Source organism: Pollicipes pollicipes, unplaced genomic scaffold (genome assembly GCF_011947565.3).
Source record: "Pollicipes pollicipes isolate AB1234 unplaced genomic scaffold, Ppol_2.1 Scaffold_7231;HRSCAF=8579_pilon_pilon_pilon, whole genome shotgun sequence".
NCBI classification, from domain to species: Eukaryota; Metazoa; Arthropoda; class Thecostraca; order Pollicipedomorpha; family Pollicipedidae; genus Pollicipes; species Pollicipes pollicipes.
This window is the reverse complement of record NW_023597034.1, coordinates 39,198,193-39,268,766: the sequence shown is the minus strand read 5'-3', so window position 1 is coordinate 39,268,766 and position 70,574 is coordinate 39,198,193. Positions and strand designations below refer to the sequence as shown.

At 54.8% G+C, this 70,574-nt stretch overlaps 3 protein-coding genes and 1 long non-coding RNA gene across 9 annotated transcripts in view; 2 read left to right on the top strand and 2 right to left on the bottom strand.

The window, feature by feature from the left end:
- LOC119110501 (uncharacterized) overlaps positions 1-12,163 on the top strand; it is a 16,194-nt gene extending 4,031 nt beyond the window's left edge. Inside the window, exons 2-7 of the mRNA XM_037234352.1 lie at positions 4,646-4,879; positions 7,621-7,798; positions 8,103-8,228; positions 8,824-9,034; positions 10,599-10,725; positions 11,410-12,163. Coding sequence (XP_037090247.1) covers positions 4,650-4,879; positions 7,621-7,798; positions 8,103-8,228; positions 8,824-9,034; positions 10,599-10,681 — 828 coding nt within the window. The 5' untranslated portion in view covers positions 4,646-4,649 and the 3' untranslated portion in view covers positions 10,682-10,725; positions 11,410-12,163. The remainder of the gene's footprint in view (positions 1-4,645; positions 4,880-7,620; positions 7,799-8,102; positions 8,229-8,823; positions 9,035-10,598; positions 10,726-11,409) is intronic.
- Positions 12,164-28,661: 16,498 nt separating this feature from the next.
- LOC119109708 (eukaryotic translation initiation factor 5A) lies at positions 28,662-33,506 on the bottom strand. 6 transcript variants are annotated; one of them, XM_037233446.1, is made up of 4 exons: positions 33,420-33,506; positions 31,655-31,958; positions 30,388-30,519; positions 28,662-30,004 (listed from the first exon to the last, which is right to left on the bottom strand). In XM_037233446.1, the coding sequence occupies exons 2-4, from the start codon at positions 31,934-31,936 to the stop codon at positions 29,939-29,941; spliced, it is 480 nt and encodes a 159-aa protein (XP_037089341.1). In that variant the 5' UTR covers positions 31,937-31,958; positions 33,420-33,506; the 3' UTR covers positions 28,662-29,938. The 6 variants fall into 6 exon arrangements, with proteins under 6 accessions (XP_037089341.1, XP_037089343.1, XP_037089340.1 ...); XM_037233448.1 differs by having other exon boundaries at positions 31,655-31,954; positions 33,420-33,499; XM_037233445.1 differs by having other exon boundaries at positions 33,435-33,485.
- An 11,484-nt stretch (positions 33,507-44,990) lies between these two features.
- Positions 44,991-59,473, top strand: LOC119110101 (FERM, ARHGEF and pleckstrin domain-containing protein 1; the record flags this gene model as incomplete). Its single annotated transcript, XM_037233839.1, has 11 exons — positions 44,991-45,062; positions 50,614-50,718; positions 52,599-52,821; positions 54,268-54,464; positions 54,671-54,826; positions 55,002-55,162; positions 55,450-55,524; positions 56,046-56,161; positions 57,287-57,767; positions 58,137-58,242; positions 59,399-59,473. Coding segments are annotated over 11 exons (1,767 nt in total), but the record flags the coding sequence as incomplete, so codon positions are not given.
- A 1,588-nt stretch (positions 59,474-61,061) lies between these two features.
- Positions 61,062-62,841, bottom strand: LOC119110267 (uncharacterized). The gene is made up of 2 exons (XR_005095462.1): positions 62,801-62,841; positions 61,062-61,831 (listed from the first exon to the last, which is right to left on the bottom strand). It is a non-coding gene; the product is annotated as an uncharacterized LOC119110267 (long non-coding RNA).
- Between the last annotated feature and the right edge of the window lie 7,733 nt (positions 62,842-70,574).

The following is a 70,574-nucleotide window of genomic DNA, read 5'->3' as shown; positions in this document are numbered from 1 at the left end:
AGTTTTTGAGGTATTTAGTCCCCGGTGGATTAGGTGATTTTCCTGACAGCAGTGCGTATACACCCTCCAAAACAGAGGGCGGTTACGCACCGGGCTTATACTCCCTCCAAAAATCTTTCAGATGGTTGTACGTGTCAGACATACGCGGATTGGCAGCCTTGGAGGGAAGAAAGTGCAAAAACACAGAATCCGGTGTGAAAAGTCGGTTCCGTGCGTGATAGCCATCAAACGATCACGAAATCCATCAACTCACTCTGAACCATTTCTATCCGAGTCACAAATTTTCGGCCGTTGGGCCCGCATTTCTAGTGGATGGATGCTGGTCTGGTCTGAGTGCTGGTCTCGCACGCGGTAAGCCTGGGTTCGAATTTCGACAACGGCCGATGTTAAGTGGGTGGCTTCATGGCCTATCGGCGCGGCGTGATGATGCTAACTCGCTTCACTTCTAAGCGGAATGAATTATAAATAGGGCTTTTCATATCGGACAGCACCGTAGTTTCTAATGCTAGGGGAGGGAGTCCACACCCTACGGAGATATTGAGGATCCCTTGAAGGTTGACCGTGAATTCAAATGAGTGTGACACACTGAATAGGCAGTGGAAATGACTCATACGACGGCGGAGGCATGCATAATTACGTTCGACAATCGCGCGTAAAAATTCATCGGCGCGCATTCCACTGCTGCTCAAAGGTTAAAGCACCAAGGCCAAAAGGGACGGAATCTGAGCGGTCATGGGTGCCGCAGGAGACCAACACAATGGTTCCCGTCAACAAGTATAGGGTCCTCAGAGCAAGCAAAAAGAACACAAGACCAACGTGGTAGTCCCCTAAACGATCGGTAGTGCCTCGACAGGCTGACCTATAAAGCCCCGGTCATAGCACAGGACCCTCCGAGCAAAGCGGAATTATTAAAGACTATAAATTAGTACCCCTGTGCAATCGAGAGTGCACGGACAGGTTAGCAGCACGAGTCTCGATAGGAGTGAAAAGTCAACCGTAAATAAGACCAAAGGGGTAGGCCCTAAGCAAGTGACAAAGAATTGGAAACGCCCTAGACCAATGTAGAGGACCCATGGGCATATCGCGTGTGTCGGTAGGTTAAACGATACCTACGTAAAGGGCCCCTGAGCAACCTGAGAATATCCCGGCAGGTTAAGGCATGGGACTCTGGCTACCGCTCACAGAACCTTTCTGGCAACTAGAAATAATCCGTGGATGGGTCCGTGATTGACAAGAGTTCCCCGGCACGCTAACAGGGAGTGTCCCAACATCAGCGCAGGGCCCTCTGAGCAAATGCAAAGAAATGAAGAACAACGCGGAATGCTCCTAAACGACCGAAATAAACTTGCAAAGGGCATATAGGTCCTCCGGAAACAGCATGGGGCCCTAGACGGTCTAATGTTGCTTAAAATTTCCAGTTCACAACTTTTCCAATCATTGAGTAATTTTTTGGACTTCTCATAGGCCCTTCACGTTTGCTTGCAACTACTCTTGGTGGCCTGAAAGTCCAGAGATACCCAGTTTTGTCACGTTTTGCGTTAAAAAACTGTACCTGTTCGGCCGGCTGTGGGCCCACCCGGAGCCAATGGGTCCCTTCGGGGCCCAGGGGGGGGGGGGGGGCATACCCCGTGGCCCCCTCTCTGGATCCGCCCCTGCTTGCTACCGTACGTTTTTGGGGGAAATTTTTGTTATTTTCCACTTTTTGCCCCTTCCCCGAACTCAGTTTGCCCTTGACGTCGGACTAGTCGTGGAAAGAAAAGCGATTGATCCTAAGCTTGAAGTGTCATTCAGGTGACCACGACGAAATCTCAAATGGGAGTACCGTAAATCCGATATGGGAGTCGAAGGGCTGGCTAAAGGTCATGGAGGGGGTGCGGGTCGGATCTTCAAATACCATCCAGAGGGCCCGTTGCACCGATTGGGCCTGGGCCTGGGCCTGGGAGCCCATTTCCAAGCAGGGACAAGGTCAGGACCCGCGATTTACATTGGTCAGTGCACCCCGAGCCAATGAAGGGCCCCTGTGTCTCCCAGGGGCACACAGCACCTAACCGGAGGTCAGGTGTTGACAAGGGCCCCCGAGTTGGTCAGGGAGTGCACGAAAGTGCCTGAAGAGGGACCGACGTGTCCTTCAAGACTGACGATAAACGGGCCTATGGAAAGGCTGCATGGCCGTAGGGGTCGAAAGGATGCAGTCATCCTGGCCCGCATGGCTGTGATCCCATCCTGTCATCCCGACCCGCGATTTGCATTGGTCGGAGTCCCTACAACAATGAGTGGTTTTTTGACGGTCAGGCCCCCAGAGTGTCCAACAGGGGGCCCTGTGACGGAAGGAGTCCCGAGTCAGCCAGAGGTGACCCGGGGCCTTTGCGGAACCCTTCACCCCGTTTTAGCCAAGGGTCCGTTGGCGAAACATGGGTCTCTGTGCCAGTTATTGGATCACCTGCGGTTATCAGAGATCTTGTTGCCCCAATGAGGGCTCTTGCGCCTATTCCGGGTCAAATGCCCCGGCCAGAAGCTGCCAAAGGGCCTTCCGCGCCAGGGAGGGCACCAATGTAGGACGTACATCTGTGAGGGCCTCCGGACGAACCCACCAGGCGAACCCGCCTCCATGTCGCCAGAATGGCAGCTGGTAGACACTCCGGTCTGAGGCGGAATGATCTTGAAGCAATGGCCCGGAAGGGTCGTGTGCGCCTAACTTTTCACTAATGTTTTCTTATTTTGCACATTACATTACACATAAAGTTTACCCATTACACAATTTCAATTAATGTTTCCACAAGTTGCTGGCCTCATTAAGATTTACGGCCAACCTTCACGGGATCCTCATTATCTCTGTAGGGTGTGAACTCCCTCCCCTTGGAGGGACGGAGTCCTCTTTATCTTTAGTCCTCCCTGTGGCTTTAGAAACTACGCTGCTGTCCGGTATGAAAATCCCAAATAATAATTCATTCCGCTTAGAAGTGAAGCGAGTTGGCATCATCACGCCGCACCGACAGACCATGAAGACACCCACTTAACAGCGGCCGCCGTCAAGATTCGAATCCGGGCTTACCGCGTGCGAGACCAGCATGCTCACCATCCATCCAATGGAGATGCGGGCCCGGCGGCTGAAAATTTGTGTTCACAATAGCACTGGTTCAAACTGAGTTGATGGATTTCGTGATCGTTTGATGCCTATCACGCATGGAGCTGACTTTTCGCGCGGGATTCTGCATATTTGCACCTGCTTCCCGCTAAGGCTGGCAATCCGCGTATGCTTGACACGCACAACCATCTGAAATTTTTGTTGGAGGGAGAATAAGCCCGATGCGTAGCCACCCTCCATTTTGGAGGGTGTATAGGCCCGGTGCGTAACCACCCTCGGTTTTGGCGGGTGTATAAGTCCGGTGCGTAACCGCCCCCCGTTTTGGCGGGTGTATAAGCCCGGTGCGTAAATGCCCTCTGTTTTGGAGGGTGTATAGGCCCGGTGCGTAACCGTCCTCCGTTTTGGAGGGTGTATATGCGCAGCCTTTCCTGACTTTGATTGGGACGTTGGCCTCATATGCGTTTTGAGCGTAGAACCAAGATATTACTTGCTTCTGAGCATTAACCTTACCTGCCATAACGCGTTAGTGTGTTTAATTGGAAATGCATCCATTTGAGCATCCTGCTTGTCCGTCATTTCAGCAGCAGTAATCTGTCATTTAAGTGCTAGTTCTTCCGTCGCTTGGGCGTTAGGCCCATCTGACAGCGACGCCGACTGCTAACTCATTCATGGTTTAAGCGTGAGGCTCGTCGATGTCTATCGCATGTTTATCGTATGGCTATCGTATCATACTTGTCTATCGTATGAACGCGCAGCCTGCATAGCTTCTACTAAGCGCTAGACACCTGCCGTGTGAGCCGTAGACTTCGTTGTTCGCGACCTGAAGTCATTTATCTTTAGATCGTTGAACCTCTTTGGCGTTTGGCCAGTAGACGCACTTCTTAAGACTCACAAGCTGTCTGAACTCCGGACTCCTTTGCCGACTTCGCCGTTTCAACACGAGACTTCGTCTTTTTACCGACAGCACGTTTTTTTTGACGGGTATCTTCTTTGGTCCCGAATCCGAATTGCACAACAGCTAGAATAAATAAGAGAAAAGCCCATTGCATGCTGACATAGCTATCGACCTTGCCGGCAAATTTCGGAATCGGGGTTGTTTCACCAGTTCGTCATTTTTCGTTTGCAGCGTGCCGCAAAATAAAATGTACCGTATGAGTTAGCCACATGGAGCCAAATTATGAAACATTTATGGTTGAATAAAGGCATCGTGAAGCAAAAAGCTTCTTGCTGTACATTTTCCGGTTATTTCTTTACAGTTGACGCTAAAAGCTAAGCTTAGGCCTTGTTTATTCGTTGACTCCGGCTCTGTTTAATTTAATTTTCGTGCACTACACATTCGGTACCAAATCAGGTTCCTGACTAATCCTGTCAGCGTGAAAAGCACTACTCTCTCATTTGGGCATCAGGCTTGCCCTATAAGCCGTCGTCGTTGGGGTTCAGCGACGCACTCAGCTAGCTGAAGTATTATGACCTTGCCTGCCTCTCAACCCGGACAGGAAAGGCAGGCGGTGTCTCATCAGCCAAAGCGTGGAGCCAAAACATGACGTCGCTTGCCGTCAGAGCCATGCCGGGGGAGGACAGCGAGGCAGCCGGCGGTCCTGCAGTTCGGATCGTGGCTGATGACGGCGACGCGTCTCCCCCGTGTCCCCGCTCGGCACAGCCGAGCCCGCCGGCGTCCTGGGCGCTCTCTCCAGCGCCGGACGGGTCCGCGCAGGGCGGCGGTCTGACGTCGGGCCACGACATCTGCCGCGCCAGGTCTGCGCCAGACCAGAGGTCAGGCCGTCTGCTTGTTAGGTGAGGGTCCGGTTTGCGAACCCGGTGTCAGGAGAGGGTCCAGTCGACAGACCCAGTGTCAGGAGAGGGTCCAGTCTGCGGACCCAGTGTCAGGAGAGGGTCCAGTCGGCAGATCCAGGGTCAGGTGAGGGTTCGGTCAGCAGATCCAGGGTCAGGAGAGGTTCCGGTCGGCGGACTCATTGTCAGGTGAGGGTCCGGTCCGCGGACCCAGTGTCGGGAGAGGGTCCAGTCGGCAGATCCAGTATCAGGAGAGGGTCCGGTCTGCGGACCCAGGATCAGGTGAGGGTTCGGTCAGCAGACCCAGTGTCAGGTGAGGGTTCGGTCAGCAGACCCTGGGTCAGGCGAGGGTCCGGTTGGCGAACCCGGGGCGCCGGACCGCCGCAGTCCCAGTGTGCAGTTTGCCGGGTGGTCTGCCACCGTCCCGTAGCCCTCTCTGCCAACGCAGCTACTACCCCGCCAGACAACAAGGGAACAAGCCGATGAGAGAGCTAGAGAGGGCATAGGAAAACGAGCAAGATAGAGGGAGAGAGGGAGACATAGAGGGAGAGAGAGAGAGAGAGAGAGAGAGAGAGAAGAGAGAGAGAGAAGAGAGAGAGGAGAGAAGAGAGAGATAGTAGAGAGAGAGAGAGAGAGAGAGAGAGAGGAAGGAGAGAGAGGAGGAGAGGGAGAGAGAGAGAGGAGAAGAGGAGAGGAGAGAGAGAGAGAGAGAGGGAGAGAGAGAGAGAGAGCGAGAGAGAGAGAGAGAGAGAGAGAGAGAGAGAGAGAGAGAGAGGAGAGAGAGAGAGAGATGAGAGAGAGAGAGAGGAGAGAGAGAAGAGAAGGAGAGAGAGAGAGAGAGTAGAGAGAGAGAGAAGAGAGGAGAGAGAAGAGAGAAGAGAACTAGAGAGAGAGAGAGAGAGAAGGAGAGAGAGAGAGAGGAGAGAGAGAAAGAGAGAGAGAGAGGAGAGAGAGGAGAGAGAGAGATAGAGAGAGAGAGAAGAGAGAGAGAGAGAGAAGAGAGAAGAAGAGAGAGAGAGAGAGGAGCGAAGAGAGAGAGAGAGAAGAGGAGAGAGAGAGAGAAGAAGAAGAGAGAGAGAGGAAGGAGAGATAGAGAGAGAGAGAGAGAGAGGAGAGAGAGAGAGAGAGAGAAGAAAGAGAGAGAGGAAGAGAAGAAGAGAGAGAGAGAGAGAGAGAGAGAGAGAGAGAGAGAGAGAGAGAGAGAGAGAAGGAGAAAGAGAGGAGAGAGAGGAGAGAGAGAGAGAGAGAGGAGAGGAGAGGAGAGAGGAGGAGAGAGAGAGAGAGAGAGGAAGGAAGCAGGGAGCAAGAAAGCGGGCCGACATGAGGACGAGAGTAAAAGAGAGAGGGCGAGTGCCAAACCTGGCTGTGGTCGTCGGTCATGCATCGCAATAATTCATGCCACGCCGGGACGGGTCAGCGTATTTACCGTCGTATTTACCTCACCCTATTTACCCACACCACATATCCAAGGGCCCAGATGCGCAACAGCTCTCATCCAAAGTGCATGCACACACGAGGCGCACAGGTGGACGGGAAATCTAATCGGATTGGCCCGCTATCTTCTGGGAAATCGCCTTCCTATCGATGTGTGATATTGCTGGAGCATATTGCTCCGTTGACCAGACCGGCGGAAGATTGGCCCTGCCCCTCTAACGATCGTACATGGTAGAGGCGGGCTGGCTGCTGAAGCCCACACAGCTTGTCGCCAAGATTAGACTGTAGGCGGAAGAAATTTCCAGCAATTACCTCTGACCAGCGCCGAGCAGCCGGCCGCTATATGTGTCCTACGTTCTGTGTTCTTCTCGGCGATCCAGTGAGAATGCGGCCAGTAGCTTAGAACGCCGCAGTTGCAAAGAAACATGGGGAGCTGCGGCTGTGGAATTTCGTGCCCCGACTGCCTCTAGTGATGACACTGTCTGAGGCGCTCAAAATTCCAGCCACTGTCTGAGGCGCTCAAACTTCCAGCCACTGTCTGAGGCGCTCAAACTTCCAGGGTCTCTCCGTAACCCGCAAAACCTCATGGAGCCGTGAGTGGCGGATGGTTTGGCACTAGGTTACTGCATGGTTCAACAGGATTTCAGGCAATTAGCATGTTAGAATAACAGACATTGTTAACGTTCAATTATTCTCCATCACCCTCACAAGGCAGCTGCGCTACCCATATATAACTCACGACCATCGGGGAAGTGAAATTGAGGACCTGTCCTCCAAAAGCGTGCAGGCTCCACCATCGGTCCTGCAGACACTTTCACATAAGCTAATTAGTGTGCGTCACAAGAAGCGACTCGAGAAAGAGCGAAACACTTCCACTGGGCAATTAGTTGGCTACTTTGAGCCAACTATTAGGTTGTAGGTAGTAGGTTGATCCGACTATTTTCTTTTTTCTTTGAGCGTCGCTCAACCGGCGTGCGTTTCCAATCAGGCGGTAATGGTTTTTGCCGCTGGCACCTTAGCTGTCGTTAGTTATCGATAGCGAAAAACAAATACCGTGAAAAGACACTTTTGGATTTGAAAAATATTAATATATATTAATTATTGTAATATATATATGTATATATATACATATATATATATATATATATATATATATATATATATATATATATATATTGCACATGCATCATATATAAAATAGTATATATAAAATAATATATAATTGAATGATAATACATTGCACGTGAAAATGTCTGGAAGTGTCTGGCACTGCGCTGCTGATGTTAATCACCTGCTGCTGCATTGCACAGGTGCCCAGACCCGGGGTTTTACCGGTCCGAGTTCCGATCCACCGAGGACATGATGATGGGCAGCAGGTACAACGTGCGCGACTTCACCGACGACTTCAGCGCCATGGACCCCAGTCAGTTCCACTTCTACGACTTCGGGATTCAGGACTTCCTGGTCATGAAGCGGCACACGACCGTGGTATGTGGCCAGACGTCGACGTCCGCCCGACACGTGCCTCGCAACAGGCGGTCTTCCTCGCGGTAATGTACGCGAGAGCGCACCAAACTCCCACCGCGCAACGTGGGCACTGCTCCTGCACATTCCGCAAATTTTTCCCCGAGTCGCGACAATAACCGGTGTTGAAGTTTCCAACAGTAATAACGCGGCAGCTTATGCAACGATACATTATGAAAGCCTTCAGCGGAGAAACGTGCTGTTAACCCGATCACACCCAGGATGTACCGGCGGGGAACGGTCTGTGCACGACCCGTCTGCGCGGCAGGAGCTGGACGACGAGCCGGAGGGGATGCAGCAGGGCGACTACAACCAGGGCATGAGTATCTCCCCCGGCCCCTACCTCAGCGACTCGGATCTGTCTGTCACCAGCATCGAACTCTCCCCAGAGCAGGTCAGCTGACGCATGGGCCTCTGTCAATCAGGCTGGGAATACGGGTCAAACGGGCTCGCATTTCACGGTGTCCATTGACAGGTTAAAAAAGCTGATACAGTGAAGAATCACCACAGCGTTGACGAAACTTATGCCCGCTTCGTTGAGTCGGAAGTATTCTCTGCTATTCTCGAAAGCCACTCTGCTATTCTGTGAAGTATTCTAAGCTAGTGGTATTCTCTTGCTCTCACCCACATACTCGTCCGCATAGGGGTACGCGACACATGCTACCTTTCTTTTGGGTAAGCTGAATGTGGCGTGTGCTGCCGCATAGACCAGCCTGCATTAAGCGTCAGACCTCCATCTGCGTGCCGGCTCAGCGCCAGCATCATCGGCCTTCCGCGCTTAAGTGCATTCATTTTTGTTGGTGAGACGCGCCAACAGGACCAGCATTGAACGCTTGCCTATTGGCACATCGTGATAGGTTGCCTCCATAGCTAGACCGCCCGCGCACGATGAATCCGTAACATCCGCTGCCAAATCCACCAGCTGCATAGCTCTACGAAGCCAGCATCACCTTCGACGGCGTCTTTTGACCAGGCCATCTCGCCACCAGGTGCTGTGGGAGAAGAAGCTGACCGAAGAGGCGTCCATCCTGAAGAACTGCCTGCTGCGGCGTGGCCGGCGGCAGACCAACTCCTCGCACGAGGTCGGCCGGGGCCGCGTGCGCGTGCTCAGCCGACGCGCCACTGAGAACTGCTTCGGTCTGCAGACCAATGCGGCCAGCAAGAAGGTGCTCATCCGACCTGTATCCGTCACAGAACTGGGTCAGTTCAGGTCGTGGGCGTGGGAGAGATCAGATCACGGGACTGAGGGAGGCCAGGTCATGGTTCTGAGTCTCAGGTCAGTTCTAGGTCTGGTCAGGGGACAGGGAGGGTCCGGCTGGGGGACTAGGTTAGTCAGGTCACGGTGTCGGGGCAGGTCAGATCATGGAACGGGAAAAACTGGGCCAGTCGGGTCACTGTGTTGGTGCAGGCCAGGTCCTGGAGCTGGGGCAGGTCAGACCAGCTCTGGACAAGCTCCGGCTGCTGGACTGGGCCGGTCAGGTCACGGCTTTGGTGAAGGTCAGGTCCTGGGACTGAGACAGGGCATGTCTTGGGTTTGGAATGGATCAGGTCGTGAGATGGGCGGATTTATGAGACGAATGCACGTCGGGTCCCCGGGCTTGGAGGTCATGTCACGGGATGGGAAAGGTCAGATCATTGGTTTGAAGTAGGTCAGGTTATTGGGCTGGGACAGTTCAGCTCACAGATATAGTGAGGGTCAGATCACTGGCCTAGCGCAGGTCTGATCATGGCACTGGGGAAGGCCAGCTAGAGTATTCGGGCCTGTCCAAGCCACGCTCCTGGAACAGTACAGGTCGTAGCAATGGACTACTTTCAACATCGTAAATGACTATAGTAAACATCCGTCGAGACCGGGTCAAACCAGATTATGCGGCTGAATCCATTAGGTCACAGCTGCTCGTTCAGTTTATGGTTGGTGCTCATGGGATCGCAGCTGGGGCACTTCATCGTTATTGGTCTGGATCAGCTCGAGTCACCGGGTTAGACATGTAAGATCCTCAGGATCATTCAGCTCAAGTTATGGGGCTTCGGTAGGTTTGCTGATCGGTCGGGGTAGCTGACTGCTGAAAGTCGAGCCAGTCAACTGCTTGGACAAGCGCATTATCACCTTAGCGCATTTTGACCATTTGTATACGCTTTTTCCACATGCTCTTAGATTAAGTGATGAGTCCATTGCTCTTTTGGACAACTGCACAGATGGCCTCTAGGCGTACCAAGCCAATCCGAATTCCAAACACTCCTCCCAACTCCTCCCGGCCGCGTCACACCCTGCGCCCACCATACCGCTGGCCTTTTCTGCTGGGGCTCCCCGCTGGACCCTCCGCTATGCCTCGAGGTCACACCGCCAGTTGTCACGGTTCCCGGTGACTGCAGGTCCGCTGTGTCTCGAGGTCACACCGCCAGTTGTCACGGTTCCCTGGTGACTGCAGGTCCGCTATGCCTCGAGGTCACACCGCCAGTTGTCACGGTTCCCTGGTGACTGCAGGTCCGCTGTGTCTCGAGGGCATACCGCCAGTTGTCACGGTTCCCCGGTGACTGCAGGTCCGCTATGCCTCGAGGTCACACCGCCAGTTGTCACGGTTCCCTGGTGACTGCAGGTCCGCTGTGCCTCGAGGGCACACCGCCAGTTGTCACGGTTCCCCGGTGACTGCAGGTCCGCTGTGTCTCGAGGGCATACCGCCAGTTGTCACGGTTCCCCGGTGACTGCAGGTCCGCTGTGTCTCGAGGTCACACCGCCAGTTGTCACGGTTCCCGGTGACTGCAGGCAGGCAGGGTGATGAGGGGGAGAGCTGCCGGCTGGACATCGGCGAAGACTGTGGCAGCGGCTGCAGCCTCAGCAGCGGCTAGCCGGGGGCGCCACCGTGTCACCTCGACCGCACCAGGCCAGACAGGTCAGGGCTCGTACCGCACCGCCCAGCGCGGCAGCCGAAGCGGACCGAGGCGGCGCAGGCAGAGAAGTATTTAGCAACGGGCAATTGGTCAGCCAACAAGGGCATGTGGGAAAGTCTGGCTCTGTCAGGCCATAGTCAGGCGAGACAGTCCGGATCTGTCAGGTCAGGATCAGGTGGGACTGTCCGGCTCTGTCAGGTCAGGGTCAGGTAGGACTGTCCGGATCTGTCAGGTCAGGGTCAAGTGGGACAGTCCGGCTCTGTCAGGTCATGGTCGGGTGGGACAGTCCGGCTCTGTCAGGTCAGGGTCCGGTGGGACAGTCCGGCTCCAGCAGAACCACGTCTCGTGAGGCCAGTTACAATGAATATGCGCAAAATGTGACGTTTATGCTCCGAACTGTCGCTGTCATTTTCACGATTTCGGCTCAGTTTGGCTTCAGTTGCCATATCCACCACGCAGCCTAAAAGTCATGATATTCTGCACTCCGGCGTTACTTCTCTGATGCCATATCGATTGGTGTCACCCGGATTCATAGCTGCTGGTTAGACCGAGTGGCGTTCGCTGCTATGAGACCAGTATTATATGGTTATCGAGGCTCGATTGTCAAGCCCCGTGTTTTGTCCGTCGCCTGACATTTCGTCCCCTAATATTGGATGGTCGGTCTGATGCCGAGACATTGATTTCAGGAACTGGCCTTCACGGCCATTTGGATCAAGCGCTGGATTCTTCGAACCGACAGCCGCCAACAGCGTCAGTAACCCACTTGCTTGTCAGACCGGCAACATCCGGCGTCGTCGGTAATGCCCTGGAGTTGTCAGACTGGCACCGATCTGGCAGCGTCCTAGGCCCGCTGTGTGAGGACGGCAGATCTGGCAGCACCAGGCGTCGCCGGTTCTCGTCACGCTGGCAGCTCCAGCGGCGTCACGTGCGTCTGTACCCGTCAAACCGAGCGCTCTGACGGGGCTGTGTGTGTGTTCTGGATCTGTCACACTCCTGCTCCAGCGGTGACACGTGTGTCGCAGTTCTGGCAATTTGCCATGTCTGGCAATAGCGTCCGTTTTTTAAACCCTGCCAGGAAGCTCATTCCTCGGATGCCCGCACTTCCCTCCAGGTTGAAGGCAGGTACCGCCATGTATTATCTAAGCGATGAGTGTGTCCTTAAGTCCCTATGAAAGCGCCTGGGAAGCCCTCGCAGCCATGCGTGCTGTTGGCCTGTCAAGCTCACAGCTCTCTCATCGCCAGGCAGGCGACACGAGCGTGGGAAGGTTGGACACTGGCTCATGGAATATTGGGCGCTTCCCGAAGCTGTTCGTTCGGCGTCAGTTTTGTTCAAGAAATGTGCATTCGATTATAATTTGTTGTGCCTTGTGTTTGCTGGATGCATGCGGCTTAGCAGGGCTTGTCTTAGTTAAGCGATGACAGCTGTATTGGTGTGGACGTTCTTGGTGTAATAAAAGCAAAACCAGAAAATGTGTGTCGCACCGGCAGTTTTTCGGGCTTGATAGAAGACTTCAGATCAACTGAAAAGGCTCCGAGATTTCTAATACATGAAAAGTTTTGATGCTGAAAGATTAAACTTTCAATGTAACACGAGTACAAGGCATTGTTTCAAAAAGCTTCGTAAAATTATGTAAGTTGTGTACATATGCGAGGAATATTATGCATATAGATAGCAGCATTAATAGCGTTATGGTTCATAAGGAGGAAAAAGAGAGATAGATGTGATACTTTGGCTACATGTCTTTATCGAAACGAGTATAAGTAGTGAGTTCCAAATGCAGGATTAAGTATAACCTCTTTAATAAGTGCGAATTCATTCTGATGACAATAATTTACTACTGCCCTTTTTCGGTGAAGTGATTTCGCCAAAATATCATATCGTTCCTTTCATTCCTCTATTGCGCGAAGAACGAGACTTTTAATACGGTCTCATTTCTATGCTTTGTAAAAAGGTATCCTCAAGGAGCTCGTTAGACAAAGACGTCAAACAACCATTCAGACGTATTTTGAAAGCGCTCGAGGTTTCCAGCAGCACTCGTGGTCACGAGGGACCATGAACTATGGACCATCGACCTTGACCCTCAACGCCACAGCGATGCTGACGATCGCGAGTGATCGCGAATACTGCTGGAAACGTCGAACATTGCCATAATATATTCCAGGAACTGCTTGTCGTCCTCGTTCGACAACATCCTGGCGCATTGAGGGTTCCTTATTTTCACACATGATCGCGTGTGAAAACAACAGAGACGCAGGCCTTTTTGATCTCCTTATCCTTGTATTTAGTTAAGCGCGTTTATGGCCTGGTCTCCTGCCGTTTCTGACTGGCAAATTTTCTTATGATGATTGTAGTGCATGGCAAGATTGAAGGACAGTAGCGGGAGACAAACCGATCGCATGTGGCATGCTATCACGTGCCATGCCGTTCCATGCCAAAACGCAAGGACAATACGAACGATGCTTGCGGCTGAAGTGAGCAGTGCGGCACGTCATGCGTCACTGGTGCACAGCGCAATGCTTACGATTCAAAGTTGCAGCGAATGAAACACGGCGAAACTGCAAAAATATATAAACGCACGGTACATTCGCCACAGCAACAGAATCAGTTGGAATGCTGGAGAGCGTGACCTCTCTGGATATTGGAAGAGGCAGCGTTGACCTGTCTGAATATTGGGAGAGACGCCGATCTCTCCGAATATTGAAAAAGGCGCTGGCCCCTCTGAATATTGGAGGAAACGCTGGCTTTAGATCTTCCAGGCCATGCGCTGTCGTACAGTTCGATACAAACACTCCTACACAAATACATGAACACGATTAAACCCCAGAAATTACACGCTCGCATTGATGACACATGAATGATTGCGGTACCACATCATGACAAAAGGCCGCACAACATTTCGGCCGTCAAATGCCAGACCTAGTTCCGTAGCTCTGGCGCATCTGTGTAATATCAACGGCTAAACTACCACCAGTGTCGTAAAAAGCCGAACAGACGAGCTTCTCACCAACAAAACTCAGAACATTTCATGCTCCCAACTTAATATCCAGTGGCATGAATGATGTTTCATGATGCACGGTGGATAGATTGCAAAGCGAGAGCAATGCATCTTTCTCAAACATGTCAAGTGAAAATAACATAAATCACTCAAACTGCTGCTTATAAAAAATGATGACGATGGAGTGCTTCAACATCCCCTTCCACACGCGCTCACCAGCTTGCCGATGCAGCCGCGTCACTCCCTCACGGCTTGCATCGCAACCCAGAAGGACCGTCTATCAACCGCAACCGAATAAAACCATTCGCCTTTGACTATCGCTTGGAGCCACACCGTGCGGCCGGGTTTCCACCCGTCCAGGTAAGGCGCCGCGAGGTCACACAGCGAGTCCAGGTCAGACGCCACAAAGTCACACAGCGAGTCCAGGTCAGGCGCCGCGGGGTCACACCACGAGTCTAGGACAGGCGCCGCAAAGTCACACAGCGAGTCCAGGTCAGGAACCGCGGGACCACACAACGAGTCCAGGTCAGGTGCCGCGGGTCACACAACGAGTCCAGGTCAGGCGCCGCGGGGTCACACAGTGAGACCGCCTGGGATCACCACGCCCGATCACCGATCTCGATCACCGAGTCTCCGGACCGTTCCCAGCGGTGATGCCGGCTCAGTCAACCCGGCCGGGCACGAACAGGAGCCTCTCCCTTCCCCTCCCCCACCGTACGGGCGGCCGTGCAGAGGATACCCGCGTCTCGCATGCCCTGAGGCAGCCACCTTCGCCTCGCCTTGCTTCTCCGCGAGGGGGCGGCGCCAAACACGGCGTCAGTCACACCTGAGGTCGAGCTCGAACACGCCTGTTCCGCTCGTGTGAGTCCGCCATGACATTGAATCTGCCGCCGTAGTCACACAGCCACGTCTTCGGTTGGCCGGGCCTCGCCCAGTCCCGGCACCGGCGGCCACCGCCTCGGTCTCAGCGGCGGTTTAGATGGCGGCCAGCGCGCCCAGCGGCTCCCGATCCGTGACGTCACGCTCCGGAGGCGGCATCCGGCTGCTGTCGGCGCGGCCCAGCGCGACCGGGTCACGTGACCGCGGCGGGCGGGGCCGCGCTGCCGAGCGTTGCGAGTCACGTGACCGCACTGGCAGCGGCGAGTCGGGCTCGGCGGCGGCGGCGGCGGCGGCGGCCAGCGGGTGACCGGTGGCGCCGCCCGCGTCCAACGGCGGAGTCACAGAGAGCGCCGGGTTGTCGTAGGCGGCGCTGTACTCTCCTGGACAGGTGTCCTCAGACGGGTGGCGACCCCGCGCCCCCTTCAACTCGTCCCCGTGCTTGGTGGCCATCAGGAACGAGGAGTTATGCCGGCCGAGCGTGTACTGCGGTACAGTATTCGCCTTGGGGCTAATGACCGGCGGGGAAGTGTTAGCCTGCGAAAACACCCGACACACGTCAACACGTCTGATCTGCTCTGGCAACGGCGCTGCGGTGGCCACGCCGGATAAGCCGTTTGAGTTTAGGACGCTCTCTGAGAACCTGAGCTCCGATTTAGACAGCGTGTGGGCGACAATGGTTCCGCTCGTTTCATTAGCACTCCTTACATTCACGCCCCGACACAGCTGCCGCACCGCCCACTGACGCATTTCTCATCGATGACGTCATTTATGATGACACGAGTGTGTTTGTGTGAGTCACGGGCGGTCAGAGAGGTGGCCACTTGCCGCGCACAGACGCACTTTATACGGATGGCGCCAACTGGCGTTCTCTTCCGCTGCCTATAGCACGGTGCCACTGTTACATCTTTTAGAGCCTCGTCAGCGACAAGAAGCCCGTCAGGTTCAGCAGGACAGCCCGCTCCTCAGAGACGACAGGGGCTCTCAGGGACGGACCCCAGAGGCGTCAGAGGCACCTCAGCCACAGCAGGCTGGGGCGTCAGGCACCTCAACCACAGCCTGCAGGGGCGTCAGGCACCTCAGCCACAGCCTCCAGGGGCGTCAGGCACCTCAGCCACACCCCGGAGCCCCTCGTGGACGACAGCAATGGATAGTAACTCCTGAGGGGTAGCGGGATATTCCGGAACTGCAGCGAGCCCCTGCGAGGAGACCGGGACAACACAGGGACACCAGTAAGGTTTTTTGGAGAGGTCGGGACGGAAAAAAGCACTAAGAGTGTTTTCGGCCAAGAAATGAAGGCCCTTATACAAGCAAGGTATCCTCCTTGTGAAAAGCAGAGCGCCCCGATTAGGACGCAGGGAGTTTCACAAGGTCTTTCGAAAAACTTGAAGGATCAGGGACTGAGCGCTGAAAGGAAGAGCAGAAAACCCCAAACGCATACGCATACTTTACGAGTCAGCAAAGCTCACATCGTCGTACCCGACAGCTGCGGTGGCTGAGAAGGGTTACTGGGTGCTATTGGACAGGGCCCTCCAGGTCAGTAAGGTTAACGTCAAGTGGTGGCTTAGGTAGGTCATTTTATCCTTATCCATTCATTGGGCGCTGCTAATGAGGCTTGGGAGACAGGCTGTGTTCTTTGGAAGAGAACAACGTCACGCATGTATGGATTGGCTTCCATTTTCTCTCAACCAACAGCGTCGGAGCATCCTCGTCCCACGGTATCGCTGAGGTGTGCCTCCGTCTGCTGCTCCCCCTTGTCTGTGCTCCGGCTCACCGTGGCGCCGTTGACTGGCTTGCCCTGGACGCTCTTGAGCTGGATCCCGGCCGCCTCCAGGTCGTCCGCCTTGCGCCGGCGGCAGCGGGCGCGCCGGCTGGAGCAGGCGTGGAAGGCCAGCCAGAAGAAGCAGACGACCAGCAAGCAGAACATGACGCCCACCAGCACCGTCAGCCGCTCCAGGTCACTCTCCATCCGGAGCAGCGCTGTTGGCGGACCGGCAGAGCGATGCTAAGGAGACGAGCCCCTCTGTACGGGCGCAGCACCCCCGGGGCAGGGGCGGGGGATGATGGCCGAGGCTGCGCAGGGGTCACGGTGGTGCCACAGTCACTCTGCCTGTCCCAGAAACGTGCTCAACGGATATCTTTATGAATCACGTCGTGATGCATCGTTCCCTCTTACGGTTACAACCCAGAATGTTCTTGCTGACTTTGAATATTGACATGGAGAACATCTCACCTGCTGCTTCCGTTTCGGTGCGGTTAATAACATCCAAGAATCCAGGACATTGGGTGCCATGAAATATCATCACTTCCCGTTCCCCGACGCGAACATTTGAGCGTGACAAGTTCCCGAGCACACGTTCTTCAACACGTAACAGACGCTAGATAGCTTGCGAAGCCAACATACGATATGAAGGCCAGTAAATCGACAGAAAGATCAAAAGAACCGGTGCGGAAACATGCTTACCATCCATGGCCTCCTGTTGGTCGGCCTTTTGCAGGTACCTCATGTCGTGCAGATAATCTGAAAAAACAAACAAGGAGCATCAGAATCCGTGCTGCACGTAATACTGACCATGGGGGGAATGCCGAGATCAAATCTGGAAGCGGAAGCACTCAGCATACTATGGAAACACACCTGCTCAACAGCCCATGTTGGGTGCCTTTGAAGAGAACCTTAATGCAATATTCGACGTCATGGGCGGCGAAAAGCCTGCAGTTTCGATTTTGAGCGTGCAAACATGACAGCTTTACATCTCAATCACAAACGCCTCAGATTATCTCCAGACAAATGAAAACCATTGATATTTGGAAAATGCACGGACCACGACCACACCTCCACCTGAGAGGATCCGAAGAACCAGTCGTGTGTGCAAAATGCAGCATGCAGCATACTTTCAGCATGAATTGCTGCGTCAAAATTTCCAACGCAGCCATTGGATTAACAAGGTACGTTTCTTCGTCGCGCTGAGCGGTGTTTCGGATCTGGACCTTGTTGGACTGTGTGTGGTCTGGCCGAATGCGACAGTGCTTCGACAGTGACTCTACAGTCGAGTGACTGCGACAGTGACTCCACACAGCCTCATCTTCTATGGAAATGGCGGGGCGAGATGCCGGAAATGCCGCTGTGGTCCCCTCTTTGCGGGCGAACGCCATGACCTCTGCCCCCTCTCACGCCGCCGGCCCGAGCCGCACAGCGGTGGACACGACTGAGCCTTCACCTGTTCCCGTGCTGTTCAGTGCTGCCATGGCGCCGCCCTGAACGCCGCGGAGAGACAGAGCACCGCTGCCGGCCGCCAGTCGCGGCATCCAGAGAGCCTGCAGGGCGGACACGCCGGACTCGGCGGACCCGCTCCCTATCCTGAGTCTTCACAGCCCCACTGGAAGTTCCACGCCGGGACAAAGGCGCCCACTGAGCTCACTCGTCCTGGCCTGGTCCCCCGACACAGAGCTGCGTCTCTTGACTGCGTGGCTCTCCCGGAGAGCTTCGCAGCGGCAGCGCCCCGCTGCTCGTCCAGATCCCACACAGCGCTGGTGCACCGGCCACAGGTCACGGCCCTCGATGGGGCGCCGCAGCCCGCAGGACGTCTCCTCGAATCTCACCTCCGTCGCACGGTGGCGTGAAAAATGATCGACAGTTGTCTCACAGCCACCAACGGCGGTGCTCCTCTGCACGGGCCACCCGGAGCACTGCACCCCGCCGACTCCCTGCGTGACTCGGAGCGTGATTCATCGGGCCGGTTCCCGCACTAAGCTTCAGCCTTCTTTGTATGCAGGTGACGCCCTGGCCGACTCCGGCGTCCAGCGCGGCACCTCGGCGCCGTCCAGCGCTATCCCAGCTCCGCGCCGTCCGCGCGTCCACTCACCGCGTCTCCGAGGAGCCGATGCCGCTCTGCACCTGTGCCGGGCGACGACCACTGACTGGCAGCGCGGCTGGACCGGCGCCGCCGCCGGCCCACGGCGGGGGAGGGAGGGGAGGGGTGCTGGCCGGAAATGTCTGCCCGCCGCCGGCGGACAGGTGCCGCCCCGCCGGCGCCCGCCGCAGGACACGGGCACCCGCCCGCGACTGCACACGGCCGGTGCTGCGGTCACGGTCACGACCCCGCGCCGTCAGCGACGCGAGCATGTCTCGGCACGATCGGCCGTGCACGCCAGCCCTGCTCGCCCCCCCCCCCGCCGGCCGTGCCAGCCGGCTGTGCTTGCCCCCCCCCCCTGCCGGCCGTGCCTCAGACCGTGCCTCAGACCGTGCTCGCTGCCGCGACCGCGGACCATTAGCCGTCGAGGCCCACCGACCAGACCTTGGACAGCTCGTGCAGGGCTGGGCGGCGGGGAGCGTCTGCGCACTCGCCCCACGGGAAGTGGTCCATCGAGTGGTGCACTGACTGCTGGCCCGTTCGTGAGGCGTGACGGTACTGGAGTGCCAGAATAACCATGTTCTGGAAGGGTGAATTATGTTTTTTCTGCGTTTAATAACCAGGATATATGACCGCAGAACGCCAAAATAAAGCATACTAAATGAAGCACCCTGACTGTGAGCTTATGTCCAAAGCTTCACTGCTACAAAATACGTGGAAAGAACCGTGTCACGTCTAGGATATGCTATAAAGATTGTTCAAAGCTGGCCGTAAAACGTGCCCCGATGTCTGAAAAGTGGGTCTGTTCTATCGTATGTCATAATCGTTATCCCATGTTGACAAGTTTACGATTCATTAATAGGGGACGTCATGCTTGTACCGGAGCATTTTACGATTCATGTAAGACAAGCGCGTTGGCATTGTTAACACTTTATACTGGAGGTCTTCTCGTCATGACTAGAAACGCACACTGCTGTCCGACCAACCGTTGGACTGACGCTGACTAGAGCGCCCCTGGCGGCCGTTAAAGGCAGTCGCACTTACGAAATGCTCACGCCCGGCCGACCGGGCGTTGAAAACGCGGCCGACCGCGCCGCAGGTGTATGACGTCACTACCTGCGACCGCTCGCCAGGCGGCAAGCGGCCGGTTCGACAGTGTGACGTCATGACCGTGCTGTGACGTCAGAAGCGGTTTGCGTGGCCTGGGTCGAACTCTGAGAACCGGCTCACCTGGCGGGACGGACGACGGCCGGCGGTTTGAAGGCGGGCCGAGGCCGGCAGCCGAGGCCGCGCCCGGGTCGGGAGGCGGGCGGGCGGGAATCGGATGCCGTGCCCGGGTCCGGGAGGCGGAGAGGCGGAAATCGGGTGCCGTGCCCGAGTCCAGGAGGCGGGAGGCAGGCCAAGACCGTGTCCGAGTCTGGGAGGCGGGGAGATGGGCTGAGGCCAGCAGCCAATACCGTGCTCGGGTCCGGGAGGCGGGCAGCGGGAATCGGAGGCCGGTCCGGCGCCTCAAATCGGTATGTTTCAAATCACATGGTATCGAGAGCTCAGCGTTTTGAGGCCGTCTCGGAAACCACGGCTGGACCTGTCAGTGTCACTTAGCTCAGGCGCGTAGCCAGTCGTCAATGGGAGGGGGTAGTGGCGGCCGGTTGAACCGTTCACCAAAGCAGACACAATACATCTCCGGATGTCGTGTAGGGAGGCATACCGTCTTCACCTCACATACGATGTCATGCTAACTAACACCACAATGTAGCTGGCCTTGCAGTTTATGCATGTCGTGTTAGGTCATGGCAGGGCAAAGAAGGCCAGCATCGCCAATGTGCGGCACCATAGTATTAGCAGAATGGCGTGATTGCGTATCTAAACTCTGACCAGGCGTGCGATGTGACGTCCACCATACCTGACGTTGTGCTAAATATCACTGACGGTCTTCGCGACTCACTAGCCATTGTGTACAAAACAAGCTGTGCTGCTCTGTGACTGATGGGCGACTGAAAATGCTGTTCCGTGTCTGCGTTTTAACATCCGCAAGATATTTGCCTCCCTTCCATCAGACATGGCCATTTGATGGAATTGCAAAGTGACAAACAGCAATGGCCGAAGGCCGTCACTAACGCCGGGAGCTGAGAAAGCAGACGTCTGAAGACGACAGTGGTAATCGCCGGGAGAAAAACTCGGAGCCGGCGCTTTTCCTCTGGCCTGGGAGCGTGCAAACCACGTACCGAGCGCTTCTCCGTCCGTCCTGGGAGCATGCAAACACATACCGCGCGTGATCGCTAGTAACGGATGCTCTCGTAAGCCAATGACATAACGGACGCTCTCGTGAGCCAGTGACGTCAGGGAGCGCGAGGGCGGAGCTCTCGAGGGCCATGCCGGCGGATGGGGCCGGATGCCGAGCACGGCGGCCGACGGCCGGCGGCGGCGGCGGCGGCGCAGGCACCTCAGCCTGAACGCATCACAAGAGACGAGCCCGGACCGGCCGGCCGCCGCGCCCAGCCTGGAAGCGGGCGTCGGGGTGATGTGGCATACTCAGAGTCCCGCAAACAGACCTAGCCCAGGTGTGCTCCTCACGCCCCATCGGAGTACTGGGGGCACAGAGACACCGCAGGCTAGGGCCGCTAACGAGGGTGCCGCTATTTTCCGATCACGTTTTGCCGGGTCGGTGGGTGATTTCGTCTTTGGAAGAAGCCCCCGGCGACTTTGTTCGACGGTGCACCGATGACCAGGCGGCGAACTCAGCCGTCTGACCTAAAAGACGCTGAGACTCGCGTGCGTCGATGCATGCCGCTGCTGCGCTTTAAGCCATTCCGGCGTGGTCGCGCCGGTTGCGCGAACTCCAACCGACTTTAACTGTGACGGCACACGGCGTCGGCCAACGGGGACAGCGTTGTCGAAGGGGCGTGGAATGCGACAGCGTCACATCACGTGACACGAGCCGACAGTCGTCGCCGCGGGGCGCAGTGCCGCACGTGATCGATGTGCTTGAAGTGCTGCCTGAGTCACAGTGGCCGCGGCGTCGTCGAGCCTTCACAACTGGCACTCGCGGGAAATCGATAACAGGACAACAGGTCGCAGGGCTCGCACACCGCTCCCCCCCCCAAGGTGTCGGCCAGCACGTGCTCAGTCTCCACAGGACTTCGGCTTTCTGCAACCCCACCTCGATGACACCCGATAATATCAAGGGCGCCGTACAACCGGCTTTGTTTAACTCAACTGGAAGCGGTTAATCCCCTGTCCACAACACGAGCGTAGGCGGAGGCGGGAGGAGGGCACGGGGGAGGGACAGGGCTGCTCGCAGGTTAGGCCAACGCCTGCCCGTGCCAGTGCCAGCCGGCGCTTGGTACGCGGTCACGGCCACCGCCCGGTCGAGCGGTCTGCGCCGGCCTGGCCCAGGGAACGGCTCCGCGCTCGCCGCGGGCCGGCGGTCCACACGCGGACACGGGCGCGCCGCTCCTCGGCCGCACATCGGCCGTGCCCTGCGGCTCCGCGCGGCTCCCACGCCGGCCGGCGAAGCGGAGCCGTGCCGGCCAGCGGCGGCGGCCGATTGCGCTGACCTTGGGCGGGTCGACCGACGGCGTCAGCTGACGAACGGCCGGCGGTGATTGCGGCGGCACGCGGCAGCAGAACCCCCTCCGGCACCGCGCCGCCCCCCCCCCCCCTCTCTCCCCGCTCCGCAGCCAGCGTGACCGGCACCTGCTCGGGGTCAGCGCCTCGATGTTCGGGCGCGGATGCCGGCCGAGAGAACAAAAATAGCGAAAGGTCAGGCGGCTCCAGTCGTGGCCGTGATGACAGCCGTGAGGGCACGAACCAGCGTTTTAATTCTCTCATTTGGACGCTAAAAGGGGTGACCAGCTAATGCTTTGAAAAGAATGCAGCCTGTCGGAGTTCTGGGAGCCACGCGGTTACTGAGGTTCATGCAGGGCCACAGGCGCCAGACGGCAATTGCAGATTTAGAGTTCCAAGACGCACACCCAATAATCAGTCAACGAGGCTGTGAACGTTTGCACCTGTCTTCCAGTTACTTCCAACCATATTACAATTCATGGGACCCGATTCTGTTTTTACTGCTGCTTTGTCGCACGATCTGCATAGCGATTATAAAAGGTAACATCATTATTATGGTACAGGTCGGTAGCAGCACCTATGAGTTAACAATAACTAGGCAATAGGAAACAGCAGCCTTTACATGCGTTGAAAATGCAAAAACTTGTCCCAATTTCAGTACTTCAGAATGAGCCGAACATTTCGATTCCAAGAACTGGTTTTCAAACGCAACCCATTGCTACCACAGGTAAACTTTACCGCTTTTACGCTTTGTCTTCCACGGTGACGCCACGGACTAGGACGTTGCTGTAATGGAGGTACGGCCCATAAGTGTTCGTTTCTCGTTAGACCAGTATTGAAAGCAAAGCGTGCAATGCAGCGTGAAAAGGAAACTCTGAATACGAGGGAAGGCGCCAACATAGGCAGTGAGCGTAAGTAGGAATCTTCTCATGTAATTCAACAACGATTTATCAGCCTAAATTGGGATGTAGAGCTGCACAATATTTTGGCGTGGTTTCCCAGTGCATTGGTCAGTTCACTACGACTATCTAGAACTTGTTATACCGGATAACCTTTCCGTGTGTAATTCCTATGAGATTTGAGTTGGTTGCCTCAGAATCCAGATGCGCCGCGAGCGCCTCTGTCTGTCGTCCTTGAGCTTTGACCCGGCCGGCGGGCGGGCGCCAAAGTGAATGGGTAGACAAAGCACCTTTGGCAACGCTCCCTTGCTCCTGTGGACTAGTTTTTCCTTCGTGCTGGTTCGCAAGGCCGCTCCATAACCGGCACTTGCAATGATGAATATCATCACAGGCCGATGTCAACCCTTGTAAATGAATCGCCCAAAACTTGGCACGACTGGACACGTCTAAAACATGGCCGGAACAACTCTGACTAAAGAGCAGGCGTTTTCCACATCATCCCTGGTCGGCAGGGCCGGTTGCAACGTCAGCGTATCCCTGGCCAGCCATCCGCAGCGTACATCAAGCATGGGATCCAGACCTCTTCGCTCCTCGATAAGCGATTACGTAACGCGTTCGTGTCCGGTGTAGTCCATGGTGAAAGCCGGATGCATAGATCATTTCACGGGGTTTCAAAACCGGATCAGGCGTCACTTACTGACCGGGAAAAAATGACGCAAAACTGTACAGGAATCAAAAACAGTTTTGTTTTTCCTCAAACGGCTAGCAAACCAAACGGGATGTGAGGTGTGAGAATGACTACGCCAGCTTTTTAGTAAAGGTGTCGTTCCTCTAACATCTCTTTTCAGCAGACAGATACTTCTTACGACAACGGTTCATTTTCCCGACATCACATGTCATTTACTGCAGCGGAAAAGAACGGGATTGCAGCAGCTATCGTCTCAGTACAAGGTGAGCTGCCTCGTGTGCATATGCCGGCCGTGCCGTCCGCCAGGTCCGGCGCCCGGTCGCCAGGTCCGGCACCCGGCCGCCAGGTCCGGCTGTCCCGGCCGCCAGGTCCGGCACCCGGCCGCAAGGTCCGGCTGTCCCGGCCGCCAGGTTCGGCGCCCGGCCGGGGCGTGCCGTCTCGGCGCGACTGCAGCTGCTCGGGCCCCGCGCGGCCGGGCGGTGACGTGAGGTGTCACCGCGCGCCACGACAGGGCCGCCGCCGCTGCCACAGGTGCGCGCCGGAGCTGGGGCTTTCCGAGCGAGGCTGGCCGGCGGCCACGGCCGGCCGGCCGACGTGGGCCGCGTGCAGCTGACATCGCAGTGCCGACTTAGAGCTCCTCTCTGCCGAGCTAGAGCTTCACACTGCTGAGTTAGAGCTCCACCCTGCCGAGCCAGAGCTCAACTCTGCCGAGGTAGAGTTCCACTCTGCCGAACTAGAGCTCCACAATGCTGAGCTAAAGCTCCACACTGCCGAGCCAGAGTTCCACTCTGTCGAGCTAGAGCTTTACAACGCTGAGCTAGAACTCCAAAATGCAGAGTTAAGGCTCCACTCTGCCGAGCTAGAGCTCAACTCTGCCGAGCTAGAGTTCCACACTGTCAAGTTAGGGCTTCACACTGCCGAGTTAGAGCTCCACTCTGCCGAGCTAGAGCTCCACCCTGCCGAGCTAGAGCTCCACTCTGTCGAGCTAGAGCTCCACACCGCAGAGCTAAAACTCCACACTGCCGAGCTAGAGTTCCACTCTGTCGAGCTAGAGCTCCACAATGCTGAGCTAGAACTCCAAATCGCAGAGCTAGGGCTCCACTCTGCCGAGCTAGAGCTCCACACCGCAGAGCTAGGGCTACACACTGCCAAGCTAGAGCTTCACACTGCCGAACTAAAGCTACGCACTGCAGAGCTACAACTTTGCACTGCCAAGCTAGAACTCCACACCGCAGACCTAGAGCTCTACACTGCAAAGCTAGAGCTTCACTATGCTGAGCTAGGGATTCACACTGTGCTTTCACACTACTAGCTGGAGCTCACCGCTGCCAAGCTAGAGCTCCGCACTACCAAGCTAGAGCTCCACAATGCTGAGCTAAAGCTCCACACTGCCGAGCTAGAATTTCACGATGCAGCACTTGAACTCCATACTACCGTGCTAGAGCTCTACACTGCATAACTATAACTTCACACTGCCGAGCTAGAACTCCACACCGCAGAGCTAGAGCTTCACACTGCCGAGCTAGAGCCCCACACCGCAGAGCTAGAGCTCCACACTGCAGAGCTAGACCTTCACTTTGCTGAGTTAGAGCTTCACACTGTGCTTCCACACTGCTGTGTTAGAGCTCAACAGTGCCGAGCTAATGGTTCACACTGCCGAGCTAGAGCTTTACAATGTTGAGTTAGAACTTCACATTGCCAAGCTAGAGCTTCACACTACCGAGATAGAGTTGCAGATTACCAAGCTAGAGCTTCACACTGCTAAGCTAGAGTTTCACATTACTAATCCAGAACTTCACATCGTCGAATTAGAGCTTCACACTGCACTTTCACTCTACCAAGTTAGAGCTCAATACTGTCGAGAGAGAGCTCCACACTGTCGAATTAAAGCTCGAGCTTAATCCTCGCGCTCCGAGTCTGAGGTCGAGCTCAGGCCTCCGATTCGGAGAAGTCGGTCGGCGGTCGGAAATGGAGCGGCGCTGCTCTGCACGCCGGCTTATGGTTTTCACACAGCCGCACGGTATGACCACTTCGTTAACTTCTTAACGCAAGACTTTGGTTTTCGTAGTCATACTAGTGTTGCCTTTCAGTCCGACTACCTGCCGCATCGATGAGTCAGCAAAATATGCATAGAAACTTCCCCCATCGCGCTTTGAGCACCGATGTTGTGATACTGAAGGCGAAAAGACAAAGCTTCGGGCTCAGCTTTGAAGCACATTGTAGGACCGTTGCCGTGCCGCAAAAGCGTATCGAGAAATGCAAATACGCCATAGAGCATCAACTCGCAGGCGAGCATTTTGGCCCTCGCATCTTTGCTGGCATTGTTCCTGGTATTTGGAGAGAAAGAATGTGACCAAACCTCGGCAGACAGAGTTCTCATATCCACGGCGAGGAGTTTCCATTCATTGTGTGAGTATACGATTTCTAGGCCCAAAAACAGAGAGCGTCCAAAACCATCCACGTATCTTTTGTCTTTGAGTCGTCTCCTTTGGCCTCTTGGTATTGGTCAAGTAGTTTTCTCAGATTCGAAGACCTCTTGGACACAGCAAGAAAAGAACCTTTTATGTGTCTCTGTGACCCACCATCCGAACCTTGGGCCCTCTGACCCTTCGCATTTGGAGAAGCCAGAGGTGGTGTTTCGAGGTGTTCGCCTTTCAAGTGTACCAATATTCAGCCGAAGTGAACATTAGACACAATGCTGCTTTATGTTCCTTTCAGATCAGAGGCCCCTGTACCACTCCACAAGCACTCCCGAAAATTTTGCTCGGGCGCGGGCATCTTCCCCCCACGGGTACGCGGAGTCCAAGTTTCGAGCCACTCCTGCAGAACCCAGACCCTCCTGGGGGCTTTTTGTGTCATCTAATCGTAACTCGGGCAATTTTACGTCTGAAAATCCTGTTATGGAGCATGGACCGTCTTGATGGTCAGATGCGTGTGCTAGGAGCTGGGAGCATTACCCTAAGGCGGTTAGCGGGGAGCATCGGCTTCAAAAGGGCTCAGGCGCGTCCACTCTTAAAAATTTCTTGGATTTTCCGACCCACTGACTGGAACAGCGCTGCTCTTCGCGCGATATGCTTTTTCCTGCTTCTGCACTGATGCATTCAGTGGTTTTCGGTCAGTGAAAGACACCCGCCGTGGGAAAGGCCATTGGACGCTGTAGGTACGCTGTAGGAGGTACCGTGACTTGGGTCAGTCACAGTTGGCTGACCGCCACCAGCGGTGTGTTCACAGACATGCTTCCCCGCGGGGGTGGACATCAGCATGGCACCGCACAGCTCGCGTCGGGCGGCTGAGTGAGGCGCGGGCTGGGCTCTCGAAAGATCACGTCACGTAGCCAGTGAGGCGACGTCATTAGCCGGTTTGAACCGGACCGTTCTCAGAGGGCGGTCGTCTCCCCAACACGCAGCGTCCCTCCTGGCCGCCGCCGTGGTCAGGGGACAGCGCACACACGCTGTCCCTTCGAGCTGTCGCCCGTCGAGCCTTTGACCTGACCACATCCGCCGGCCACCTCGACACCGTCCCGTCTAGTGACGCGGCGCGTCGGTGCGCAGGTGACTTGTTGACCCACCGGGCGCAGGCGCTGTCCCTACCTTGGCACTGGGTGTCGCAGGTGACCTGGTCGTAGTTGCGGTCGTGCGCGGCGCAGATGTCGGCGCAGGGCCGACACTGGAGCACGTGGCGCGAGCAGAACTCGTGCAGGCCGCAGAGCAGCTCGTGGCACGACTTGCTGGAGGAGCTGAGGCCGGCCAGCGCCGGTCGGCCGGTGGCCAGAGCCGAGGCTAGCATGCGAGCCGGCCGCGCAGCGCACATTCTCACCGAGAGTCGCCGCCGGTGGCCGGCTCTGTCTCAGTCACACACAACAGCGCGCCGGTGCGCCGCCGGTCCTCCCGGTCCCAGCCACTCACAGCGTGATGCCGACAGCCAGGTCGGCGGGTACAGCTGTCCGTGGTGACCCGGCACGCGCCGTCAGCAGGCAGAGGCGCGGACACGGCGACCCGCGCTCGGCACAGGCGCGAATGTTCGCCGCACAGCAGCTCTTGAGCGCTGCCCCGACTCAGTTCACCAGTCTTACTGACACGAGAGCAAACCAGGCTCCTCGACTTCGGAGTAATCCTACCGCACGTCCTCGCTGCGGGGATCCAACAGCGAGTGCTTCCGCCGCGGAGTGGTCCACGCCGACGCACAATCGAGTCCATACGCCGGGTGCGCCGGTCCGCAGCTCGCACGTCCGCCGGGGCCTGCGCACCACACCTGTCGGCCGCGCCGCGATGTCGCTCCCGCGCGCGCCACTCCACGGTCGGCCGGTCGCGATTGCCGCGGCGGCCGAAGCGGCGCCGACCGGTCCGCTCTCTCCGCACGGCCGGCCAGCGGCGCGAATTCCGGGAAAACCGGCGGCGTAATGGCCTTTACCGGCTCTACGCCCCGCCCACTCAGGTGCGCCGGTGGGCGGCCGCGCGCAAGAAGGGCCCCGCCGCGGCGGCGACCTGCGCCGCTCGGGCCGCTGTTGCGCGCGGCCCCTGACACGGCCCGTGCGGATGCTAACGAGAGGTCCGGACTCGCGTCCCAAGCGCAGCAGATCGGGCCGCGCGCAGGGACAGCGGGGGACGCGAAGGCGGGCTGGAGTACGGGCGGCCGGCGAGGACCGGGCGGTGGCCGGGGCCGGGGCGGGAGCGGCCGTCGGTGCTACGTGGGCCGACAGGCTCGGCCGTCCTGCTCCCGGGCCGACGGACGCGGGGCGGGCTCCGGGCGGCGCGCCGATCCGAGAGCCGTGCTCCCCGAGGACGCTCACCAACCCTCAGCACCGGTGACTGGTACGAGAACAAAGCCCACAACCCGACTGCTTGAGCCCGGCCGAACCATCGCCGCTGACGTGTGGAGGCCGAGCGTCGTCGGGTGAGGCGGCCGGTCGCAGTTTTCGCGCCAGACATCGTCAGAACACCATCCGTAACCCGCCCGGAACCCACCGTCTGACGGTGCGCAGTCCCCTCTCGATTTCAGGCCACCTCCGCTCGTGACTGATTCGACTCGTTCGGCACGCCGGCTCCGGTGACAGTGACAAGCTCAGAACAATACAAATGTATTAAGGATCACACCGCTGCAGGACGTCACATTTCACAGGTAGGCGGTCGGTAAGATTACCTATTTTTGGCACGTTATCGATCGATGTCAGCAAACTGATATAAATATCAGTGATCAAACCCATCACGGAACATCCCCGCCTGAGCAATCATTGCGTACACGGCAACAAAACTGTTATCACCACACACATTCAAACCAAGCAGCGACACTAGTGCCTGACTAGGACCACGACTAGCCTTCCATCTGCAATCCCGACTCCATCAGCCTCAATCCGGTCGGTCATCCCAGCAACTACCACCGAGCCCCGACAGATGTCAGCTCTGTCGCTCGCCCTCACCCGGCCCCGCCCCAGCGCAGTGCTTCACGCCGCGCGCCCGAGGGCGGGGCTACTCGCGACAGGCACACCCTGTCCGCAGTCGGGCCGTCCCCACATCGGGCCTGCACTAGCCAGCGGCGCGTTCGCGGCACGCCCAGTGTCAGCCACAACACACGGCAACGCGGTCGGACCGTTTGAAAAGCGGCCACGGTACGAAAGTGCGCAAGCTTCCCAGACCATGCAGTAAAAACGCGCAAGCTTCCCTGACCATGCGGTGTAAATGTTTAGAGCATTGGTACAATCCAGCACACTGAGTAAATCCACAACGATTAAAAAGGACGTTTTAAAAACATCTCATTGATGCCAGTTCTGCCCGTCACTCTCCCATTCCCCGAGTTTCCACTCCGTGAGTACGGATTAGTATTAGTTACAAAGCTCGTATTCACAACCACAGTCACACCAGGAAGGGGTCACTCCGGCCGGTCAGCTGGCGAGGCCCACCTCAACAACACACGCTATCTACCGACCATCGCCGCTCCTCTGCCCAAAGCCCCACACTGACCATAACGCGGAGTCGATCTCCCACACAGCAGAAGGAAGACCGGTAGCCGGGTCGGTGACTGGCCGTTCTCGGCGCGCTGGGGAGAGCGCCGGCGCCGGCGGTCACCGCCGGGCCGCACCCCTTCTGACGTCACCGCTCCCTCTGACGCCAGGCCGGCGGCCGCGCTCCGCCAGTGCCTGACTCCACGGGACAAGGCGCGGCACCTCACGCGACTAGACCGGGGACTACGGGGAAGGCAGCACCACTCGAACCCGCCACCAGGCGACACCGCGGCCGCACCGCGCGTCCGGGCACCGTCGGCGGCCGGGAAGGCGGCCCCCGCGCGCGGCGCCGAGGGGGAGCGGCGGCCGACGCCACCTCCGCCGGCGGCGCCGGCGACATCTAAGCGGCCGTGTTGACCTTGGTGGCCACGATGCACTCGTCGTCGCACGCCTTCAGCACCGTGCACTGCAGCGGGACGGCGACGGCGTTGGGACAGGCGTGAGAACGGCCACCGAGCGGACACGCACCACTGATCCGGCGGGTGCGCGCATCTCATTCTCCAGTTGGGGCAAAAACCGTCAATACACGTAGTTATTAAGAGTTCAGCGCCTCTTCACGGCGAACTGGGCGCCTACACACGTTCTGCGCCATTTATGTGCCTTACATTACCACACCAGATGTCATAAGATGTCACGAGCGTGGTTTCCTTTGCGGTTGGGGCGGGGGTCTCCCCAACACTTGGAGACCAAATCCAAAGCAAATCTCACCCAATCCAACCAAACTGACACCAAATCCGGGGGTAAACCTGATTTTAGCGCACTTTGTGGCTGATCGTCGTCGGTACGTACCAGCAGCTCCTTGCCGTCGTCGAAGTCCTTCTGGATCTGCTGGCCAACGGGGCCGTCTGGCAGCCGCAGGTCACCGCGCGTCTCGCCCTTGTCGTCCATCAGCGTGCAGAAGCCGTCCTCGATGTCGATCAGCTGTAATGGCGCGCGCCTGTCAGGCCGCCGCAACACCCCGAAGGGGGAGGGGGGCAGGAACGGATCTGTTATGACAAGCATGAGTCGTGGGCTTTTCCCAGCACACATTCATAGCGATAACATTTTATTTCAATAACAAACATCGTGCAGTACAGCATTTTTACAGTACCATGCACAGTTCTCGGGTCGCATTATATCCCGCAACTCTACTGCAGACGAACTGGATTACCAGAGCGTGTCGTATGGAGTAGGCTTCAAAGGGCTCCAACAGGGAGACATGGTGTTCAGTGTAGATTTGAGGTTTCGTATCTGGATTGATTCTGCGATTTTTAATTCAACATCTTCACATACCTGCTGCATGGATATTTCGAGCAGCACAGCATCGATTCAAATAAAAGTGTCTAACCTACACTTAACACAATGACTTCCTCTTGAAAGCTTTGAAAGCCTGTCCCATATAACACTATCCAGTTATGCAATTTCCCTGCAATAGATTTGCTGGATGTAATACTGTTTTAGAACAACGTGTGATATTCTTAAAATGGTTTTCTGCAAACTTGTGATTTGAATCAAATGTCTGCTTCATATGCACGCACTGGGGAAAGCCCACAGCTTATAAATAAATAAATAAATAAATAAATGTATATATAAACATAAAACGTTTTCTTAGACGGATTCTTTCTTTCAAGAGCAGCGACTTTCCTTATTTTCCTCTACATACGTCATGTGATCATTGTTAACTCACCCAGCATTTCCATTACATAACAACCGTGACTCATCCTCAATCCATTGAATTTCCTTCTCATCTTTGATCTCCCGCCGACACCGTCACGCGACGCCCGTGATCCGTACCAGCGTCAACGTCATGTACCCGTGTGACCCGCAACATTTCTGTGATACCTCCTCGGATTCCTGTGACCCCTGTGACCTCTTTAACACCTGTCCTGTGAGCCCCGTCATATATCCAAGCACTTCTTTACGATCACCATACTCCCTCCCAGCACCACGATCACGCCATCCATACGATCTTTCCCAGCAATCCAGCATCGACGCTGTGCGACCTCCGTGATCTATCTCTCCCAGCACCCCGGCATCAGCGCTGTGCGATCTCCGTGATCTATCTCTCCCAGCGCACCTGTAAGTCGAACCTCCGCACCACTGGCACGTCCATATTGTGCGTCGACGGACAGATGTCCTCATATTTCTTGCCCACAAAAATGTCTATGCCGACCATGTGGACCTTGGCATGGCCGTGCTTTCCCGTCTTGGAGGTAGACATCTCGACAATCTTGCAGGGGCGCCCCTTCAGCATGACAAAGCCGTTCTTGCGCAGAGCCGAACATTGCATAGGGAAGGTAGTGGAGGCGCCCGAGTCGCCCTGGCCCTCAAACTCATTGTCCAGGTCAAGGTCAGCCATTCTGTTTTGTGTGATGAGCTACCTGAAATGAAGGGGAGGTGTGATACACCAAACTTCATGACTGCTATGTGACCAGTGTAAGCCTTGAGCCATGTTCATACTGATGTGCAAAGCTGTGAATGCAGCCAAAGAGAGCTCCAGCAATGACAGTTCTCAGGATCTTACACATGCTGATTGGGTAAAGGTGCAGGCAACAGCATATCCAAGAAAAGGTAGCATTAAACCAAGCTCGTTCAAAGGTGTACACAGGCGCTACCTGTCATGAAACAAGGTGCAAGTTTTGGTTATGGATCCAACTCACAAGGAGTCTGATTTGCATTATTTCATGTCATGAGTTGTATATTAGTGTGAAACATTTCATTGCACATCATACAGCTAACATCCCAAGTGCAAGCAGCTTGTGTGACCCACGCTATGTTGCGACAGTTTGTTTTTTACTCAATCTTGGACTGCACACACACTTGGTGGCACTTCTTTCACACATAAATGCATCACCAATTTCCAGAATGGTAACCCTCCTTAGCTTCTACATAAATTGAGGGCAGCCCAACAATAACCTCTGACACAAAAGCTCCACCCATAACCCTTGCCCCACACCTATTATTTTTCCATGGAATAGGATTTAAAAGAATGTTGTAATTACAGAGCAAGGCATTGATAATCCTAGGTTCCTTTAACCAAAAAAGGTACAAGATGGCAATAATATTGGCATCACGGCCAATAATATAATCTGAATATGGTGATAAGCAGTATCAGAGTCAGGATGGCTTATCCTCAGTCTTGACTTGACTGATAATGTAGTGACCACTGCAAAAGTGCCAGAAAAATAAAGTAATTATCACCAGCTACATCTTTTTGATACTGAATGACTGTCATGATGCAACAATAATTTGAACATTAAAACTTATAAACTTTTGTCATTTACCATGCAGAAAATTATCAACAGTAGTCATACAGCCACAAAACCTTACCATGTAACATTTATCAGTTACCTTTCCACACACAAAAACTATAATCATACACCAGCAAAGTATACCCACACATGTTGTTAGAATCATACCAGGACCTCCAAAAGGCTCACCCTACTAATCAAAAGTTCAGGGGGAGGGGGTTTGGCAGCTGCTCCGGAGATTGGAACCACACCATAAGATGTGCACTATAGTATTTGCAGGGCAGATGTTTAACTGTCTCAACCTTCCTCAGAACACTGCTGAAGTGATGAGGGCCCCTTCCCCAACTTGTAGTCAATGACAAAAAGCACATGCATCTAGAGAATCCAGCAGGGGCACCCCATTTTCCTAGAATATGTAACATTAACTCTATGGCAACATGAAAAGTCGACCTCGGAATCGGTTTTGGGACCCTCCACTTTCTGTGACATGTTTCACCTATTAAAAACGTGTGCAATATATAAGAAACAGCAGTATCACATTTTAATGCCTAAAAGATTCCAATACGACCCTATGTCAACGTTTTTACACACACGACAGGCCCCAACCAGGGAGATCGAGACGGCGAAACCGAGATGCCCGGTGCGTCGGCAATGCCGCGGTCCCTGCCGCCGTCAGCCGGTGCGGCATGGAGCTGTACGACAATCAGCTGTTGCTGAAGAAAATATCGCCCAATCGGCTGACACCGGCTGTCCAGTGACGCACCTCATGACTTCGTGTCAGTTTCGCGAAATGGGGATTGAAAACGTTGCTAGATCAGTAGATCAGTAGCGCAAGCACGGGAGGGAGGGGGGGGGACGGGGGCACATGCCCCCTCCTGGGATCTGAGGAGTTCTTTGAGCCCCTCGAGAATTACGATAAAGGGCCCTATTTGAGGCGGGCCGTAGGTCGTATTCGGGGGTTCCGTCCAGCCCGCAGAGGCGGACATTCTCCTGACAGCAAGAGGGCCCTGCGCGCTGATCAGAGACCCCCGAGTCGATAAAGGCCTATAAGCCGGTCAAAAGCCACTAGCAACGCACTGTCGGCTCAGTGACGGCATGGGCCTGAGGGCCTATTTTCCAGATGGGAACGAAGCCAAAGTCAGCGATTTACGTTGGTCGGGGTCCCTGCGTCCGACGAATCCACAGCACTTGAGGAGGCCCTGCGTCGGCAAGAGGCCCCACGTCAGCGAAAGGCAATGTCCGAGGAGGCCCGAAGAGCCTGGATGGCCCACTGGGTCCGACGATCAATTTCCCTGATTGCAGGGTGTAAGGGGACGAAGGGTCAGTTGGAGACTTACTTAGCGGCCTCGACCTGCGGCAATGACCCCCAAATGACAGTCAAGGAGCATTTTGCTCTGATCAGGGATCCCTGAGTCGATATGGGCCTATATCAATCAGGGGCTCCTGTGTCGGTCAGGCACCACAATGCTTAACAGAGATCTTGTGGCGACAAATGGCCCGAAGTCGGCCAGGAGCGGCGTTTGAGGGGGTCTGAAGAGGGGCCGAAGGGTCTCGCGGGACCATAAATCAAGGGCCCGATTGCATGACTAAAGGGCCCGAAGAGCTAGCTTTAGGCCACCTTAAGGACCCTGCCCGTAGGGCCATGATCTCAAACTACAGTCAGAGGGCCTCTTGCACCGACTGGGGACCCCTGAGACAGAGTGTTCCTCTATTACGGGCAGAGATCATGAGCAACGAACAGGCGGCTTCGTGTCGGTCTGTGCTCTGGGGGCCAATTGTCCAAGCAGAGACAAGGCCGGCCCGTGATTTACATTGGTCGGACCACTGCAACAATGCAGGGCTTCTGTATCGATCAAGTGCTCGCAGCGCCTAACAGAGTGTCCTGTCATCAAGGAGCCTCAAGACAATCAGCGAAACATTCGCTCAACAGGGATGAGGACGGCGTCCCGAATGACAGGGGGCCTCTTGCGCTGGTCGGGGCCTTGACAATGAAAAGAGACCTGATGACTTATGATGAGTGTTCACATTACGACAATGGAAGGATCCTCTGCGAGTCAGGACCCCGATACAGGTGGGTCAAGTGAGCGCTCCATTACAGTGTCAGCGTGGGGCCCGTTAAGCCGAACTGGAGTCTAGGTGACAATTATTGCACCACCTGTAGCGAACAGGCATGTCGCCGCGTCAGTGAGAGTTCCTGTGCCGATCCAACGCGTATGTCAGAAAGCCTCCCGTGCCAGGGAGGGGACCAATGTGATTTAATGTATCCCTTTTTAGGCTCTAAATCGACCACGGGATCCCGCCCCGTGTCGCCAGAATAGCAGCCGAAAGACATCCCGAGGTGGGACGGCATGGCTTTCAGTCGTTGGTCGGAACAGTAATGTGCCCCTAGTATTCAACTTAGGGGCCCCTTGCCCGGAAATAAGGGGCCTCATTAGTGTTGAAAGGAGTGGGGCGAAATGAGTTAAAAAACGAACAAGACCATCCGATGTTTGCCTGGGAACGTTCATTTTTTTCGCAGAATCGACTAGTGAAGCAAATTACATGAAAAATGTTGAGCATGCGCGTATGCAATGTGGGGAACACGGACAACGGTGGCCTGAGATGCAGCTTCCGTATGACCAAACGGCGTTGGTCAACGCAATGGCACCAAGCGGCGGGCGCCGCGCTCGCGAGAACGACCGCCGTAAAACGAGGGTTCTGAATATCTTCCAAATTTATTTCGCACCGTTCAATGGTTAGGCTGGCTGTATCTTTTTAACTTTGGGGCTGGCCCCTGGACAGATGGACAGCTATAAAAATACGCAAAATACAGATCCTACCTTTACTCTTCTAGTTCCACCACCAGATTCCAGCACCACTTCGCGATGCTGTAAAGGCTAATCAGTTCTTAGCATCAATAAAACAATATTGCAGATAAAAGACACGCTCGGATGACTTCTAAAGGTAAGATTCGGTTATCTTAAGCGTTCAAGGGATATTCTTTCAGAAGCGTTATTATTTTCGTTTACCCGTTGGCTCAGTGTTAGCAATGCGAGCGCGCATGTTCAAAACTACGTTGCATGATGCGTATCACTATTTGATTTTCCAGACAAGCACGCCTAGGGAATGTAAATACAGCGTGTTGAATCATTTCGATCTCCATTCTACATTCGTGGGGTCCGTAATAAGTCTGTTGAGCTTTTGTACAATGAGGAGCGCCGGCGATTTATTTCATGCAGTAGTTCAAGACACGCACACACACACACACACACACACACACACACACACACACACACACACACACACACACACACACACACACACACACACACACACACACACACACACACACACACACACACACACACACACACACACACACACACACACACACACACACACACACACACACACACACACGCACGCACGCACGCACGCACGCACACACACACACACACACACACACACACACACACACACACACACACACACACACACACAACCACATGCATATATATATATATATATATATATATATATATATATATATACATTAAGCTATTTGCAGCAAAAGCGTAGAATTTCGGGTCTTCCCGAGCTGGAACAAGATAACAAGGACGCAGCCTGCCTCGGCAAGCAGATTATTCAGGCCCTGAAAAACCCTGCCGCTGATGCTATAACCTTCAAGCTTCTGAAAAACCATCAGGGGTAGACAAGGACTTACAAGCTGGCGGACACCATTCCAGATCCACAGAACACCGTGAACTCCCTGTTAGAAGTTGGAATAGCCTGAAGCCATTATGACTGACATCACACACCTTCGTGTACAAACAAGGCGCGCTTAACATTCTTTTACGAAACCTGGATTCCCGTGTTCTGCGATGGCGACCATTATTACAGACAGGGCCAGGGGAGGGAGCGTCTTCATTCAATGGATCCGGTTTCCCGTTAAGCAGAGCTGCACCGTGACTTGAGCCAAACCATGAGCAGGGCGAGATGAGCCATTTAGGCTGAGTTCCAAGTGAGGACTCGCCTTGAGCCAAGGTGAGTCCCTTAAGCAGGGGAGAAGGTTCACGAAATGCGCTTGAGACCGAGCAGTGAAAAATGACCCAATCTACCCCCAAAGTATACCAATTTACAAATGTCTACCTGTGTTTGGCCCACTTCCTTCTCAAAGTTGAGAGTTTGGAGCCAACTTAGGGAGGGGTTTGAAGCCCTAAACTGAACAAGAAATTAAACCCCTGTCCTAAACGCGATGAGTCTCAACATGACTGAGCCAGCCTATCCCCAGGGTCCACTTTGCTTTAACTGCTTCAGCGTGGGCGACAGATATGTTCATCCTGTCAGAGGAGGGCGGACAAAGAATGCGGCGTACAATAAAACCCGTAACGGTAAAATTTCTTGGCGCAGGGGTGCAGTTGCAGCAAGATCGCGGCGCACACCAGCGTCATCCCGCGCATTTCCCTCGCCACATCTGTACCGACCTTGGTTACCCTGTGTTCGACCCGCCCGATCCCAGGCATCCCCGACCCGGGCAGCAGACCGTAATGCTGTGACTCGCAGGAACACGTGACTACTGATTGGTCAGCTGGCCAAACAGCGGTTAGTAGGACTGGTCGACTATTGACGTGTCAGAGGCCCGCAGGGAATAAGCTGAAACTGGCATGTAGCTTCTGCAGATTGATATCGCTGGTCCTTGGTCTCCATAAAGCTGAACGTCTCGTGGGGTAGTATTTCTGAGATTTCATCAACTATCGACCTCAATACTCCTTGCCCTGGGAGACAATTTGTGGCCGGTGATGGCGTTGAAGCTTGTTATACTATACAGGAGTGGCGCCACGAATTTGGAGCTTGGGGCACGATTTTCCAGGAGTCCTGACCGAAATGTGGTCTCCGCACAGGGAAAGGGGGGGGGGGGGCTCCTGGGCGGTGCGGTAGTCATGGGGAGGGGCACCGGATGCACGTGCTGCCTTTCAAATTGTTGCATATGTCATATCCCTGTAAATAAGTGTCAACAACTAAACATGGAAAAAGGGGCCTTCTGATTATCCAGCAAAGGGCCTCGTTATCATGAAAGAGGGCCTCCTCTTTGAGAAAACGACCTACTGAGGCATTAAAGGGTCTCCTTTTCCAGAACGGGACACTCCTAATTCACAAAGGAGGGCCTCCAAATCTGACAAAGGGCCTCATTATCGCAAAGCAGGTAGTCTGATCCGAAACAGCGGCCATCTGATGCACGCAAGAGATCTCGTGTTAAAGAAAAGGATCTTCTGAGTGTAGAGGGAGCCTGCTAACCCAAAGCGAGGGACTCCTAGCTCGTAACGGGGGCCTCCCGATCCTTCAAAGGGCCTCCATAGCACAACGTTGGTTCTCCTGATTTAGAGCAAGGCAGCGTTATTCACAATGATGGCTTCATGGTCCGGAAAATGGTGTCCTACAGCAGAGCAGGGACCTCTGAGCCCAGTTCATTACTCTCTAGATGAGCTATGGAAGCCTCCTTGACCTGAATTTCGATCACCTACGTAAACTACAAAGCTTTTGGCTCTGGAAAATGGACCTCTCAAAAATCTGGCGGAGGGGGGGGGGAAGGCCCGATCATGCCCCTCTGCCTGCTGGCAGTGTGGCAATTTCCTCCTCTGCCCTGCCGCCCCGCGTGGTGCACTGCCCCTGTCACTATCAAATACAAGCACCTATGCGAATATCCACTACACTGATCGGACCAATTTTTCGACAACTCGACCAAATACAGTGTCTAAATAGTGTCTTCACTGAATATCTCACCTCATTACCGCCGCAACAGCGTCGCCGGGCATCCAAACAAGTTTGAAACCATTCAGGCAGCGACCCGTTGTGTTTATTACATTACATTATATTACACATGGGTAGATCTTGCGGATCAGAAAATACGCAAACATGCATGGAGATTTTGTGCGCCTTTGGGTATAAGTGAAAATAGACGTTAGATAAATATCTGTAAACAACATACATTCCGGGGTGGTGGGAAATCCATGCCTTAACACTTCCAACACCGAATTGGTTAAAGCAGGGATCAACAGTACTTATTTTCAGATGTGTTGCGTGATAGACCTTACATCATATGTTTGTCGCATATAATTAATGCCGCATACAATTTTTGCTTGGGACGTTTTATGGGTCACAAGTCCTTGCATCAGAAGAAATGTAGATTAAAGTTCTGAGTTAGAGGCATTGATGCGTAGAAGGGATGCCATGAACAAGTTTTTGGGCTAGATGTTATGTCACGCAAAAACTTCTTCATTGCAAGTATTTGCATCAAAAGTCATGTCACGAAGAAATTGAGCAGTGAAAATTGCTACATTAGAAGCATTTGTGTTAAAAGTGTGCTATCTCGCTGGCCAAATTTGCTCTCTGCATGTGCTCACCAGAACATTTCGGAGTTGTCCGTTTTTGTTCGAGCATCCAGCAGCGTTCATCAGAAAATGATCGGGTCGGCTCTCGCAGACTCCTTGCGCTACAAAACTGCTGTTATATAAACTGTACGCATGGGTAAGGCAGTAGTATCGGCCTGATTCCTCGGACAAAACCAGGAGATTAGAGATATAGTTGGGTTGATATTCGGCAATATGCCTTTATCGAAACAATAGAAAAAGCTTCTGCTATTGTTTCGATAAAGGCATGTTGCCAAAATATCAACCCAACTGTATCTCCATTCTCCGGGCTTTTGTCCTAGGACTGTCATGCCTATGTGAATGATGTTCCTCGCTAATGCACTGAACAACTTACGTAAACTGTACACCATGCGGAAACGACCGATGCGGCGTAAGGCTGCAGAAGTTGCTGTTTCTGAAAGGCCTAAACTAGACATACTTCTGACTGACCATTCATATGATCAGTTCGCAGGAAAATAACGTTATTTTGAGTGTTAAACGCTTCCTTGCCGACATCCAAAAGACTGAGAGCATGGTAACTCGACGTGCAAGTTTCGAAAAACAATTTTCCACAGGTTGGAACTTTATCGTGTCCTAGAGCTCTAAACCATCCGTCAAAAGGCCAGTAGTTCTAAAAGCTCAGAATTCATATCCGAAAACAAAGAGGAGACTAGCGCATTCCTTCGTTGTGACGTCAGATGTTTTTTTCGGCAGATTTTCTCAAAGGCTGCACGTCGAATAATAGAGATGTTAGTTCTCGTGTTCACAAAAGGAAATATTTGCCGGACGTTTTCACCACATTGGAGTATCTATTTTGGTATAGACCAGCGTAGTGTTTTCAGATGAACAATTTTTATATTTGTTCTCCTGGTCCACTCCAGGAAGAGAGAGTGGCGATCTCGTTTTCTGTAAGAGGATTTTTTAAACTAACGCTCTTAGAGCTAAATCGAGCGCTGCCTTTCTTTAACTTGCGCCTATTTCGACATCATTCGTCCGACAAAATTGTTACCAAATCTACCACAGACAAAGGTTGGTACTGTACGCGTGCTTAAAATATTACGGGCTTTTAAGAATAGCGATAATCTTGACACCATTGGAAGCATTGAAACATGAAACGCAGTGAGATATGATTTGATCCTGTTGTTAGTATTCCTGGATCCATCAAGGTCAGTTTGGCAAGAGTTAGCTCCCAGCTGCGTTTAATGTCTTTATGTCTTTAGCAAAGCGTATCTTAGCAAGGGATGCATGATCGTTTGAGAAGAGGCGCAGCTTTTCATCTGCTTTCTCTAACTGCACACTCTCGGATCCCAAAATGAGGAGAAATTGACTGACAAAGCCTCATAAGGTCTGCCACATTAACAAAATTCTCAAAATCGTGCCTAAATAAGATGTTGTTTAACGCCTCGTTTCGATCCACTTAACACGTATTGTCACAACGAACGTTTTACTCTACTTCCTCCCATCATGACATCAGCATAGTTCTCAGGCTGGTGGATTTGACCCAACTTAGAGCGATGTGAGATTTACCAAGCAAAAATGGGGTGGAGTCTAAAAAAGTTAAAAGCCAACTAAAGTGAAATCTAGAACATTCCAATAGAATACCATTGAAATATTTCGCTTTGCTGAATCTACCAACCTACTGTTGCGTACTGCAAAAGTAGCTGATATATGTCATAATACTGCGTTTATTATTTGAACTCACCCGTTCCACGACACAACGGAGGTATAGAAAGCGTATAAAGACCCTTATGCGATAATCATTCACCTACATGATCCACACAAACTCACAATCTAACCAAACGCACTTCAAAACTTTTATAATGCATTATGTGTGTCAGCAGCCCCACAGGTCAACTCCCGCTGCCTCATCTCGCGGCCATGTGGCCGAAGCCCGGTTGGTTTTGCGTCGCCGGCTCGGTGGCGCCACCTACCCCGGACGCGTCGGCAGCGGCGGCGGCTGCTGCATCGATCGCCGCTGGTCTCCGGGTCTGCTCTGCGGCCCAGCTGACACCCGCCGACCGAGCGCGCACGCACGCCCCCCTCGGACGCAGGCAGCTCTGCCCCACAGCGCCCCGGCCGCTCGCGGGACGGACGCCGCCCTCTCAGCCGCGGGCACGGAGCGGCCGACAGGTGAGGAGACGTGGGGCCGTCCCCGCCGTGTCGGGCCGCCGCTGACCGGCCGACGGCGGTGGCCGATGACCTAGTGACGCCCTCGGCCGCCGGCCAGCCACCCGGGCGTGAGGCGCGCTCATTCAGCCAAGCGCCTGTCGTGGTGAAGGTGTGGTGCCGGGAAAACGCGTGCCATCTGAACTGAGCCGCGCTGTGTGCCGCAGTCCAGGTTTCCCTTTGCACGCATGGAACAGCCATCTCACAATGAGGCGTGGTACAAGGGCGTCGCGAAATGATAGGCATAAGCTGTTGCTGTGACCACACCAGCGCTCGCGAAACTTGGCATAAGTTCAGCAGGCCTCCCTTGAAAAGTAATGGCCACAGTGTTCCTGATAAAACTTTGAAAACATCACCCATCCGTGCATGTGTAAATGCTTTGCATGCTGTGACCATCGGCGTAAAGTTTTCGGTACTTCAAGAGGGAGGGTAACTACCTTGAAAAGCGCCTGACACGGCCACTCGCTTGCTCTCCTTCACTAAGAAAGTGAAACGCAGTTCAATATCCGTACCTTTAGTCCTGTCCTGGGCAACACGATTTCCAGTGGGGGAGGGAACGTACTAAACGCATAACATCGCATTTCAATCTTCTGGGTTAGCTGGGTGTGGAAAAGAGTGTGAGACGTGCTGTTTGTGCCATATACTTCTTTACCACCTCAGGTATTCATCACGTGATACCGTGCCTCCTTGAACGGGTGAGTGTCGATCCATAGACTTAAAAGCAGAAAGGAAGGGGGGGGGAAGCCTGCCCACTTTTGTGACAATTTAACATCAAACCGATAATACATGGAAAAAGTTCACCTCAAAGAGGGTCTGGCTTCACATCATGTACAGTTTTAGCGTCACATGTGTTTCGTACTGTCAACACGATTTGTAAAATCGTTCTAGTGTTAGTGGCCTGTGACCCTCGTGGTGTATGTCCCTAGGCATCAACCTCGACTCGCACATGACAGGCAACAGCTTCGACCATGGAACGATCGAGGCATGCTTCATGACTGTGGGTTCGATACCCCGTGCAGGCGGAACTTTTCGACTTCACAGGAAAGGGCCGCACTGCACGGGTTGCGGGTGGTGTCGTGCGACGTTTAGATGCCAAAGACATCCCAGAATTTGCTGTCTCTGTGCAGATGGCAAAAACATCATTTAAAATTGCACCATTCGGATGTGCCACGTGGTTAGAGTCCATGATACAAACTCACTTGGCTACATCTCCGATTTCTTACTCAGTTTCCCAGGTGGCCTTCGGGACCCGACACCACATGTCTGCCACACCATGGGCTGACGATTCCTGCCCTTTTAACCGAGCTAGAAGGGTGACATCTGTATCAGGTCTGTCAGTCCTTTCCTTGTCACGGAAGCCTGAATCAGACTTAGTATTTGTCAGCCCTTTGGCGAAATTCGCATTGGGTGCACGGCTTGGGGTTATGGCTGCGCAGATTCATGTTATGCATAGTTACAATATCTGTGTCTTTAGTTACAATTTTAATCTTGACTTAAACTCCGGGCCGATACCATGGAAACAAAACAAATGATAATTGCGCTGCCACAGCAAAAAGGATAGAAGGCTCTCAACGCAGTAGAAATGGTTTGGAGACGGGGGAAGGGCAGAATTATTGGGGCAGAGCGTGACACGACAGCTGCTGCCAAGTCGACTGAGAAAGCCAGTCAGTAGCATCGACAGCGAAAACTAAACATCAGTCTTCGCCGTCAGCCGCAGACTTCACCGTCAGCCGTAGACTTCACCGTCAGCCGCAGACTTTACTGTAAGCGGCAGACTTCACCGTCAGACGCAGACTTCACCGCCAGCCACAGACTTCACTGTAAGCGGCAGACTTCCCTGTCAGAGGCAGACTTCCCTGCCAGCCACAGACTTCACCGTCAGCCGCAGACTTCACCGTTAGCCGCAGTCTTCACCGTCAACCACAGACTTCCCCGTCAGCCGCAGACTTCACCGTCAGCCACAGACTTCACCGTTAGCCACGGACTTCACCGTTAGCCGCAGACTTCACCGTCAGCCGTAGACTTCCCCGTCAGCCGCAGACTTCACCGTCAGCCGCAGACTTCACTTTAAGCGGCAAACTTCCCTGTCAGAGGTAGACTTCCCTGTCAGCCGCATACTTCCCTGTCAGCCACAGACTTCACCGTCAGCCACAGACTTCACCGTTAGCCGCAGACTTCACCGTCAGCCACAAATTTCACCATCAGCCGCAGACTTCACCGTTAGCCGCAGACTTCACCGTCAGCCACATACTTCACCGTCAGCCACAGACTTCACCGTCAGCCACAGACTTCATCATCAGCCGTAGACTTCACCGTTAGCCGCAGACTTCACCGTCAGCCGCAGACTTCACTGTAAGCGGCAAGCTTCCCTGCCAGCCGCATACTTCACCGTTAACCGCAGTCTTCACCGTCAGCCGCAGACTTCACCATCAGCCACAGACTTCACTGTCAGCCGTAGGCTCTAACGCAAAGGGCCATCTATTTATTCGAACGCTTGAATTTTTTCCCACATCGAAACAGCAACGCACATCAATATCATCGAGAGTGCTTCACCGGAAATGAAGCATGGCGACCGGCTGACAGTTGGATGTGATGTCCAGGTGACAGCCAGGGGTCCTGTCCATCTGACAGTGAAGGATGGCATACTCGACGCTATGACGTGGTGTTCGCCTGATGACACTGCGTGTGCGGTATCTCCTGGCGCCCAGCAGCGGTCACCCGATGTTCTGATGTCCGTCGGTGTTTGGTAATGCTCTCCTGATGACAGTGCCTGTGCGGTATATGGCGCCCAGCAGCGGTCACCTGATGTCCGCCTGCTAGTAGGAGTGTACGGTGATGCTCTCCTGATGACAGTGCCTGTGCGGTATCTCCTGGCGCCCAGCAGCGGTCACCTGATGTTCTGATGTCAGTCGGTGTGTGTGGTAATGCTCACCTGATGACAGTGTCTGTGCGGTATATGGCGCCCAGCAGCGGTCACCTGATGTCCGCCTGCTAGTAGGAGTGTGCGGTAATGCTCTCCTGGTGACAGTGTCTGTGCGGTATCTCCTAGCGCCCAGCAGCGGTCACCTGATGTTCTGATGTCAGCCGGTGTGTGTGGTAATGCTCTCCTGATGACAGTGTCTGTGCGGTATATGGCGCCCAGCAGCGGTCACCTGATGTTCTGATGTCAGCCGGTGTGTGTGGTAATGCTCTCCTGATGACAGTGCCTGTGCGGTATCTCTTGGCGCCCAGCAACGGTCACCTGATGTTCTGATGTCAGCCGGTGTGTGCGGTAATGCTCACCTGATGACAGTGTCTGTGCGGTATCCGCTGACACTCAGCAGCGGTCACCTGATGTTCTGATGTCAGCCGGTGTGTGCGGTAATGCTCTCCTGATAACAGTGTCTGTGCGGTATCCGCTGACACTCAGCAGCGGTCACCTGATGCCCGCCTGTCAGTCGGTGCGTGTCGTCCCGATGGTGAAGTCGGGTCAGATTGCCAGTAAACTACAGGTCGCTGTCGACAGATGGACATCAGCTCGGTGGTGCCGGTCGGCCGCCCGCTCGGCGACCTCGGCCGCCCCGGAGGGCCGGGGCCGGGCCGGCCGGCAGCCCCGGCCCCCTCCGGTCCCGCGCCGGCCTCCAGGGGTGTCACCGTGCTGGTCCAGATGCTGGACGACTCGCTGGTGCCCTTCAACATCCAGGTATGTCCGGTGGGTCCAGGCCCGTGTCCAGATGTCCGTACTTGTTCCTCACGCAGCTACACAGCTTCCGTCTGTTTGTAAGTGGAGATGGGGCCCACTCGGCGAGCGCGATCCGTCTGCATTTCTGCCGGAGACGGCAGAAACTTTTCTGGGTCGGAGAGACATGGGAAAAGGAGGTAATATAATGGTGGCAGCGCGACAAATGGACGATGATCGCAATGACATATCATTTCCTTTCATATCTATATCCTTTCAGCATGAGTGGAAATTTTTTTAGCTTAAAATGAACACAAATCTTGTTGTTACGAGCCATTCTTGTGCTAAGTTACGCTAAGCTAAGTTGACCTTCAACATACCAGCTGGCATTGGATGAACAACGTTGTTGTGGAAACATTGGTTCCATTGACAGTGCTGGACGTTTCGGGCCCATACAGCCCGCTGACGCAGCTCCCTAAATAGCCACATTTTGTCGCGTCGCTTTTGTCTGAACGCGATGACAACGTGACCTAAATGGGGCAAATCGGAAGTTGGGAGTGGGCTAGGTAAATCCACTTTTGGAAATGTCCATATCGTTGGGATCATCCCGGGTACGGATTCCTTGAGCCTTGAAAGTTATCTGCTTGAATTTTCAGATCGACATGGATTTTTACGGGTCTCTTCCACAGCTTCCATGTGCTCCGAGCCGTGCCCGCCTCTAGGCATTTTGGACGCAGCGTTGGTCGTAAGGACCCCAAGAATCTTGCGCGTGACACCTGCCCATCTGGCCATTGATACTGCCTGGGAGATGCGTCAAAATTCTTCGATTTATCCTGACAATCTCACATTTTTACCCAGGAAACGACTTTGCCTTATCCGTGTCCCATAGCCGCCCTTGCCTTCCTCGCTGTCACGAGAAACTGAACAGCATCAGCAGGCCATACCTGTCAAGGGCAAATAGCGAGCGCCCTAAAGCGACTCGCACCCACCATGCCTCGGGTGGGTGCATCGGAAGGCAGGCGCTCTAACCAACTGAGCCACCGGGACGGACTTTTGACGAGACAAGCATTTTGAGCCAATGCTTGCTCTGGCATTCTCCACATCGCCCCTGGCCTCCTGGCTTGCTCTCACAGCCATGCTGCCCTCTACGGATACTTCGATTCGCTCTGATCTCCTTGGATCTCTTGAAAACTTGTGACCTTGCTGCTGGCCGTCTCTGCCTGGGGGCCCTTGAACGTGTGGGGACCCAATCTTCTCAGCGATCGTAGCAGCCTCTAGGCTCTGATTTTCTTCGGACATTTTTGTTAATCTCTGGCAAATGGCCTCGCCCCGAGTCTATTGATATGTGGGCAACACATTCTGCAAGGCTGTGTGGACGACCAAGATGGAAGATTATTGTAGGAAATATTGCGTCACGCAATTAAGTGAGGTGTGATTGGGCACGCTATTTTGGAGATGCCTTAGATGACATTGGAAATGATGCTCAAGCCACATGAAAATAGTGAGTTCACAGACACAGCGTGTGAATCGTGGCGGTCTTGGTTGGATAAACGCATTCTTGCCAGCTAGCGCTCGGGTGCAAAAAGGAAGACAACTGCGATCCTGCCGCAGACTTTTGCTTCTCCTGCTGTCCCAGGGCATGAGCCCTCCATCACGAATACGGCAACTGCTGCACTGTCGCAAATCTTTGAATCTGTTAAGTTTCAGCCGAATCTCAGCGTCACAACGCTGTCTGCTGGTGGGTTTCTCGGTCCGACCGCATGGGAACGCTATCTGTCTAAATAGGCATCTGTGTAGATTTTAACGAAAAGAAGCCTAAGCGATTTAAAAACGTCATGTGTCTAAATCACCTTGAGGGTGGTGCTGCTCCATCTTCTCCCTATATCAGTCGCCTTGGCTATCTACCACAAGGCATTGCTGAAGCTCTCTTTGCAATTAGGGAGAGGCAGGACAAGGATACAACTTTCCGCCAGCGCCCGGGTCGTGCAGTTAGCCACCTCGACCCTCGACTTCCTGCAAGAGGCTATTCAGACTTCCGGAATAGTTTCCACCACGCATAGGTAATGTTCGCCGGGCCATCCAACTATTTCAAACAGTTAACCCAAGATCGAAGGTGCCTCCGCGGAATGTGTGACTCGCCGCCTTCGTGTCTGCACCCAGGGCACCGCTAATTCCTTATGTGTGACCGTGCCACATGTAAACATCGCTGCGGTATCTTGGCTGCCTTGTGTTGTGTGCAACTAAGCGCGTTGAAGGAAAATGATGCGAACTCGGTACCTGTACACGCTGCAGGATGGGGCATGTTGGGCTCGAAGCACGGCCCAACATGCTATCTTTTCATCACATGCTATTTCGGTACGCCATGAACTGGCATGAAGCCCCCGCGCACATACTTTTTTCACGCAGGCGTTGCGGCATCCGAGCTGATTTTTCTCACCATTCTCAACTCTCCCACCTCCCCACACATGACCTGGCACGACATCAAGGGGGCGCTGAAGACACTAGCTTTGGAAAAGTGCGAAAAAACGCTCTGGGGTGTGTGAAGGATGTTGTATTTGCGTCTGTGATGTGCTTGAATCAGATAGGCAAAGTTTAAATACTACTGTGAGACGGTAGGTGCGTAGCGCATTAGTGCCAGCCGTATTAAAGCGGTACTTAGGGTCACCGTGCCAGCACTGTGGCCGGCGGCAGGAAATACTGGCATGCAGCGTTGCCGCTGTACATATTCTTTCAGGGACAGGCTGAGGTACTTTCCCAATACTGATTTAATCCTCCTCCCCCCCCCCCCCCAATGCCACGCCGAGCCTCCGCAACGCACGTGAGCAAAAATGGAATACTAGGGCAAAGGAATCCACGTATATTTCTTTCCTTCTTTCTTCCCCGATTTTCCCTCCGGCGGCGTGTCGTTCGCTGCATCAACTCACGAGCATCAAGCTCAGAAAGAAGATGATTTGAAACCTTGAAAAGAATATGACTTTGAGTCGTATTCTTTTCAAGAACATGGCCCAAATATGGCCATGGTCATGAAAATAACTATCTCAGTTCAAAACACTGTACAGCTGTGGACCAGTCTCTTGACATACCGAAATACTCGGCACAGTCCATGCTGTCCTCCGCCGTTACCTGGCCTTTAGCGCGGCCGCTACCACCGGTCGCAGGCTATCCCAGTCGGGAAAAAACAGCGGGCGCCTGAAGCGATTCGAACCCAGCCTGCCACGCGTCTGTGAGTCTGAAGGCAGGCGCGGTTACCAGCCGAGGTCTCGGAACGGACGAAAGTGCAGTCACGGTATGAGGCGATTTAGGGTGCAGTTCGGCGGCGCGTCCTCCATCTAAATGCACCACGAAAAGGGAGGGGAGAAAGGGAGTTAACACATTTTGTGTGGTATGTTCCAGAGGAAATGTTGGGAGCAGTGTCAATGAACTTTTGCGAAGGAACCTAGCAGTGAACACTGTTTTGAAGCGTCGAGTTTTTACAATATATCAATATTTTCTATGATAATGTCGTTTAACTTCCTTCCCCTAACATACTGAAAGAATGCTATTTTCAACATGAAAGTCTCAACATGCATTCCAACAACACAGATTCCAGGCCATTCTTGCTAATATAAACTTCCAACACGTGTCAGTGTGGATCACGCTACTTTTAACACGGCTACTCTGGAGAGCCATGCGGTTGCCAGTCTTAACTGCTCTGTTCCTCCTGTGATCTATAGCCCGGGGCGAGTGACACGCACTGGTGGTCTGCGGGTACTTGTATTAAAGCCGCCCGCTACCAGAACCGGATCGCGTCTCGCCCTGCTACGCAGGCCAGGGACTGGAGACCAACAACTAAAGATACTAGGGCAGAAACTAAATTACAAAATATTTCAACAATGACATGGATCCGTGTTACTTTACAAATAAGTCAGACCAAACTGATAACATGCGAAGAAATTAACCGTAGGTAAACAGCTTACACTCAAAATTAAGTATAACAGCGATAGACCATCACTATAACATAACACCAGACGACATATTGACCTGTCTGGTGAGCAGGTCGTGCAAGGTAAGTTTAATTTCTGTATATAGGTTTACTGTGAATGTGCTTGAGAATTGGTCAAGGCTCTCGTTGGTTTGTGTCAGGCAACACCATCCTGCACAAAACCGTCTCTTTTGCGCCTCTCGCTAACTTTGATGAACGATGAACGACGAGGATCTTCGTCGTTTACGAAGTTTCAAATAGCTGAGATGTTATTTTGTGTTAAAAACACCCTATTCCAAGCTTTTTACAAAAATGCAGCTTCACATGACTTTGGCAACGGAAGACGTCTATCCAGCAGAGTCCTCCCTAGGAAAAAATCAACAAAAAATCAAAGAATCGACGAAATTTTGTCTCGAGTTTTCTTGGCAACGGGATGCAAATCGAGGCAGCTGAAAAACGTGAAGATATCAGGTTTTGGGGGCATCTTAGGTAAATCTTATCGGCTCAGCCCACCCCCAACCGATTTTAGGAAGTGACTTCCCTGGTGGCATGCTTTGAATACATACACAAGAGCCGCTGTTGCTCCCAGCAAACGATACCTTGCTGCCGCGAGGGTCCAGTGAAGGCTCTGACGATAGCTGCTGCACGGCTCCCCGCCTCGGGCGCACAGTAGTCTGCTGATGGGCGCTGCAGTGGTCTGACGTCACTGGTCTGCCTCGCTGACAGACCGCGTCCGAGTCCAGTCGAGCACCGTTCCACGGAAGGGAACGCACAGTAGTCTGCTGATGGGTGCTGCAGGTGGTCTGGCGTCACTGGTCCGCCTCGCTGACAGACCGCGTCCGAGTCCAGTCGAGCACCGTTCCACGGAAGGGAACGCACAGTAGTCTGCTGATGGGCGCTGCAGTGGTCTGGCAGACCGCGCCGCCTCGCTGTCAGACCGCGTCCGAGTCCAGTCGAGCACCGTTCCACGGAAGGGAACGCCACGTACATCGTCACGCACCCCTTTTATGGAGATGCCGGGGCCGTCGTAATCCGTGACGTTCAGGCTTCACGCCAGGGCTGGGTGTCCGCGGTCCCATCCATCGAACTGTGACACCACCGCAGTACGGAGCGCGCGCGCCGATGCTGCGCACGTCTCCTGATATCTTACTTATCGGAGCTGTATTGAGCGCGGGATGCGGTGCAGCGCGCGCCCAGTCCGGCGCGCCGTGCACGAGGGGTCCAGTGGCCTGCCAGGGTAGCTGTGACACGGCCAGCGGTGACCTGGCGCGGCCGGCCCTGGTCCGCACCGAGCCCAGGTCGGGCCGAGACGCTGGAAGCGCGCCAACGCTAGCCAAACGATGCCGGCTCCGATCCGATGCCTAATGGCTTATGTATCTGGGCTGGTGCCGGCACTGGACCGACGCCGGAGTTTTTTTATTTTCACATCTCTGTTTTCATATGTGAAATGCTTTGCCAACTGTGTCCGCCTTGTTATCTGAAGATACGTCTTGTCCTGCAGTCAGGCTGCGTGCATGTCTCATACTTTGTGCGGTTTGGTGCAATGACATGTCCTTTGAACCTGCCTGGACACGGTTACCAAGGAAGTGACGTAGACTATGTAATTTGTTTCAGCTGAAATGGCCAGCTAAGGTGTTGTTTGACATGGTCTGTAAGCATCTTGGCCTTCTGGAGTCCGACTACTTTGGACTGGAGTACTGCGACAGCGAAGGAGTCAAGGTTGGTCATTGAGACCGCATCCCTCTAAATATATCTATCTCTCCGCTTGTCCCCCATGCCACACCCCACCCCTCACACATCCATCTTCGTCCTTCTCTCTCTCTCTCTCTCTCTCTCTCTCTCTCTCTCTCTCTCTCTCTCTCTCTCTCTCTCTCTCTCTCTCTCTCTCTCTCTCTCTCTCTCTCTCTCTCTCTCTCTCTCTCTCTCTCTCTCTCTCTCTCTCTCTCTCTCTCTCTCTCTCTCTCTCTCTCTCTCTCTCTCTCTCTCTCTCCCTCTCCTCTCTCTCTCTCTCTCTCTCTCTCTCTCTCTCTCTCTCTCTCTTTCTCTCTCTCTCTCCCTCTCTCTCTCTCTCTCTTCCCCCTCTCTCTCTCTGTCAACATTTCTGTTTTTTCTCTACTCCGTCCCCGCCTTACCTCCATTTACCCCATCTGCCTCTTCGCCACCTGTCCCTGGCCTGTCGGCCTCCCCTCCGTATCCGCTGCCATCCCCCTTTCTCTTGCTTTCTTTTTCCCTCCCATTTTCTCTCGCTCTCAATGCCTCCCAATTAGGCATCATTTGTGCGTAAATACTGTGACAGAGATGCCAATGACACGCATCTGTCCACGCATGGATCAATTCGCTACAACTTGAACTGCATCCTTGCTCGGAAACAGGTAATGCTGGTGATTTAGACCGTGGCGGAGTCTGCCCCCTGACGCATCCGAACGCGGCAGCGACTTCTGCCGCGGTCTGTGACGGTGGTCCGCCTCTCCTCGCGACCTGCTGTGATCTGAGACGGTGGTCCGCCTCTTCTCGCGACCTGCTGTGATCTGTCCGCCTCTCCTTACGACCTGCCGTGATCTGTGACGGTGGTCCGCCTCTTCTCGCGACCTGCTGGGATCTGTCCGCCTCTCCTTACGACCTGCCGTGATCTGTGACGGTGGTCCGCCTCTCCTCGTGACCTGCTGTGATCTGTGACGGTGGTCCGCCTCTCCTCGCGACCTGCTGGGACCTGTCCGCCTCTACTTACGACCTGCCGTGATCTGTGACGGTGGTCCGCCTGTCCTCGCGACCTGCTGTGATTTGTGACGGTAGTCCGCCTCTCCTCGCGACCTGCTGTGATTTGTGACGGTGGTCCGCCTCTGCTCGCGACCTGCTTTGATCTGTGACTCAGATGGGTGCCTCCCACCCCATGTAACTCTTGCCATGGTCCCTGTCAGATCCCTGCCGGATGTACCCATGGTCCATGATGCAACGCCATGCCATGTCATGCCATGCCGGCATGGACCATGAGCGGTCACTGTTCTGACTTGCATCCAAGTGAGCCTGGAGAGTATTAAAGAAACATTGGTTCCAGTAAGGCCACCGTTATGCATCGAAATGCCATCAATAGTGCCACTTTGTCTTTTTTCAATGTATTCCTTTTGAGAGCGGTTGGTAAAACCAACATGCCAAGCAACATTATTAACAAGCGAGAAACATTATTTAGCTAATATTCTCTGCGATAAAAGTACATTTTCGAGTAGCTTATTATTATAAATTGGTGTAATAAATGTGCAGCAATAAAGCCATTAATGTCATTTTGTATGATATGGTCCTTGAACTGTAGCTGCGGTGTTACCTGATCTGTATCATCAGTGTGACCTGATGTGTGGCTGGTCTAAGCCGCGTAGTTTGCGACCTGGCCCGTACCATCTGTGTGTCCGGATTGTACCATGTGTGTCTTGATCTGTACCGCCAGTGTGTCCTGCCCTGCACCGCCAGTGTATCCTGACCTGTATTGTCCGTGTGTCCTGACTCGTACCGCCAGTGTGTCCTGACCTGTACCATCTGTGTGGCCTGACATGTACCATCAGAGTGGCCTGACCTGCACCGTCAGTGTGACCTGACCCGTGCCACAGGTCTGGCTGGACATGGAGCGCTCCATGAGCCGGCAGCCGGACCTCAGCTCGCGCGACCTGGTGCTCTGGCTATGCGTCAAGTTCTACACGCCCGACCCGGCCAAGCTGGAGGACGAGCTGACGCGCTACCTGTTCTCGCTACAAATCCGGCGAGACCTGGCGCAGGGCCAGCTCAGGTGCAACAGCAAGACCACCGCCGTGTTGGCCAGCTACATCATACAGTGTGAGCACCCCGGGCGGCCCCGCTGCGCTGCTCCCAGCCACAGTCAGAGCTGACCACGACCCCAGGGGTGGGTCGAACACGAGGGTGGAGTCAGCAGCTGCTGCAAGGGCTGCGCTGGCGCCGACTGATCCTCCGACGGTGGTGCCCTGCCGCGCGTTGCCGCGGCGCCGGTCCGCCCTTGGGTCATCTTTACCGCGCATCGTGGTCTCCGCTCGTTACCCGCCTCTTTGGCCGGCTCCAAAATTCCGCGCCTGCTGGCGCCTCCTTTGCTGGAGGACGCCGACGATACGCGGCCCCTGGCCAGCGTCCCGACCAGCGGCGAGGGGGGCAGACAGCGGTGAGGTGGTGGGATGGTGGGGTGGTAGACATTCACGCAGCTGATCATTGCTGGCCCAGGACAGTTCTGGATGTGTACCTGGGCAGGGACTGCGTCGTTTTCGCCGCGTCCAGCGTATGACACTTCGCATTGGACGTTTAGGCAACTAAGTTACAATGTTATATAAGTGGCAATATTTTCTTGACCATGAGCCAATGAGGCTGGCTGTTGGCGTGACGTTTCTATGACGTCGTGCAAGTCTGGAGGACTTCCCCATGGGCGAGGCGCCATAGGCTGTGTAATATCCACGTGCATCGAGCTCAAAAACAAGGTAATCTGGGGTCTTAAAGAGGAGATGGCTAAATTTGCAGGGAATGATAATGAAAATGGCTATCCCAGTTTCAAAACCGGCACAAAGTAGATCGCATTCATTTGAGATTGATGTCATTGATGCAGGATGACTTAAATTACACGTCAGGACCACGACGTCAACGTAATTCGTTTTCCGCTACTTGGCGCCACCTATGAGCGGACTTGGCGCTTACTAGCAAGATGGATGCCGCCGGGGCCTTGGCGCCACCCTTGGTGCTAATGCGCTGTCGGGTGTGTCGAGACGGCACGAGCTGATGTTACGTAACGACCATCACTTCGTCACGAGAAGTTATACGCAAAACAAGACCAACACGCGCAATAATTACGCCAGGGAAAATCCTGGCGTGATGGCGTCAGAGTAATATTTAGAAATGTTTTATTCAGGTGCTACCCAAACATCTAGGGCGGTGTCCAACGCCCCTAATGAGCTGTCCGTGAGCCGTACAAAAAGAGCCCATGTGGGATCGTGCGTACGTTATCAGGCATCTGCAATGCTTATTTCATATAACTAGGCCCAACATGACTTCTCACAGGTGATGTCTTCTGTGCAGGTCGCCGCCCAGTGCTCCGCTTCCGACTATATGCTTTACAGATTTCCTTCAGGTCTGCCCGAGGGTAGACAGATTGATGAGAAGACCGCAGCAGCTTTCGGCCCACAGTTCGTCTCCTGGCGCGCTGCCCTCAGCTGCGCCTCAGTCCTGACCGCGCCGTGTCCGGCCGCCGTCGCCCCCGCCACTCACGTGCGTCCCTGCCGGCAGCCGAGCACGGCGACTACGAGCCGGCCGAACGGCCCGGCTGGTACCGCGTGCTGCCCGGCCAGGACGCCGAGCTGGAGCGGCGCATCGTGGAGTCGCACCGGCGCCTCGCTGGCCAGCCGCCCAGCGAGGCGGAGCTCAACCTGCTGGAGACGGCGCGCCGCTGCGAGCTCTACGGCATGAAGATGCACCCGGCCAAGGTCCGGGGCGGGGCGGCTGCTGGAGGGGCGGGGGGGGGGGAGCCGGGCGAGGGTGGGGGCTGGTGTGGGAGCTGAGCTGATGCTGAAGAGTCGTGAAAGGCGCCGGACTGCTACCAACGAGGGGTAACAATGCAGCCGGGCGCCCTCTGTCTTGCTATTTAACAACCGCGACAGCGTGCAGTGTTAACGTCCGCCGATGGTTTCAGGATCACGAGGGAGTGCCGCTTAACCTGACCGTGGCCCACATGGGTATAGTAGTGTTCCAGCACCTGTGCCGAATCAACACATTCTCCTGGGGAAAAATCAGGAAGATATCCTTCAAGCGACGTCGATTTCTCGTCAAGCTGCATCCGGATGGCGCGGTGAGAACAGTTACACGTTTCCAAAGCTGCCTCCGAATAAGACACGTGCATATGTCTGACTTGTCTTCTAACTTGTCTTCTTCATGCACGGCTGACGTCCTCAGCCAGCAGACGCCCATGCGATTGCCTCGCCATTAAGCGTGACGCATGACTAGTCCCAGCTATCGGGTTCCAGAGATATTACAAAGACACGGTGGAGTTCTTCTTCGAGAGCCGCAATCACTGTAAGAACTTTTGGAAGAAGTGTGTGGAGCACCACGGCTTCTTCCGCTGTCTGGAGGCCCGCCAGGGCGGCCGCTCCAGACCCAGCGTCATTCCCAAGGGCAGCTCCTTCAGGTCAGAACTTCTGGACGTCACCTCAGTGCACTGGTCCATTACGGGCACTGGTGATGCAGCTGTGCAAGCGGACTGCGGTGGTGGAAGCTCAAGCTTCGCGCTGCTGCATAACATGACGCGCGGTGTGTGCTGCTACTGGTGTTTGACCTTGATGTGAAAGTAAACGCTTAACGTAAGCCTCAGTCCGCCCCCAAAAGTCATATGACCTGTCCAGTCTACGTGAAAAGCTATGACTATCATCGATGTAATGACTACCAAGCGTCAGCTCCAGGAACACCGTTTTGCAGGTTTACTGGACGAACGCAGAAGCAGGTTGCTGAGTTCGCGAGGGAAAGTTTTTCCAAACAGCATGTTTTTAATAGGTAAAGTGCGATGCCTTTCAGAACACAGTGCCTTTGAGTTTTGGCAGCCCGTGAAATACCAGATATTCTGCCTGCTCTGATGTTTTTTTTTTGCGAGGCAGTTAGGTGTCCCTGTGGTTTTATCACGGCCGTTTACGAATCATTGCTGCATGTTTACAGTACAATGACTGTTTTCGTGCTGCAAAATGCCTTTTAAACGCAAGAGTGAGTACAATCGGCGTGATCGCATCGGAGCAACGCATCAGCAAATTTTCATCGAGGCATTACTCTCCTTGTAACAAGTACCCTGCCTGACTCCAGTGCAAGCCACAGTTTGCTTAACACCTTTTGCCAGACATTTTGACCCTTTACGGAGTATTTCGGCCCCGTGATGAGCATTTGGACCCTTTGGCAAGCAGCGCCATCTCGCCTGTCGGGGCGGGGGGGGGGGGGGGCGATTGCCGGCGTCTCCCAGGGAGGGGGTCGATTTCTTACGCCTCCCGGGGCGGGTGGCGATTGCCGACGCCCTCCCCGTGCTTCAGGTCTCAGTCGTTCCGCACCACGTCCAGCAGCGTGAGGTCCAGCAGTCTGAGGAATGTCGGCACTTCCCTGTCGGCCAACCCCCTTATCCCTATCGACATGGAGAACGACCAGTGCGGTGAGAACCAGACGTACTGTGCCGAAGGCCGAGCGGCAATGGTTTAGTGTAGCGCGGTGAGCGTCTGGTATATTGTGGTAAGGGGCTTGTATACTGTGGTGAAGGCCAGGTGAGGTGTAGTGCGTTGATGAGCTCTCGTACTGTGATGAGGGCCAGGCGCGGTGTGGTGCGAGGATGAGGTGGAGTTCATGAGCATCTTACGTACCACTAGTGCCTGGGAGGCGTGAGCTCCGATTTCGCGATAGCGACAAACGTTAAGTACTGCTGACGAGTGGCATGTTCAGGAGAGCTAGCACGTGAGCCGTGCACCTGATGAGATACTGCACAAAGACGATGACTCCATGGGTTGCGATCCCGCTTCCCTGCGACAGTGTGCATCAACCGCTGCCCCTACATGCGCCCAACACAATTATACCCAATGCAAGACAAAGCATGGGACCGAAGTCGCGTCGACGCCGTCTGTGATGATGTGCTGTAGATGTCAACATGGGAGGAACTGAATACCGAAGCTGTCCGATATCCCATGTTCAAATATTTGGCATACTGAATTAACAGTTTTGACTTAGCGAAAGATATTGCACAGTGCTGGGTATCGAACTGAGGTAGTATTTGCCATTTTTGGTTATATCTGAATGTGCGAACACTTGGGTTTTCACCTGCAATTACCAGAACCAGTAACACTTCTTACGCGGTTGTTGAAGCGTCTAAGACATGTCAAATCCTGTCCGGTTGCAGAGTGGATTTGCGTGATACACTCACCACCGAGTCCTCTAGCAAAATGAGCTCTCCGTTGCACGTCTCACCATCCTGTCTTCTCTCGAAGAGCGGACTTCCCTGTCGTGTATAATCACCCTGTCCTGTTGCAAGATGGTTCCTCCTGATGCATGCCTCACTGCCCTGCCCTGTTCCAGGACGGACCCTGCACACGTCTCACACGCCTCGCTGTCCTCGCAACTTTGCACAGCGGGCTCCCGTGTCTCACGTCCACCCCGTGCCGTTGCAGAGCGGACTCCCGTGTCTCACGCGCACCCCGTGCAGCTGCAGAGTGGGCTCCCGTGTCTCACGTTCACCCGTGTCGCCGCAGAGCGGACGCCCGTGTCTCACGTCCACCCCGTGCCGTTGCAGAGCGGACGCCCGTATCGCTGTCGTTCGGCTCAGTAACGCTGACATCATCCATGACGCCGCGCTCGCCGCCGTCGCTGACGGACCACGACACGGGCGAGCTGGACACCACGTCACGAGGCGAGGCCACCACGTCAGCCGCCTCGTCGCTGCCGGCGGCGCGGCCCGGCCATCTCTCGCCCGACAGCGAGCTCTCGAGCGCGCCGACCGACTCGTTCGGGCCGGCGGCGCGGCGGCCCGCTTCTCGGCTCTCGCGCAGCAGCCCCAGCCTCTCGGAGACGCCAGAGGAGTCGGAGCGTGCGGGCGCCGGGCGCCGGCTGCCCTGCCGGCGCCAGCTCAGCCGCGACTCCTCCAGCCTCAGCTCGGTGGTCGAGATCAACACGGTGATCGACCGGCGCCAGCTGCTCGACGACACGGTGTCGCACGACTCGTACGACCTGCTGGAGCCGGGCCTGCGGCCGGCCGACTGGGGCCTGCCCGGCGCAGACGACGACGACGACGAGGAGCCGGACGAGGAGCGCGGCGAGGCGGTCGGCTCGCGCGGCGAGGTCAACCTGATCCCGTACGGCACGGGACCGTGGTCGGCGTCGCCGGGCGGCTGCCGGCCGGTGCTGGTGCCCGGCGACGACGGCTGCCAGGGGCCGCTCATCCTGCCGCCGGAGCCGTTCAACACGTACCGGCTGGAGGGCGTGAAGACGCTGCCGCGCGCCGCCGGCCGTTCGGCGACAGCCGCCGCGCTCAGCGCGCTGCAGTGGCGCTCCAGCGAGCGGTTAGCGGACGCGCCGTCGTCGCCGCGCGCCGCCGCCGACGGCCAGCCGGCGTCGGGCGGCTGCTTCTCGCCTGAGTCGCCCAGCTCGGAACACGGCGAGTACCAGCTGGCCGCGGAGACCGGCCAGGAGGAGTGGCTGCAGGTGCGCTCTGTGCCCGGCACCCTGGAGCGCGTGGTGCTGCAGCGGCTGGCCGAGCGGCGCACCGGCCCGCTGTTGCCGCCGCCGCTGCTGCTGCCGCCGCCCGAGCCCGTGCCGCCGCCGCCGGCCAGCGGGCCCTCGTCGCCACGGCTGCCGGTGCCGGCGCCGACCCAGTCCAACGACCTGGGCGTGTCGCGGCCGAGCCGGACCGGCGAGGAAGGCAGCGACGCGTCGTCGCCGCCGCGGCCCGAGCCCGACGAGGAGCCGTCGACACTGTCCGAGTCGTCGCAGACGACGGGCGAGGAGTCGACACTTCAGTACGACACAGTACCGGACGAGTCGCAGGAGCTAGAGGCGCCGCCCGAATTTTCAGACCCACCACCGCCGCTGCCACCGGCGCTGGCACGGCTCGCCTTCGGCCGACGCAGCTCGGCGCCGCCGCCCTGCGGCAGCCTACGCCAGCTGACCGAGGAGGAGGAGGAAGACGAGGAAGACAGCGAGTCTTCCACCGAAGACGGCGGCCAGGAGACACCGTCGGGCGAGGACGCTGACTTCCCGTCGCCGCCCAGCTCGCTGCTCGACCCGCTGCGGCCGGCCGCGCTCGGGCAGCCCGTGTGCCGACTGCAGCGCCGCCTGCCGGTGGCCGAGGCGGCGCCGCCGCAACGCGTGCTGCTCGCCGCCGACTCGGACTCGTCCGAGTCGGAGCGCGCCGAGACGGGCGGCGCCGACTCGGAGCCGGACGCGCCGCTCGAGGAGCTGCCCGGCGACGCCGAGCAGCTCGGCCGGCCGTCCGTCTCGCGCGCCTGCGCCGCCGCCTCGCCGCCTGGGGCGCACGTGTGACTCGCTCGGGCCGCGGAGCGCCAGACGCGCCCGCCCGCGCGGTGTTGATAAACGGGAGTTCTCGTTCGCAGACGGCATTTGCACATTAGTGGAGGCCGCAGAGCCTCGTCGGTCTCACCGTCAGAGCGGCAGCCGCGGGGTCGCATACGGCGGATGCGAGTCCTCAATTTGGTGCTGAACATGCAACGTTAAGTATCCTTATCTTCACTTCTCCGCATGTGCTTTGCATTTTGGTACATATATTTTGCGCGGATGGAACTATTTGTACCCTTCTTCTCCGCATGAGTGCGAACGTTCAACAACGACCGCGTATTGCTCAAGTGTGTTCAGGCCGCGGGCCGTTGTGCCGAACCGTGCCGTGGCGCAGTGGCGCGTGCTGATGATGCACCTATATGGGCCGAGCGACAGCACGAGGGTACTGTTCACGTCGCCCTCAAAGTAATCGACATTAAACTTAGACAAGGCCTGTGTGCCAGGACCACACTGTGTTGCGCAGCGAGGCGCACGGATGGTCTGCTTGCTGTCGGGTCTGTTCAGCGGGTTTGTGTCGCGTTGGGTCTGCTCAGCAGGTCCGCGTCGCGTCGGGTCTGCTCCGCGAGTCTGCGCCACGTTTGGTCTGCCCCGCGAATCTGCGTCGCGTCGCGTCCGCTGCGGGTCTGCTCCGCGGGTAGCGGTGCAATCCTCACTTCGGGTTTAACGTCGCGTGCGCGAGCGGCCTGCGGCCCGCGCGAGCCCGCTCTCGCGCATAATGTCTGTGTGGTGGAGCCGTCTCTCGGCGCTGCGGTGCCCCGTCACCAGTCGGGGGACGGCCCACCACCCCGGGACCGGCGCCGGCTCGCCCGTCTGGCATGAGGGCCCGACCGGTGCTCCAGATCGGGTCACATGGGTGTCGGTGCTGCCAATGGGGGAGGGTTGACCAAGGTCGCATGTTTCAGGGACGAAGACCGGCCCAAGCCGGTGGTGACGATGGCTGCAGTGGTCACTATATTTGCGCTGTTCTCTCCATACCCCCGCTGGGACAAACTCCTGAGGTGCCCGTCGTTAACTGAGCCACTGTTCATTTAAGCTTTGGGGCACGAGCGGTTTCTCCAGCATTGCTCCAGCCGCGGGGGTCGTCCCACGCACACAGCTAGCTACCTCGCCTTCTGGTTTCTCACTCGCAATCTCCAATCACGTCTCGAAAACGTCTCGAAACATGACGGCGCGAACGGAAACACACTCCACCACGGCGGATGGCATGGTGCGGTAACATCACTCGCGGTGAGGGGTACACGAGTCCAGCCGCCCGTCTCTGGTCCAGCGGTCAGGACGAGGGAGCGCCAGGCCACGAGCACGCCGACAGATGCCACCGTGCGGAATTCGTTTGTGAGATCATCGCCCAATGTAACTTGCACAGAGACCCGTGATGGACGTCTGGCGCTTATTTCGATGGGAAGGGCCCGTTTATGGGAGCAGTCGGGTGCGGCTTTACACTTAGATCGGCGCGACCTCTCAGAAAAAGCCTACCATGACCTGCCGTGGAGACGGTGTTCGCAGCCGATGGGAGGGCAGACTCGCGCCGAGCCTCGTGCCCACGTGTAGAGCTGATTTAGCCGGAGAGCGCCGTTATATTCAGCGGAGCATGTCAAATGCCGGTACTTGCTTGTTTCGCCAGACGTGTTGTGCACGGCAAGGCTCAATATACGTGTGACTTGACCACAGACCGATCTTGATCTTAAACAGTGGGGCCGCTGTCCATCTAGGTGTCGACGCTCGGTTATCTATCAATGACAAACACTGACATTCATGTGTTGCCAACAAGTCTGCAACCAAACATTTCATCCGGCACGTCGTCATCAGCATGGGTAAAATTAACATTTCGTTCTGGAATTTTTTGAGACCTAAGATGACGTCTTGCAGTTGGCTGTGTTCGATCCACGTGTAACGCTACGAGTTTTGTTTGAGAACATTGCCACATGAAACCTTTACTTCGCCGGCAGCACAAAAAGTACGACATAGTGAAGCATCCACACGACTTTTAAATGCTCCCATACACATCCAGCCGCATCTTTATTTCAGCAACGGCTAAAACAACACTGCACCATCAACCCATCCCACACATTCGACAAGATATGAGATGTTCATCAAGTGGCGACTCCAAGTGCTATGAGCTGGGTGCGCAGCGGTCTCTTGGGGGGGGCATAGCGCACTGCGCGGCTCGCCCCCAGACACCCGGCCGGGCTGGCGGACAGCGCAGGTCCAGAGAGTCATACATACGGCATCAATATGGTGAAAACAATGTGAGCGGTTACAATATAGAATCAGTGCTGGCGCCCAGACCAGCGAGTCCACCATATTCGCCACGGTCGGAGGTCTCGAGGGTCACGCGCTACCTAAGCAAGCCCACGCGTCTGTAACAGATACTCGCACGGAGTCTGGTTTCGAAAACATCTAGTTCAGCTCCACTTCACCAGCAAATTGCCAGGCTTTGGAACACGTACGTCAAATTATGAACAGTAGGTGGAGCCAGCTGTTTAACTAATGAAACTAGCACACGGTCCGGTATAATTGGCGGTGAACAAAAGAAGCGTGCAATATTCAGGTGCATCGCCCACTGACTGACGTCCGCAAGAACCGACCGCTGCGGGAGATTACGAGGCCTTCTCGACGGGCTTGAAGTAGGAGCTGACGGTCGGCTGGGAGTCAGCACCTATTGGTCGAGCCAGCTGCCCAAGCCCCGCCTCCTCGACGTTCGATCCAACCAGCGCCACGCTGCACGCCAGGATGACGTCATCGGTTTTCAGATGTTGGAACTGACCACCTGAGGTATACACACCAGTTAAATCTCGCGCCAGAGCCGGGATTCCGTCTTCCGACGTGTGCTCAGTGTGTCGTTGGTCGCCATGTCCACACTGTTCCCGCCTTTTTCGGCGTTCAAAACACGACAAAATACAATTACATTATACCACCGATGTACAAAACGAGTAGAACAGGTGTAGGCTTATAAGAAAGCCTTTTTAAGACAACCCACGAAAGTGGCTAGGCCCCTGAACATAAATTAAAACATGGGGTTGCCCCGGTTAGAAAGCAATGTGTATCGCATCAGTGCTGACGTGGCCACCGAGGAAGCCACGTCCAGAGCGGCGGGCTGGGCGGAATAGCATACAGCTAGGGATACTGTCATGGACTCAAACCTGGCACAACACAACGCTGACATCGGGCGGTGCAAACCAAAAGCAGCATATACCACCGAACTTTCGACAACTGTGTGGCACAAGAGAGGCACATACACAAATTTATAAGCTGATACAAAAACGCTAGGGCTATCCTCAGAGATAATTAATTACTCGATGCCTGATTTGTTTTTGTAATTTAATTGTGGATCACTGAATAAATACGGTACGGTATAAATATTTCAAATGGGTGGCGGCAGCAGAGGTGATGCGTTGCACGCTGCCTAACCTTTACGCCCGACCGAGACAGCCGCAGCAAAGCGTGATACCCGCCGGAGCATTTCAAAGTGACCGCAGGGTTCAAGACAGGCCACTACGCCTAAATGTACCTACACATCTGGCATGCTTCTGATCTGGGAGTTGTTCCCCCCCCCCCCCCCCTTACTTCCACCCACGGGGCCTCAGTACACCAGGACCCTACGCGATCTCTGCCCCCCGTACCAGTGGACTGCCTCTGCTGGCGCGGTGTGCAGTGACACCCGCCCTCCCCACCCAACAGGTGGGTGTGAAGGGGGGGGGGGGGGGCAGGGACGCCTCCGCCTCCGCCGGGAACGTACCGCCATCTGCCGGGTCCCGCGTGACGTCAGCACCCGGCTCCAGCACGAACTCGGCCGGCGCCGCGCACCGCTTGAACACATACCTGCGGCGGGAGCACGTCCCGAGGGTCCTCAGTCGGTGACGTCAACAAGCCAACAGGCGGTGACGTCAACAGGCCAACAGGCGGTGACGTCACGCTCGCAGAGCACGACAGACAACCACGCCATCCCTTGTTACCAGCCGCGGCGCAACACGGGTGCCCCCAGCACCACCCCGGAACGCTCACATGGGATTGACGCAGGACTGCCGACTGGATGACTGAACACCCTGCAAGCGATGTGTCAAGTGAAATTGATGAAACGAACGACGCAGCCAGGACGCCAGCAACTCACGCCACTTTGAGCGCACCACTCTGGCGCACTGTGGCGTCCCTCGAGTTCAGCAAGCCCTCCAGCTGGTCCGGGTACTGGCGCACCAGCCGATATAGCGCCACCGCCTCCAGCAGCACACGTCGCAGGTCCTGCAGCGCAGGCAGAGCGCCGTCAACAGCGACCCCGCGGGGTCGACTGCGGCAGCGGGGCCGGCGAGCTGGACACAGGGCCCGCCCGGTGAGAGGCCCGAGGGTCGCGGGGGACGCGGCTCAGCAGAGGCCACGACGGGCGCGGGCGGGCTCTGAAGACGGCGCGCCGGCGTGAGATCGGGGCTGACGCCAGCGTCCATACGTCCGACGCGGGAAGTCACGGGCGGAGCGCGGCCGTCACGGCACAGCCAGTCTCTGAAGCGGTCACTGGCGCCGCGGCTGGTCAGAAGACGCCATCAGACCGGGCATCATCCGTCGAAACACGAGGCGGTGGGCATTTGATCGCCAGGCCCAGGGCGAGAGCCGTAAACATAACCAGCGACGGTCTATATATATATATATATATATATATATATATATATATATATATATATATTATTGTGCTAGACCGTCGCCGACTATGCTCACGGCTCGCGACTTAACTTATCTTTGAGCGCGACTACTGTTCAGTTTAGTTGCGAAAAAAGGTGGTATTCGGGTTCTCTTAAAATGCAGCGTTTATTCCATCACAGCTTTGGCAACTTGTACCATAAGCTCAACTACGAGCGCACGCAGCGTGCTGCTCTCTAAAATGAATGTCATTGTAACTTTTACTACATCAGTGGTCGCACACTACTCCTACATCAAAGCCCGGCAGCAGTCGTGTCTTGCGAGGATGGGGCTGGGAGTGGGAGAGTGGGTGCCAACGCGTCCTGTCTGGACCTGGGTGAGTGCGGACAGAGCTGTCCCCGTCCCGCCACGGACCGGCCGCCCGCCCGCCAGGATTTGGTCCAGGATGAATCATCACGAGATGGACCTTCATGCCACATTGTCGTCGCCCATGCAGGTGGAGATCAAGGTCAGTGAAAGCTTGCTGGGCTGGTGCAGCGGCATCTGACATCAGTTGCGGTATGGTGATATGACAGTGCCAATGACAGCGCAACAGAAACCCGACTCATGATGATTATACCACTGCTCTTGAGCACGGGGAAATCCATGTTCATGACACGAGCCTAGCCGATCTGCAAAGCACGATGGATTTAAACGATGTTTCTATTCGTTTCCTTAATTTATATAATGCCAAACGTTTGAGGCCATATCAACGCAGAGTTTCTCACCAGATGATGCTTAGGCTGGAACCATCTTCTCGTAACAGAACACTTGGTGCCATTAAATATCTTGCATTTTACAAAGCAAAGCTCAGCCTTGACAAAACAAGTATCGTTTATCTGAAAAAGAAATAGTAGCTCGTATGATTACGACATACGGCCACGACAACCGTCTAAGGGTTTGGATAGAAACTAAAATCAAGGACTGCCACATATGGGCACAATCATATGTCAGGAACACCGACCCAGGATTTTCTGAAGCAAGTTGAAACCAGACCTCATCACACCAGGCCAGTTTACGGAGAAAGCGCACATTCAAAACAAAACTTGTGCTGTATTTAAACAGAGCAAGTATGTCTGCCCTCGGTGAGACTTCATGCACGCTGCCATGATAATTCGAGGAGTCTTTTCTTTTATCGATAACACGTTTTCCTTTTAAACGGGACATGCCACCCTTTTGAGCACATTGCAAAGGAACACCCGGATGAAACCTACTGATCGCCTATGTGTAATAACATCACTGGGGAGCGGGCGCGCAGCGAGAGCTTTGGCAAGGGGGGGGGGGGCAAAGGGGTAACAAAGGGCCCCCTGATGGAAACATTTTCCCCAAATCGTCGGACATGGCCCATTTGTCAATGATGGCATGCTCTTCTTTGACATTTTTCATCGGCTCCCTCTTGAACTGGAATAGAAGCCAGAACCTACCGCGAAATCAATGCTGCTTGAAGTTTAGTCCAATACACTGAAAAAATGAAACGGTTACACGACTGCATGAAATAAATTGCCGCCGCTCTCCATTTTCTAGTGGTTCAGTGGACCCTTTTTGAACCGACAGAACTCAGAAACTTAGGCAAAATTTCTATCTGAGTTCTACACAGATATCTAAGACTCCGCGAATGTATCTTGAATATCAAAACGGGTCAACAATTTGTATGAACGTGGCCAAGCCATTTTTGTTTGTAAATAAGCAACAGGCAGTCAGTAGTGATTTGTGACACGACTTAAGTAACGTAGTTTTGAGCATGCGCGCTCGCACACCTTAGCAAGAAAAACCTCGACCCACCGGCGTTATGGTCTCCATAGGCCGCGCAGCGTCGGCCCCATGGCAACACTAAGTCGTGGCCGTGGCTAACAGGTGGGCGAAAACGACGACACTTCGGAAAGAAGTGCCTTTGAACGTTTTAGGACTTAAAATCGTACATTTAGACGATATTTCGAGCGCATATTTTACCTGTCCGATTTTTAGATCGATGATACTAACGGATTAGCCTTTACGACACCGCAAACTGGCGCTGGAATTTCGTGGTGGAACTGAAAGAGTGAAGGCAGAACCGCTATTTATCGTGCTAGGACATTCAGAGTGTTATTTCATGACGATCGTTCTTCACCCACGGCGCCCCCCCCCCCCCCTCCCCGTCTGGGGTTACTTGCAGTGGCTTATGCCGTTCGGTTTTACGGCAGCTGCAACCCAGGCCATCGCTGTTCTTGCTCCCGAGATCACAAGTGCGCGGCTCAAACATTTTGATATAAGTTGTTTCAATAGTAAATTACGCAAAGAGAATGGAAGTTCTCATGCAAATATGGGATGGCCTAATGCGTTTTTTGAACTCATTTCGACACAGCTGTTCAACGCTAATGAGACCCCTTATTTTCGGGAAAGGACCCCCTTGAGTAAAACACTACGGGGCACATTAAAGTTCCGGTTAAGGGCTGAAGGCTGATTCTGTCCCATCGCTGTGCGTCTTCCGGCTGTCATTCTGGCGACACGGAGCGGGATCCCTTGGCGATCCGGAGGCCATTGGGGGGCATTGGAGAACATTAGAGGACATCATATCACATTGGTCCACTCCTTAACGCGGGAGGCCTTCTGACCCGCGCAGTTGACCCCGGATCCACGTAGGAAACCTCATTCCCGCCACAACATCCCTGATCGCTGCAGTTGGTCAAATAATTGGCACACAGACATCAGTTCGGCTTCACGGGCCCACGACCGAATCGGGCTGGAGGACCCACAGTTCGGTACTGGGGGCCCTGCCCCGACTGGCACAGGACCCTTCCACTGCCTCAATGTGAGCACGCATCATGTCATCATGCTTCCTCTCATTGTCAGAGGGCTCCGACCAACCCAAGAGGCCCCCTGTCATTAGGGGGCCGCCCCTGTCCCTGTTGAGCAAACCTTCTCCCGACAGACTCGAGGCCCCTTGTTGGCACAAAATAAATAGCCCGTTAGGCACTGTGGACCACTGAACGATACACGGGCCCCGACCAGTATAATTCACGGGCCCCCAGAGGTCAGAACAACACGAAGCCGGATGTTCGTCATTGGCGATCTCTGGCCGAAATACGGGAGCGCTCTTTCTTCGGGGTCCCAATCGGCACAAAGAGTGCTCTGACATTTGACATCATGGCCCTGCGGGCGGGGGTCCTTAATGTGGCCTACATCCAGCCCTTCGGACTCTTCAGCCTTCCAAATGAGTCCTTGATCTTTGGTCTCGAGAGACCTTTTCGTCCCCTTTTCGCCTGCCCCCCCCCCCCCTCCCGCGCTCAAACATCGCTCTGACCCGGGACCACTTGCCGCCACAGGATCCCTGTCAGGTACTGTGGTACTTTACCCTCAAAGAGCCTTTTACTGTGTCAGGGACCCCGAACATTGCACGTCACGGACCCCAGTCTCCTTCCTGCTTGGGAAATAGGTCTCGGACGGACATGGAGCCGACTGTTCGGTGTTCGTGATTTCTGGCTGACTTACCCGCATTGTCTAAGACGTTCCTCAAACGGTGCAAGAGAACCTCTGACTAATATTCAAGATCACGACCCTACGGGTCGCAATTTGTTGTGATCTACAGCCAGTCATTCGGGCCCTTATGCCCTCCAACCGGGCCTTTGATCGTCGGTTCTGGTGGGCCGCGCGGGCCTCTCTTCGGGGCCTCATCGAGCACTTGCCTTGATCAGCTCAGGGCCCCTTGCAAGCAGAGGACCCTCTGCTAGGCGCTGTTGGTCCTTGACAGATACAAGGTCCCAAATCAGTGTAAATCACTGGCCCTGGTTTTATAGCTGAATGGGAATTGGGCCCTCAGGCCCATATCGGCACGGAGCCGACTGTGTGGAACTGTTGGTGCCTGTCAGTCATATAAGCCCATATCGACTCAGGAGGTCCCCAATCAGCGCAAAAGGCCCTCTAGCTGCTATCCGAGGGCCCGTCCCAGTAGGCGGGGCCCCTGAATGAGACTCCGACCAGTCCGTCATGCCCTTAGACCCTCGGATCTCGCTGATCGTCGGAGTCGGCGGTCCTTCTAGACTCGCCGGGCCTCCTCAAACATTGCCTCTGGCCGATTCGGGGCTGCTTGCCAACACGGAGCTTTATCAGGCGCTTTGGGGCGCCTGATAAAGATTACCTGATTATCAATACTATCAGGCGCTTTGGGGCGCTGACAGACGCTGCGGCGCACACCAATGCAAATCGCTGGCTCCGGCTTTGTTCCTGCCTGGGAAACGGGCACTCAGACCCATAACGCCATGAAGCCGACTGTGTGGTACTGATGTTGGACCAACATATCGGCCCTTATCGACTCAGCGAATCCCCGATCAGCGCGCAGGACCCTCTGGCTGGAATTGAGATTCCCTGTCCCGCGGGCCGGGTCCCGTGGATGCGACCTACGGCCAGCCTTTCGGGCTCTTAACCGTAGGTTTCGAGATGGCCTTTGGGCCCCTCGGAACCTAAAGGGAGGCAAGTGTCCCCTGTACCCCCCCCCCCCCCCCCCCTCTGCCTGTGCTACTGCTGGGTAGTATCACTGTAGGATCAGCAAGCTATAATAAGCAAATCCATTCCGCACTTATTTCCGAGATCAAATTACAGTCAAGGCTTCGTCACAACACTATACCTTTTCTTTCTTTTTAGCCCCGGGTTTCATTTTCAGAGTGAGCGGTCTTGCCGCATAGACGACATTTCAGTGATATATTCATAGCAGGCTCGGCGACAGCGCGGGGGGGTTTCACGTCGATATCGTTACACATTGGTTTGCAAATTGACGTGATTAAGAGAAAAGACCGCCTACAATCACTAACAGTGAAGACCTAAGTACACCTGTAGCGTAGACAGAATCGCTCAGCCATTAACGGGTACAAATTAGACGTGACACCTTTACTCCCGAAAGTCCGCAAAGCGCGGGTAAAAGAGCTCAACAATGGTAGCTCTAGTCCGCAAAAATGACGACAGAATCAGCTGCGAGCTGTCTTTTCCCACGTGCTTCGCGAGCCTCCGGGATTGAAACTGGTAACTTCATTTGACCACCATGAAGATGAACGCTTGTAATGGGCACGCTGGGGGGCCTACGCCATTCAGCGAGAACTACATTAGTAGAATTTTGGACCAGGATGTCACTAGACCACATGTGTCACTGTTATATACCTGCTTTGTAAATAAAGTCAGTCTGCTTTGTAAACACAGTGTTTCGTGCTCTCATGCTATTTAGCGCACACATTTTGGCCCACTAGTGTACGACAAACATCACACAAAACACGCACTCGAAGAAAAATGTTAGGTGTTAGTGGTGAGCAGGAAACAAAATGGAATTTCTAACGTCGGAACAGTATTTCAACTTAACATTTTAAGCTACTCGAAGACATTAAAAAATGACTCATAGCCCAACAAAACCGCGTCGGTTTTTTCGGTCTAGCCCAAATAAGTAAAAAGTGCAAAAAGTGGCAAGCTTCCTTTAATGTCTGTCTTTATAAAGAGGTATTGCCAAAAGGTGCAATGCCAGACGCCAGGGGGTATGATTCCTCTGGGTGGTCTCCCCAGCAGAGCCAAGGATCTTGTTTCAGCAGAGCGGCTCGTGTATCCCCGATCTGAATACAGAAACCCAGGAGGACGAGTTTCACACCCCCCCCCCCCCCCCCCCCCAGGTGATCCGTTGACCCCAGAGGCATCACGTCCTACTAATGTTACGCAAATGTTTGCTCGAATTTTCTTGCCATTTTTGGACACCACTGGGCGCTGTTTTTGGTTGCCCAAAAATGGTGCACCAAATGGGCACCATTTTTTACGCGCTGATTTTCCTTTATTCAGTCCCCCATGCTAACCAACGCAACGCTACGCGGACGTCTCCCATGAGAGTGTGCTGCGCGACCGTGCTTTCGCACTGGCCACCACTGTTACACAGACACTTTCTTCCCGTGCTTCGGTTGCACACTTACTTCCCGGAAAGCGTCACTTTACTTCACGTCGCTAGCCTCCCTCAAACCCTTGCCATTTCTCTCTCTTTCTCCTGGAGTGAATACATCGTCCTCATAGCTAGAGCAGGCCCCGAGCCGCTGCATTGAGCCACGGTCACGCGAGCAATTCGTTACCGTCACGGTAAGCGCTCGCGAGACTTTCAAAGGCATGCTTACATAAAAGTAACACGCCCCGCCACCGACTGTTGATAATTACTAATGCATAACTTCATGCAATGTAGTCGTACTTGGTGATGTACATACGCTTACCACATTTACGCATTACGATTACATACGATTACCTTTTCAGTCACATAGTAGTCCTAATCAACAAAGTACAAATATGATGTCCGAACCAGCCAAATGTAGACACAATCTTGTGTAATAACCCTGCTAATCAGCATAATACTGACCTGCACAGATTACATGAGCGTGTCCCAATGACTTATAGGCATTGCCCTGCCCTCCGGGGCTAGCGACCCGCGAACAGATACTGTCGACGCAATCACTGCCATGCATTGTCCTGCTGGGAGCCGCGGGCGGAGGGCCTACGACGTAATCACTGCACATAATTGGCCTGGACGCGTATGTGGGTGTGTATATATATATCTATATCTATATATATATATATATATATATATATATATATATATATATATAACAACCGTATTCCTAAAAATGTGAGCAGGACAGTACAGATGCACAACAAAGCAGCCTCGGAATCACTTCCGGTCAATCGTAGCCTCCTGGTCTAAAGCATCACCGCAAAGTTGTCCTTCATCCCCACTGAGCTCTGCCAGAGTGCCTGATCGACTTATGTAGAACGAGCTACCGCCGGAATCCCGCGGTTTGTGCAAACCTGGCCTCCTGGAGTCGCCGGAACAAATCGACCCACGGCACCGTCAGTGGCCC

Coding starts and splice junctions, on each gene's coding strand:
- LOC119109708 (XM_037233446.1), bottom strand. CDS start 31,936: ATGGCTGACCTTGACCTGGACAATGAGTTTGAGGGCCAGGGCGACTCG. Junction 30,520..31,654: donor TGCGGAGGTTCGACTTACAG/GTGCGCTGGGAG, acceptor GCGCCATTACAG/CTGATCGACATCGAGGACGG. Junction 30,005..30,387: donor ACGACGGCAAGGAGCTGCTG/GTACGTACCGAC, acceptor GTCCCGCTGCAG/TGCACGGTGCTGAAGGCGTG.